Below are 72089 nucleotides of genomic sequence, written 5' to 3' on the forward strand. Positions count from 1 at the left end.
TGTGAAGAACTGCAAGCAGCTCAAAGGGTCCTTTGAGCAGACAGATTATTTCTCAGCCCTTGAGACCAGTTGTCCTCAGCACACAACTCTCAGGTACTGGAAAATATTTCTAGGTTTTAAAGTATTTATATTTTTCTTTAGAAGATTTTGTCCAGGGAACAATTTAAAAAGCAAGCCATGTTTATTTCTTGCTATTAAGTTCTCAATATCAGCTATGCTAAAAGAAAAACTATTTGGGTCAAGCTCTTGTGAAATAACATCTACAGACTCAGACTGGTGGTTTGTCCCATGTGCCACCTTCAGCTGCACAGTCCCAGCTGCAGTCAGACAGTCAGTGCAGACACAAAACCTCCACTACTGAAACTGTTTCAGGAAAAAGAAAATAATATAGAAGGACTTATTTCATAGTCCTACGAAACTTGGCTCCTCAGTGTTCTTCCTAGGTCCTCTCTGCCTCCTGCTAAACAATTTGTAGGTTAGTTTTCAGGTTATTTTTTAAAATCTCTATGTCAGAAATTTCTTCGTGTTTCCAGCTCAGCCTTCCAGACCACAAGGGAGAAAGGGGCCTAAAAAAAAGACTCATTGTACTGTAATTGAGGGTGCAAAATACCCCCCAAACCTTAAAGGTGACTTAATTGTAGAATTTATTAATGATAAGGCCAGTAAAGATCATTACACCTTTGTAGTTAAAAATGCTTAGATACATTTGTAATAATAAAACTTATATGTTATTCCTTAATGAGAATGATGATGATCTTCATTATATGGAATAACCACTGGAAGCCTCTATCTAGAGTTCAATTAAGAACATGCCACAATTCTCTGCTGTGCTACTTCTACCAAAAATGTTCAAAAAGTAACACCAAGTTATGAGATGCACTAAGTTTTCATTTAAGATATAAATACAGCACACTGATTCTCACATTTCTTTTAGTGACACTGTTTTGCTTCTTTAGCTGCATGGCCTTCCCATCAGACAGTTCATTAGCATGACCTGTGCTTTAAAAGCCACTCACAAAAAACCTCCATAGATTGATAGAAACAAAGGACTGCAAAAAGTGTTCAAAAGGCCATCTGATCAAGTCCTCTGCACTGAGCCTCAACAGACACACATGGGTATGGCTGTGTAAAAACTCTGATTTTAAGGAAATGCTGTGATCTGAAAACAGCTGGAATCCTCTGTTACTTATCAGAAATTACAACAGCCTTGGCTAATACATTCGTATTTTTGAATGTTTACTGCCTTTAGTTTACTACAGTTTACTGCCTTGGCTAATACATTCATATTTTTGAGGTGATTTCTCACTTCTTCGCCTCTCCTTTAGTAACAACCCTGCATTAAATCCCTGCTCAATAAAGTCAACAGGAAAATTCCCATGAACTTCAACAGAAACAGGTATTCTCTGTTTTTCTTCTTGATTTAGATGAGTGGCCATGGAAATCTTTGGCTGACAGATTTATGTAGAGACAGCAAGACACCTAAATTTTAAATCACTTTAGCCTGACTTTTATTTGAGTGTGCACTTTGGGAATACATTTAGATAATTTTTATATTTCAGTGTAAATCCCAAGGTAAAATGTCACTTCTAAACCCACATTTAGCAATTTTTCATTTAATGGATTTGTGATGAAGTGTTGAGCTTAATGGGAGAAATTAAAAGTTTTTTTGCTGAGCCCTGATGACATAGACACAGTTGTCTCTGCCTTGAGCAAGGGAAAGCACTAGATCATCTCTCTGAGTCTCTGTCAGCCCTATGATACTTCAACATAACTAGTTTGCTTTTAACTTCAATCAGACATACTTGTGGCTAAGGCACACCAGAAAATAAAAAGATGTCAGAGGAAAAATAATGTGATGTACCTGTTTAAATCTGTTTGCTTCAGGAAGCAAATAACCAGACTTATTTAGCCTCACTACGAACAGGTTTTCTGTTTCTAAATAAGATACTGAGAGAAGCCCTAAGATGTTCTCTTTGATGTAAATCTCATGCTGAGATGCTTTCTCCATATAATGATGAGGAGAAACACTAGAGCTGCTAACAAAAGGGCCAATGAGAATGGGGTTTCATCCTGCCAGAATTGCCCAGGATTAGTAAAACATCATCCTCTGGATGCAGTCTGGTCTTCCTTCTTTCAACTGCTCTCTGATGAATTCGCATATCAAAACAACTTAAAAGGAGACAAGGCTTTGCACAATTATAGAAAACAAATCTTTTTTGTTTGTTTTGTTTTTACACAAGACTTTAAGGTTCTTGAGCATAGAGAGAATCTGAAAAAGCTACTTAAAACTTCTGATTGAGATGTGCTATGCTTCTAATTGGTTCTTTTCGTTTTAATGCTTGTCCCAACTCCTACAGAAGCGGATGAAAATCTCTACAGTAACTTCAAGGGCTGATAGATCTGCCTCTCAAGCTTCTCAGCAGGGATGCCCACTCTTGTTTTCTAGCCTTCTTGATTATTCTTTTGAAAATACCAAAAGATAACATAAAAAAGGATAAGCAATTAAGTAACCTACCTGTTTATTTTGTCTAACTTAAAACTAATTATAAAACAGTTCATTGCCCTCTGGGTGGGGATAATGTCCATCCCAGGAAAGAAGGATACAGATCTTCCAAAGGGGAGAAACAAGTTACAGCAGAGGTAAAGGACAGGGGTGAAACTGGGTGGCTCATAAAGGGCCTAGTTGGGTTCCAATACAAATGTTCAAATAATAAACATTTAAAGCTTAAAATAATCAACATTTAAATTAAAGACCAAAATTTAATGGCCTTAGTATTTGTAGCAGCATTTTTATCTTAGGAACCTGCTGCGTGGGGTGACATATTTGAGAATCTTTGCTGAAGGGGTTAGAAATTCCCCAAACTGGCAGCCACAGGATGTTGTCCATAAACATTAGATAGTCAGCCATGCTAGTCTGCAGACTCCCTTAGATATTCTCTGGAGATGTGGGTGAGAATAGAGGGCTAATTGCTTGCCTTTTACAATACCGTTTTTAATACTTATGAGTATCCTGCCATCTGCCTCAAACAGACATCCGATAAAGACTTTGGGATTTTTATGAGCAGCAAAAATATTCTTTCTTAGCAGTGCCACATGGATTTCCTTCCCATGTGACCTGCTTCCAGGGCTAGAAGATGTAAACCTAGTCCATGACTAGTAATGAAGTTGTGCAGAGGAGCGCCAGTCAAGGCAATACTCTGGTAGGTTCCATAGAGAAATTCAGTCCCATTCTGTGGTGTCAATATATGTCTCTGAGGGCAAAATAAAAGAATAATAAAATAATAGAAACAAATGAGCAAATGGAGAGAAAATTTTGGATTTATTTTGCAGCTGGTTTATTAATATGCTGCTTTATTTCTCAGCTGATTAGTGCTCCCCTTTCCCTCCTCACTGAACTTAACCATCAGCCTGACAAAAGTAAACTCCTTATATGCACCCAGTAAAGATGCAAAAGCAGGAAATCACCTAGGAGGAAATAGAATGACACCTTGCTTCAGTTATCCTGGGAATCCACAGGTCAGACCAGTGTATCTTGTGCAGTACACTGAGCTCTAAAAAATTTAGTGTGATAAAACCCTTTGTATGCTTTTATTATTTAAACATGGTTTGATCTCCAATCTTTGTGGGATCACACCCCCAAAGGTGAGTGAGGATGGCCCAAGCAGAGGATGATGTGGGGAAGAAGCTGGTTCCCATCACCAGCAATGACACAGTCCCTGTGAGATACAGCCCAGAGCGTGTGCTGCCTGAGACAACCAGGGAAGGGTATGAATGAAGGAGCTTGGGAAAAGAGACAAAGTTCGTAGAGAAATGTTGTGTGCCAGGCAGTTTCAGAGTAGTTTAAATCTCTTTCAAATCTAAATTCCCCATTTTCACATCTTACAGGACATCTCAAATCTTTTTTTCTTTTCGTCCCACTCTTATTAAGTAAATATCTAAGTGGTAACTTATGACAAAGAGTTATACTTGCAAAAAAAATACCAACATAAAATATTGTCTGGTAAAATTTGAAAAATGTGTATTGCTTTTCAATTTGTCAAGACCACCTGGATACAACTGCTCTCTAAAAGTTGAGATTTTATTGACTAATTTTTGCCTTATCTATTCAGGGCTTTAGGAGGCAAGTTTTTAAACCTGTGGGTTTAGTGGTTTTGTTAGGTCACTACCTTTTTTGTTAGCTTTTCATTAAGGGTCATTGTCAAAAATTAAAAGAGCTGTTTTGAAGAAGCAAACTTTTACAAGGTTCGTGGTTTGTGAATTCACCTGCCAAAGACAGACTACCACTTTCCTTGACATCAAAGCAGAACCAAATTTATACACACTTCAGACTTTGCTCATGGCTTCTTGGTTCAATAAAAAAAGGGGGGAATTAAATAGTTTCCTTGTTGTACTCCCAAGGGAATCCCGCTAAGTTAATGCACATTTTAATCTCTTGAGCAGGCAGCTTTATTAGTAAGCGTTCCCCAATCTTCGGGGAAATCTAATTTCACGAATAGATCAGAGTCACTTCAAACGCAGCTTTCAGTTGCCATCCACCGGGGGACAAACGGGGAGGAGGAAGTTTGTCAGAAAAGACCCTCTCTGAGCCCAAGAGTGATTACCAGAGGTGTCTCCATCGACTGCCACCCACCTAAAGTCGATAGTACTCAGATGAGTACGCCGGTGTGGACTATATAAGAGAAGCGCATGGCCCTGAAGGGCGCATCCCCCATCTCCGGGCGCAGCACCGAGCGCCCCACTCCGCGCCCGGCGGAGCCTCCGCGGGCACTCGGGCTCTGCGCCGGCGGCACCGCAGCTCGCTCCGCAGCCCGCTCGCACCCGGCCGCGCTCGCCTCTGCCTGAAGGTAAGCGGCAGCCAGCCCCGGCTCTCCGGAGGGGGTCTCGGCGCGGAACGAGGAGGTGCCGCTGCGCCGGCAGCGAGCCGCGGGTCGCTCCCCGGGTACTCCCGAGTTTGCCGTGCGCCCCGGCACGGCAGGGAGCGACAGAGGGAGGGAGAGCCCGGAGCCGTCGGGGAAAGCCGGCTCCCTTGAGGCTCCGATTAACTCCTTCGCCCAAGAGGATTTGCAAGGCAGGCCAGCTAGAAAACAGTTTGTAAATAACAGAATTTCCCTCCCTCCCTCTTAATCCTGCCCGTTCTCTATAATTAGAATAGCTTACTTAGGGCATTAAGTGCTGCTCTCGAAGCCGCAGCCTGTGGTAATTGTTTTTGCCCTTTCTACCCTGATGCGCGGCACTTCCAATGTAACCTGCCTCTCAGTGAACTCCATCCGATTGCCGTCCGTGCTCGCTCCTCCAACCCCCGGTGTGGCGGTGGACAAGGCTGGCCCATCGCGGGGGCTCCGCCGGCAGAGCCCGCGGGCGCGGGGACTCCGGAACCAAAGGGAGCAGAGCAAATCCCCCCCAAACCCCGCACCGCGAACATGTGCGGCGCGCTCAAAAACCTTCCCCTTATCCGTGTCTATTAAACGCAGCCTCAGCGGAGCTGGGCGAGCGCGGCGGCACCGCACGGGGCTGGCGGGGCCGGCGGGTGGCGGCCCCTCGGTATCCCCGCTCCGCGCCCCCCGGTGTCCCCGCTCCGCGCCCCCCGGTGTCCCCGCTCCGCGCCCCCTGTGCCCGGCCCCGGGCGCGGAGCGGCGGGCGGAGGTGCCCCGGGCGCGGCATGGGGGGCGGGCGGGTGGGGTGCGGGCCGGGCCCGGCGCTGACCGCCTTCGCTCTCTGCCTCCTCCCAGCGCCGCAGAGATGCGAGGGGCGAAGAAGCGGCAGGCGCTGCCCGCCATCGTGCTCCTGCTGCTGGCCTCGGCCCCGCCGCCGCCGGGCGCCGAGGGCAGGGACGTGCCCGCCGCCGGAGCCGAGCGGGGGGCGCTCCTCGACATCCTCCTGCAAGCCCTGGGCGACGAGGGCCGCCCGCTGCCGCCCCGCCCGCCGCGCAGGGAGCGGGTGATCTCCCGGCGCTACAGCGGCGGCGGTGCCCCTCCGACAGAGCCCCGCGCCGCCGCCGCCCCGCCGCCCCCGCGGCTCCTCGCCGCCGCCCGGCACGGAGGTAAGAGACAGGAGCCCCGGGATGCAGCCCCCTCGGATCCCGTCCCTGCCGCTGCCTCCGGAGGCCGAGCCCGACGGCTCCTTGGCCGGCGCGTCCCGCTGCGGGAGGGAGGGAGCGGGCGAGCGGAACGCGGGTCGGGGATGCGCTCCCACTGCCGGGGCAGCGCGGCGGGGGCTCTGCCTCTGCTGACTTCGAGCCCCGCTGAGGGCAGCACAGCCCAGCCCCGCTCCCCGGCCCGAGCTGTGGGGTATCCGAGACAGAAGGGAGGACAGGGTCACTGGGGCTTCGGCACCTTCGGCCGGGGGGGTCAGCTGCGACCACCATTGAGCTAGAGCCCCTCAGAGCAAGCTTTCCAACTTCCCTGTACTGCAGCCCAGCACTGGAGGAGCCCTGTTTCTCCCCAGTCTTAGAAGTGCGGCTCTGATGGGCACAAAGAGAATAAATGACCTGTCTGAGCAACAGCTCTCTGGACGTACTCCTTTAAACTTCCTCTCCAACTTTGCTGGTTCCCATGTGCTGCACTTCTCTAGCTTCACAGGGCAGGTGCAAAAGATGCAGACAGAGCTGGGCATGGGGCTTATTTCGCCTTTTGGGGGATGCTCAGACGGGGCAGGGAGCACTGCAGCACTGGCACGGAGCAGGCCCGGCAGGGACAGCAGGGACAGTTCAGGACCAAGCACAGCTGCCTGGTGAGACACAGCTCAGGGCCAAGCACAGCTGCCTGGTGACAGTCCCACTGTCCTTGCCCAGGAGACTGACACTGCCAGGCTTGATGCAGAGCCATGCAAAAGCATTTCCTCCTGGACTGGAGCTGCCTGAGGGCTTTGTGTGAGTTAGGATGGTGCAGTGCCGCAAAAAAGGAGAAGCTAGTGACTGTCCCTGGCTGTGGCCCACTAATATTTTTCTCCTGTTGCCTGCCACAGACTTGGCTGGAGAGAAACCAAACTGAGGAAACCCAAGGAAGTTCAGTTTCTTAGGGATTTGTGTCCCTGGAGAGCGCCCTTGTGGCTGATGGCTGGTAATGGGTGAAGCTGAGATGCAGCCCTCCTCAAGTCTCACTGGCAGACTTACTCTTTTCTGTTCAGTAGCCGGTTTTAAATGAAATTAAGCTCCATTTTCAAAAAACTTGAAGTTAGGTGACAGATTGAGAAGTTAATAAGCAAACAACTGATTGGTAGGGTGGCACTTGTGCAGGGAGATTGCTGCACATTCTAAGGAAACTGGGCTAAAATTTATCCATCAAAAAGTAAACAGTGCTCTGGGCATGGAAGCTTCTTAGCCTGATCTGCTCCAGGTATTGCACTGTACGTCTGTAAGGGGTTGTAATGTCCCAGTGAGCTTCCAGATATTCTTGCTTTTTCAGACCGTAAAGTCTCTGGTAGTTATGGAAAGGCAGCCCAAACCAGATTGCCATGGATTTGTGTGCTGACTGGAGAAGATGCTGCAGGTTATCAGCATGACTGGTCACAACTGTTTATTTACTGTGGCTTGAATTCTTTATGTGCTGTGGACAAGACCACAGCCCAAGAAAAAAAAAAGTAAAATGGTTTTTCGCAGCAGAGTACATGAAGTCTTACATTCTTCTTTTCAAGAGTATGAAAGATAGAGTAGTATAAACGTGAGAATTAGTCTCAGGTTTATATTTTGCCATAATTATTGCAAGAATTACTCTTATCAGGTGGTTTAAGGAAAAAATTCTGTTTTGAACGGCAGCCTCTCCCATTTGAGATATTTGCTCTTAACTAAATAATTCTATTTAACTATAGAAAGTAGAAATATTTCATAATATTTATGTAACTTTGAAGGGGAATTTTCTTAAACCCATCAGTATTATACACGGTGAGATAGTATTTTCTGTTAGTTATTACTTTTAATAACTATGTTGTACACAAAAGGAACAGATGGACATCCTTAGAGAAATTGTCCAGTTGTCCCTGACATAGGTACAGTGTCCTAGGGCCAGCCACAAAGGTAGTTGTCTCTCCAGCCTAGTTTAAATAATAGTCCCATTTTTATATTCATCTCATTTTTTGTTACCAATACCAAGGATACAAATTAGTACCTTTCATGATGGTGTGTACTTGTTTTTTGGGATAGAGGACTGTGACAAGTCTTTTCTTACAAGTAATTAACTTATTTCTATAACTCCTGTCACCAACACATGAATGGCAGCTTTTTACTCCAACTGGTAGTACCTATCATCAGCTGAACAGAGGGCTTATCTTCCCCTCAGACAGGAAAGTTGTATTCAGTTGAGTATTCAACCAAGCATTTGAAACTGGACTTATGTATTTTGATCGTCTGTAGCTGCTGAAAATCAAACCCAAGTGTCTGATTTAAAAGACAATTGAGCAGCTAATTACTTCTTTTGTTTGAAACAAAAAGCATCTGGAGTAGTGCTGTATACAGAACAGAGAATGCAAGACAAATGATTTCTGTGTGTTTTCTCTTTTCTTTGAGTCTTTTCTGAGGATGCTACTCTGTATTGTCAATGAGTTAAATAGCAGGAGGACTGAAATGTGCTTCCCCTCCTGTTCTCTCATTCCCTCACTTTCAGGACTCTCTCCAGCTTTAGTCTAGCCACTCACTGAGCTGCACCTCCACACTCACCTTTCTTTTATTTCATTTAGGGGCTTGGTTATCTATTTCTATTGTGAGAAAGCTGACCTGGAGTACCACTGGGTAAATTCTAGGGGCATCACAGGGCAAGTGGCTACAGCACATGTCCAGGGGTGAGCTCTGAGAGAGGATAGGACCTGCTCCTTAGATTGATGGGGTCCTGCTCATTTAGCTCAGGCTGTAATGGAAAAGCACAGCACCCACAGGGCATCTTTGATGAGGCAGGAAAAGGAGGAGTGAAACACTTACCTGTCAGACATTGTTCATGCACCACTCAGTTCAGATGCATAAAGGGGATATGAAAGCAAGAGTGGCTTTGTTCTGTGATTTCCCATTTGGATGTTGCCTGCAGGTGGTTCATGGACAGCTCCCGGGCCAGAGCTATGCCATGGGAATGAGTTGTGCTCTACTTCCTGTGATTTTGTCACAGAGCAAAGGGGCAAGCCTGAATAGAGTGGACACTCAAACCTGCTCAGCTGTGTGGGACAGCTCTGTGTGATGCTGTGACCTGCCTGCAATGGACTCTTTAGGTCTTTCTTGCCCCTTAATAACCAGGGTTGTATTCCATGTCATGTGTTCTTAACCATTAGAAAATTTGTGTCATGGTTCTTGTATGACCCAGAACACTTACCATGCAATAGAAATACCAGTTTCACCAACACTTTAGCTGTCTTAGCTTCTTATCTCTTTTATCCCTACATGTTCAAAAGTATTATCTCACACAGATCTGTCCCTGTTTTTCTTGGTGACCTGGCTAATGAGAATGAGCACTCACTCTTAACAGTACCTTTAGAAGAAATTCCAACTACCCAAAAAGCAAGCTTTGTATTTTCTAGGATTCCTGGTAGGATGTCACTAAAAATACAAGTTGTTCCTTAGAGTTATTATATCCAGGAGGATTAAAATTTCTGTCATAACATCCTTTACTTGCCTGATTTCCATGAAGTTTTCATGCTTGAGTGTGATTTTATATTTTTCTCTAAGAAGTGTCTTAAAGTTTTTTATTGATGAAAGCTCTTCAATGGGTAATCTCTTTTATAACCATCCCCTGCTTCTGATGCATAACTGTGGTCAGCTTTTTTTATGAAGAAAGCATGTATTTTCACAAAGGCAAGATTCAGCTTCAGGTTATTTTTGGATGCCACGTCAGGGGAACTAGAATAGTTTGTCATTCTTCTTCGATTTTCTTTGTTACATTTATCCAAACACTTTCCTCAAAACCAGAATAGCTTCCATGTAATTAGATTTAAAGAATCTTGAGAAATAAAAAAGTCTGCTCGACTATTCTTTCCTTACATATTGTCCACCACAGTGGAGAAAGGACCTATCTGAACTTACAAGCATTAGGGTGCTGAAATTTCCCTTTTGTCCTGGGAGACCAACACGACATTTTAAAACATTTTGAGTAGTCATTTTTCAAGCATGAAGGAATGAAGACAAATATTGCTCTGAGTTTAAGAGTATGTTCAAATTAGCCTCCTGAGCATATCTACTTCAGATTTAGAATAACATATCAGAGAAGAGAATTTGGCCCTCAAAATATTTAAACTTTGAGGGTGCACTTAGGAGTTCAGTTTTATGCCAAAATTTCTTACACATCACCAGCAGAAAACTGTAAGTTGTCCTATGACATAGTGCTAGTTTAACCATTATTCATCCTGAATTAGATTTGAAAAATATGTTTGAGTTTTATTTTAGTTTATGGTTAAATCAAACCCACACATACGATGTGAGGCATAAGAAAAGTTTTGGTTTTTTCCTCACTTAAAGAAATCTCCTGTAATGATAATTTCTCCTGTAGTGATAATTACAGCTGGAAGTCCCTAATTCTGAAAGATCTGCTGTGCCTAATACTAAACTGCTACAGTGAATGTAATTACAGATTTGGAATAAAAAAAGGAGACCATTAAGGAATATAAACTGTGTCTCTAAGAAATTAAAATGTATGGTATGACATAACACAGTGTTCTTTGCAATACTTAAGTCTCATCTGATAATTATTCCTGTTAATAAGCTAGTGGTTTTTGGGTTTTTTTTGGTTTTTTTTTTTTTTGTTTTTTTTTTTTTTTTTTTTTTTTTTACTGTATTGTGTTAACAGGAATTGCTGGGCATTCAGGAGATTTAGAAGCTTAGAAGCAGATAAGAGTGAATAAAAATTATAGAGAGTTTGGTGGAAAGAACCATTATCTGTGCTTGTACCATGGTTAGGTGTCAGTTCCACCCAAAAAATACAAGTGAATGGGATAGATTTTCATTTCCTTTGATGAAAGGAAGTCCCAAACACTGCAGAGATTGTCTGTTCCTTCAGTTCTGCACAGTGCTTGGACCAATCATGGTTATGATGGCTTTGAGATCTGTCACACCACTGCTACATTCCTGTCCCCACTTGCTTGGGGTTTTAGGTGTATTGTGCAAAATGACTTTTAACAGCAATACTCTGTGCTTGGCAAACACAACTGCCAGACAGTAGAGCCAGGCCACTGAACAAAAGGCATCTGAAGTCTAGGATGAGACAGAAGTCTTCCATATCGTGGTGGAGAATGTCAAGCCCATGGACCAACCCTGTGAGCTGATGAGGGAGTGAGCGAAGATAAAATGTAGTTATTGCATACATGGAGACCTAAAATATAGTGAAGTATAGAGCAGTGCTTCAGATGAAGTGAGCTCCAAGGGGCTTTGCTCTCACTCCCATTAATCCCAGTGAAGGATATCTGAGGCATTGTGCTGTCCTGGCACAAAAAGGGAGAAGCCTCGTTGAACTGCAGTACCCTGAGCAGCAAACATTTCAGAGTGCACTGTGCTGTCCCAGGAGCGAGATAGGATGTCAACATACGGAAAAGCTTTTCTGTTGAGCTATTGCTTTGATAAATATGAGGAGTTCTTCTGGGTTTTGTTTTAGTCCTATTTAATATTTTTGCAAGGCTTGTATTTAGCCCGACAAGACACCCTATTACTAGTGTGTGCAGCTCTGGCCCCAAAAAAGTGAATGTCAGAATTTTCACTGCATTACACCAGGACTTCTCCAATATGCAGCAAAGTGAATAGCAAAGAAAACAGAAGTTTTGTTTCAAAGTAAATCTGCATGCATTACCATCTGTAGTTGAGGAGCAGCATGAATTTTGTATTAGTCTAGCTTGGCCCTGAGCCTGTGACCAAATACATACATATGTGTGTGTATTTATATATATATATATATATATATATACACACACACACACATATATATATAGACAGATATATCCATATATATATACACATATATATGGTGTGTTTTTTCCTTTACATTATGCACAATTTGATTTTTCTATCAAGAAAGAATGGCAGGTCTCTGTGCTTTTGGGTTTTGTTATTTCAGGTGCTAGTCTGCCAGGGAAAGCCTCTGAGAGGTGGGAGGAGGGTAGTGCACAGGTATAATGCTTTGTAGTACATTTATTGTTTGATAGGTAGCCTCTAGTCTTGAAAGTACACCGCTTCAAGTGTGGAGATGATGTTGCTTTTTAAATAAGCATGTATACAAGGAAAAAGATATTAAAAAAATCCATACATCTAGGCACATAGACTCCTCTTTTAATTAATAAGGTTTGAGGGCAATGTGCATGAGAATGATGTGATGTTTTGGACCCACATGTGATTTAAGAGTTATAATTGGTGAATTATATCTCTTAAGTCACATGTGGGTCTAAAATTATGCTATTAATGTGAATTATAAAGGCTTATCTTTTCTGAAGTACTTAACTCAGCATAAAAATAATAGTCATCACTGTGTAAAGTAGTCATCACTGTGGAAAGCTATAAACAAAACTTCATAATCAATGAGATGCCCGAGAAAGATGCACCATCTACAAAAAGAGCCATTGAGAGGCTGCAGAGAGAAAGGAGTGACTGGCTCCACGCCTAAAATATATGCAAGGCCACTGTCTGCATTGAGATAATTTTATTCTTAAAGAAGATCTCTCCAAGTCACTTAAAAGTAGTTTTTGGGAGGGGAAAATATCCCCCTTCTTAACACCTGTTTTCTAGAAAAATAAAATTTTTGGAGGTTTATCAAGTACATTTCACGGAAGTAAAAATACCCCAAAACTGAAATGGAACATTATCCTATATGAATGATTTGTAAGACTTGTTTTAAAACATACCGAATAAGTACACTTTAATTGTCATGGTAAATATCTTCTCTTTCATTGCATGCATTCAGATGACATTGTACTGAAAAAAAAAGAAAAAAACCAGCTCAGTTGTTTGCTTATGTTTGGCTTTGGTGGTTGTTGGTTAGGCTTTTCTATTCAATTTAAGGATGAGTGCTTCATGTTGTCACTTGTGAATTAGAGGTTACTACTTTTGTGTATGTCCTAGAGGCTATTTACTCAGGTTTTGTGGGTTTTTAATGATGGCCAATTGGAAAACAGTTGCTCTAGTGAGGGGTTTAATTGACTATTGATTACATACTGAGGGCACAATTCTTTAGGTTATAAACAAGATTTAACACATGAAGGATCCAAGCATTTGATTGATTAGTGTCCATTTTGATATTATCCTATGTTTTAGTATGTCTGCTTGTGCAGTGAAGTCATTGATGTGCAGTGCTCCACCGATTTTACCAAAACAGTGCTTAAAAATGTGTTTTCTTAATATGGGCTTTAACACCAGTGAAAATACTCTTTGGAGTTACAAATTGTGGCTAATATTTGATCCTAATTCTTTGTTTTTAAAGACAGGGTCAAAATGTATGTAGCCAAGCAAAAACCACTCATGGTAAAGGCACAATTTTGAATGCTATGAATAGTTAAACTTTTTTTGTGTCTTGCTGTTGTTGTTGTTTTTTAAAGTCTAGTAAGTTTTTCTTTCTCAATTCCAGTGAGTTGGTTCTATTGCATTTTAATATGTGTTGTCTTACTATATAGTTTGAAATCTGTGTCTTTGGCTTAAAGAAAAACATTTAAAGTTACATCAGCAAAGCAATTATTGTCATGTTCCTTGCAGATTTCAGACAGCATCCTGGGTGACATAGCAGAAATCTAATTAAGGCTTTTCTACTCAAACTATTTTCTCCTTTTTTACTCAAGCCTGTAAAATAAAGTGAAAAGCAAAATAAAACCCTACTGGAAAACAGCCAGACAATTTTTCTTCCTTAACCTGTGCTGTTTATGATGACTTTGAAATGAAGTGTTAGAAAATGCCTCTTTGTCAGTATATGTGGCAGTAGTGGATGTATGCCCTGGATTAGTAAAACCTTTAAATCCCATTGGATTAAAATAAGTAAGGAGATAGCTGTGATGTTATTACTCTAATCATGATAGAGTAATTACTTCTTAGTCTGTTAATCACATAGCATGCCTAATACATGAGAGACTTCTCTGCTGTCACAGAAATTTCAATTTAGGAAATTTAGGAAAAAGATTTTCAGAACTTGTCTTTCACACAGTAAATGAAAAGTGATGAGTGATAAGAGGTTTTCTTGTGGCCTTCAGGGAAACCTTCTGGGTCAGAAGGCAATCTAGAGCAGGATAACTGCCTGCATTTGATACTAGGCACCTAAAGTTTCAATAGACCTCTTGGTCACTAGTAAATTAGCAAAGTACCACAATTTGTGCTTCCCATTATTATATGATCAAATGCCAGTTTTTTATATAAAGATAACATGTACAGATTTCCCCCTTTATTCAGTACCAAGTCACTTTTCTAGATATCAGGCAACTTTCATTCTTTCAGAAAAGGGATCACTACAAAATAAATAATTTGTGTTGATAAGACTGGCAAAGGTACAGCAAATTTACACTCAGACCTACTTCTCATGAACAGGGTGGCTCCACATTGCCTACATGATGGAGCCACTCCATGCATGGATGTGTCATTCAGCTGCATGGGAATATGGAGGATCACTTATATAAGATGCAGTCAGGGCTTTAAAAATCCTTGAAATAAATCCAAACTACACATTTATACTGAAGTCCACTGTTCCAGAACTGAGCATCTAATGGCAGAAAAGCCACCTTTACTTTTGGCTGGGATAGCTGTTTCTTTCCTGTCAGAACAAGGAGTGAGAGAAGGAGAAAATCTGGAGATTAAATATTACAAATATGTTAAGTATTATCTCAGAATAAATAGAAAACTTCTCAAGTATTAGAGGACCACTTTCTCTGCAGTCACACTCTATCTCAGAATGCTAGGATAACAGTGACAATGGTATAAAAAAATCAGGGAAATGTTTAAGTTGCTCAGTCACTAACTATAGAAAGTGTTTTCTGCTTTTTAATTTAAGGTTAGGTCTTTCTGCTCAGCACCTTTTGGCCTGCTGAAATGTATGTTTGCATGTATATTACACCTGTGTGATGAAGATCAAACCTCCAATATTAGCATGTGTAACTAGCTCACTATTTTTGATTCATTTATATGTAATATTCACATAAAATATTTTGATCTTAGTTATGCTTTATAAGATGTCTCCTTATGTAACTATGATAGGGTAAAATGACCTTAGCCTGAGTATAAACCTGACATATGATCTCTGGAAACATCTTTAAAGTAGTAGTTTAGAATAAAGTATCTATGATGGAGAAATGCTATATTATTAATCCACCTGTGACAGTTCTGTATCTGTTCTAATTCAGAAAGAAATATAAACATTTCTAAAATAAGTGCAGGAAATGTAAAGTACAGTTAGACATTACTATTTGCACAGCAATCAACCTGGAGCCTATTCATATTTAGAAAAAAGAGCAGGGTCTAATTAAGCTCTGGCAAACTCGGTTCTATTTCCTTTCACACCAACAGAGTTTGCTGTGTTTGTCAGTGCTCAGTTTGGCTTGCATGCAGTTAAGCACATGTCATCAGTTTTCATTCAGTCAATTCAACTGGTTCATATATTGCCTTTGATGTATTGCAGCTGTTCTTGTGTTTAATTTATGCAAATATTCCAAAATCTACATTTATTAGCAGCCATGATAGTTAAACCAAAATGCTTTGCATAGAGTCCTGCAGAATTGCACAAAGTGAATTTCCTCTTAATACTTACAGATATGTATCTTACTCTACGAGTGGTTTTGCCTTCAGTCAGGAGCCCTCCAATAACTTTCCAGGCAGAATTTGGAGTCTCTGGATTCAACTGAAATATCATTTGAAATATCTTGATAGTTTAATGATTCTGAGTAGCTAATAGATAAATTAATGAAAAGTGTTTTCTGTTGCATAAAAAAATAGAATTTTTTTCAATAGATCAATTTCAATTCTATAGAATTGAATAGGGAACGATAACTTCAGTAAATAATGCCTTGAATAGTTCAATGTGTTTTTTCTATATGCCTCATTATTTTCAGTGAATTATCCTTTTGTAAGTTTAATGAACAGTTAGCACTGTAGTACATCTTTCCTCTTGGAAAGGGGGAACTACATATTCACAGCTTAATATTCAAAATAGCAAGGGTTTCAAAATACCCACATTTTCTCATTTCAATTATTTTTGGAATATGCCATCCTGTTTATTAGATTTTTTTTTAAGAGGGATCTTTTGCTTAAACTTTGTAGTACAGATTGCAATAGTTTTGAGATTTTTTTCTTTACTTTTCAAAATAAATATGTGTTTTATTGTTTTACATGCTCACATCTCTGGCAGAGGAGAAAGGAAAAAAGATGAAGTATGCACAGAGTACGTTAACCTAGATCTTTATCCTTTCTAGTTTTAACTGTTTTCTGAAGTGATTGCTAATAGTAATAGCAGAAAAGTAACCACATACTCTACAATTGGCTTATTTCTTGATCCCACAGCATTTTCTGATGGAAACAGGGATTTGCTGAGAGGGAAAAAAAAGAAATCCATCCTTCTTAATGTTCTTTTGCCAAGCTAATATAAGGGTCTCCACAGGCAAGGATTAACTAATACAAATATGCTTTCTGAGCAGCTATTGAAGAATTACTAATAAACATAATTACAGCTGAGTTCAAGATATCCAACCTTGTAAATATATCCTGGTATAATTTCATTACGCTTGGCTGAAGCCCTAGAAGAAGCCAATGCTTCAATCTCTTTGTTCAAGTCTTAATGAATTATTGGAAAGTGGCTGATTAAAAAGCATTGAATCAGAAGAGGCTGCTGCATTCTAAATGTTGCTCTCTTTGATGTTGTTTACCTCCCAAGTTGACTCATTTCCTTGGCCAAAAATCTCTGCACATGAGGGTCTGAGCCTACTTTTTTGGACCATTATATTGTGTTTGGAAGATAATTGGGGTAGGTAGCTCTTTGTTGAACATTGTAAATGCTCATTGAAACTCACACCTTAGAATAGAATTCTCCCCAGAAGTGGGGTACGACTGTATGGTAACTAAAGGGGATAAAACGAAATAAGTGAGATGCCCAGGCAGACTTTTAACTTCTTAGAAACCACACTTTCCATACTTCTTTTTTTTTTGTTCTTCTGTTTGGTAAACCTGTTTTTACCAGTTTCCAGTTCCCTCTAAAATCGATGACTCTTCAGCTGCCCAAGGCAGAGTCTATAATGTGAAAATATCTGTTTGTGACACTGAAGTCATCGTGAGGCACTGGGGAAGAGCTGTGGCCTACACTATGTACCAGCATATATGTGTGGAGAGCTCCAGATTTTAGTTAATCAAAAAAGAGCAGAGGCATAAGGGATTAGGATGTGATGCATCTTGAGATTGGACCCAGATCCTTGACAGTCTGAACATATTCAAAGGTGTGGATGAAGTTTGAATAATTGGTGATCCCTTCACAATGTCTTAGCATTGTCCATTACATTCTGCAGCACACACAGGAGGCAATCCCTCTGTGAGCCTTCACATTTCCCAGCAGATCACTTCCACACTGCATTGTTGCTTAAAGTAGACTCAAGTAAGTGCAGTGTTAAACCGTATCCTGATTCTTTTCACCTCCATTAAACTAGTATCACCTTAATTTCTTCTCATTGCATGCATCCCCTACAATAACATAGAAGGAGCCATAAGGTTTCCCACTCAGACAATGGTTGACAAACGCTCTGTTCAGATTGTGTGGAATTTTTCAGTCGAACCTGTCTTCACCCTCTGCTCTCTTAGAGTGGAGATGGGGGTTAAGAGGTTGGCATGCTTGGATTAAGGTTCTTTAGGGATGACCTTGCACTTTGATTAAAGTATTAAGCATGGCCTGCACAGATAGAAGTGACCCAGAGCACATGGGTTTAGAGCTTCTGAGGTATCTCACTGGTGACACACCCTGGAAGAATCCTCAGTTGTATGTCTTCTGAAATACCACAGAAGAAGCACCAGAGCAGACCATGCTTTTACCTCAGCCACAATAGCCTAAGGATTATTTCAAATTAACCATATAGGTTTAATTTGAAGTGGCAAGTATACAGGCTAAGGATATTTGAAGCATGGTAATGAGGAATGTAGCCCAGGCCTAGTAATTTACTCTTTCTCATAAGAGTATGGTAAATATTCAGAGGGTGAAATAGAGGAGGAAATACCATGAAAAATAGAGCAGGAAATACCATGAAAGCTGATTTTGCCAGATGGGTAAAGACTTATTCATGCTGATAGAATCTCCAGCTGGGAAAATCCATGGTGTTATGGACTCTGTGCCACCAGAACAGAAAAAAGGGCTGGCTCAGAAAAGAGAATCTGGCTCAAAGAACTTAAAATAAATATCAGATGTCAGAGCTGTGACTTAATTGTTTAGCTAAGTAGATCATGTGAATTACACACAGATTGAGGACCTGGTTTTGCTCCTGTTGAAATCAAGGAGAACAGAATCAGGACATACTCTGCTTCCAGCATTTTTCAGTCCTCAAAAATGTGTTCTTTGAGAGTACACCACCTCCTAGATTAATTGTACCAGCTTGGAATCCAGAGAGCTGCTTCTATACAACTGCTTTGTGGTTTATTGCTGTAAACATAAGCAACAAGACTAAACAGAACCTATTTTCTTAGTTGCTCTTGGTTTTTATTCCAACAAAACCAACGGATTCTGTCACAAAGCGCGGCAATTGGAACTCCCAGTTCACACAGTGGTTTTTGACAGTTGCCAGTCTCAAAGAGATACACTGAGATGTACACTTCTTTTCCTCCCTTTATTGTAGTCTTGCATTACAGCTCTTCCAGTCTTGGAATTAGACCTGTGCCCCAGCTCACAGACATTAGCTTATAAATATCCCCTTGGGAAACTGGAGTTTTGAAAGACTTATAACTTTATATAGATTTTTTTTTCTTGTAATGAACATCTAAGAGATTTGTTACTTTTATGAATAAAAGGAGAATTTTTTTTTATCACACCACTTTTAACCTTACACTAATGAATGCTTCCTTTAGTATTTTTAAATTCTCTGTTAAAATTAAAAATAAAACACTAAAAACCACATATTTAATTATGAAGGCCTTATAATAGTGAGGAAAATATCCAAAGAAGGATATTAGCACCTGAAAACTTGAAAAGAATTTTTAGCTGCAACCAAAATTAAATTACCTGGAGCTGACTGACAATCTTACATTCAGGAAGAATGGGATTGGTTTGGGACAAGGCTTCACATGTACAATTGAAACACATCTCCATTATCTGGCTAAGATCCTTTGCATAGTACTAGTGACAAGGTAAAATACTGGTAGATGTGTGACAGAAAAAAAATATTTGGAAACTTCTACAGCCAATTTATAGACTGACATATATTTGTACAAATTGTGTCTGAATGATGAATGACTTGGTACAGCATGTAACTGATACATTATAAAGGAACAGAGCAGAGAGAAATTATTTAGTATCATATTTCTAGACATACTTGGAAGATGCTGTGGGAAATATTCTGATTTAGATAGGGCAGTTCTTACATGCTGGTTTCTGCATTCATACTGCAGCTGGGGCTCAGCCTCTTTAGGTTTGTGATGATGATAATACCATTAGAGTAGTCTTTTAACCAGAACTGAGCTGTGATTTCATTTTCTGAGAAATGGAAGTACAGTGTCTAAGCACTTAGTGAGCAATTATGTTTCCTTCATAAATGGTGAATTAATTGAAGAAAAATCAAAGTTTGAGGGGAAGAGGAGGAACATAATATTCTCAGTGTTAAAAAATGTGTATAGTTCACAGCAGAAGAAGCTATCCTCCCCATTCCCAGTCCACCTATCCTGACGCTTCTGACACAATTAAATGTTTCTTCTGTAGCTTGAGTGGGTTAGCTCCCACCAGCTTCAGGTTATGCCCTTCCCACAGTCCAGAGCCCAGTCTTGGAGGAGCCAACTTTAGGGATAATCTGTTGCCCTTAAGAGGATGTTGAACTGGTGGCTGGCAAGCCCTTTCAGGCCGTAAATAGTCATTGCTGTGCTGAGGTGGGAAGGCCTCCCTGGAATTACTGTTCATGCCGTTAGTCGTCTTCATAGCAGCGATTGCTAACTATTCCTGTCACTCTCTGTGCTAACTATTCCTGTCACTCTCTGCCCCCACTCACGGCTCAGCAGAGTCCAGACAAATGCAGAGGCCAAGCAGAATGCAAGGGAGGGGGAAGGCAAAGGGCACTGGCTTGGCAAGTGTAGGGTAGGGTAGACACAGGGAAGAGGGGGGGAAGTATCTGTCTGGGTCCTTACCGTGGATTAGAACAGATCTGTATCATCTTCCTCTGATTGCAAGTCAACCTTTTCTGCTTCTAAGGCTACTGATGGGCCTTGGTTAAATATAGCTGTCATCCATAGCTTCTGAAGGATTGACCTTGGTATGAATAAAGGTGGGAAGCTGTTTTGTATCCATTGAAAGTGCTCCAGGGGATAATAAGATGAACACCAAATACTCCTATGCCTGTTTGTCCTACTTTTGTTCTCTTACATCTGGATGAATTTTCCAGCCTCTGCCCTTGCACTGTCACAGATGCTTTTACTTTTGAGCAGTATGGTGATGTGGATCCCAGAGAGTGGGAAACTGAGAGTACATGAACAGTTGTGGTATCTCAAAGATGGTCCTAGGAGTTAAGTCAGAAAGCTGGGAAAGGATAGGACTTCTGTATTCTTTCCAGTTAGCAGCATAATACAATGAAAAAACAAAGTGAAGTAAAATGAGTATGTGCTTACTTTGTTTACTCTTACTGATCTGATTTTGTGAAAGCTTTTATTGAAAAACTGATTTCACCTGAAACACAAGAAACCCTGGAGACAAAAGTTTGTCTCAGAGGACTTTGTGTCTCTTCTCCTTCCTGCACTTGCATGAAAGAGGGCAGGTTTCCCCAGTCCATCCCACATTGTGCTGGGGATGGACTGTGCTTGCAAGACTGCCATGACCCTAGGTGCAATAGCGCAGCATCCCTGGCCAGGGTAATCTGCTCCCAGTATGTCCTGTGATGTTTAATAGAGAGGTACAAGGATTACAGGACTGAAGGTCTTGCTTTCTCAAAAAAGACTTCATTCATTTTCTATCATAGATGAATGGAGAAAAAAGCTGCAGCAGTGAAGAAAATTTAGAATACAAATGAGCACAAATTTAGAACATAAATTTAGAATAGAAGTGAGCACATAACGCCTTCTGAGACAGCAGCACAATTATGGCTCTGGTGCTTCAGAAAGAGAAACTTGAAAAAAATGGATTGCTTTAAAAGTTATCTGTCTCATGATGTACACCAAAGTTCATTTTCTTTTCCTAAAAACAGTGATGTTTTACAGTTTGAAACATCCAAAAAGGGCCTGAATAACGGGGAGTTTTTTTCATAAGAACTAGCACTGAATCAGTAGGATGTTACTTACAGATTTGCCAGAAATGTGGCAAGGAGCTTGAGACATTTAATTTCTAATCCCAGGTACTCCTTTGCATGTAGTGGTAAATAAACTGAATTAATTCATTTAGTGACTTGCAGTAAACCAAGGATGGAGGATTTAGGGATAAAACACCGTGGCAGATAAATGCACTTCTGCTCAAGGTTTAAGAACATGTTTTGGTTCATGGTTTACAAGCTTGCATCGTTTTTAGTTAAGATGTAGGGTGTAATCAGAAGGGCTCCAGGAGAGAGTTAGGAGTAGGAATTTAAGGGGAAATTATCCTTCTTAGGCCATGATCCAATGGGGATGACTGAACATAAATTGGTAAATAAATTAAAATTGGTATTTCACATTTAGAATAATTTGGCTGAAGCCTATTGGATTTATTGAATCCAGCTATCAGCACATCCAAGAATCTTGTTCATAACCTTTTTCAAATAAATGGAATGTGCCTAGCTAATGTAAGACTTCTCTTGCCTGTTTATCAGTTATTAGAGATAAAAAAGTACCCCTTTATTCTTGAAGAAAGATCTGAGTCGCGTCTTTTGTGTTACTATTTATATTACAGTATGTACAGAATTTTCCATACTATTTTTAAGAGTGTTCCTAAAATTTACTGCCCCGTTGCTCAAATAAATTCTATAAATCCAACTGAAATGAAGTGTCTCACATTTGTAATTTTTTTAATTGGTATCCACCTGAAGGTCTCTGTAATAACAATAAAGCTGAAAACTACTTGAGTAAAAAATGCCTTCTAAAATTCTCTTGAAATTACATGAATGTGGTGCTGATGATTGAGAGGGAGTATATGACCATCAGTAAAAGTAGAATTTTACTCTGGTCACTGTAAAAAGGCAGCATTTAAAATTAAATTTCAAGATTATTTTTAGAAATCTTAAAAAAAAAAAAAAAGATTACTCCATTTCAAGCAAAAGGTGGATAATGAGAAATTTGCTACACTTCAAATCTATTCGTATCTGTAGTGTGCAGGGGTCAATCCATGAAACAAATTTTATGGGGCCATATAAACATAGATCTATAGACAAAAATCTAAGCATGCAGAACTAGGAAAGCTGTGTGCCTTTGCTCTTTGTATGTTTTTAATGGGCTTATTTTCACATTTTACTACCATTTGTAGATGTCCTTATCTGTTTTGGGGTTTTCTCTCAGTTTTAGGAATCCCACTGTACAATAATTTACACATTTTTTTAAATGTCCAGAATTTGCAGTATTACAGTTTTGATAGAACCAAGTTGATGGTAGTTATGCCCCTGAATGCCCTGTGGATATCAATCCCCCTGGTTTTAAGAGAGCAGCTGATGTAGATAAGACTGACAAAGGTGAGCAGGGGAGATGGGACATACATGAGCAGACGTTCTGGGATGAGAGTGAATGGTTGACTCTGGAGCGAAGAGAAGACAAAAATAGAAATGGTGACTAAATGCCAGACTGTGATTTTGGAAGCTAGTGCTTCCTTTTACACCCGTCCTTAGCACAGTTAATAACAACACTGATTTTTTTAATGTAATACTCTTGACTATGTGGCTGACATGGTAAATTTCATTGACCATTACAAAAGCAGACCCTGGTAGGCTTTTTCTTTGGGGTCATTCCATTGTACCTCTAAACTGCCTGATGTCACAGCCCACTTCATTACTCAAGTTTATGGTGAATGTTCCAGAATAAAACCATAACATTTTATACATGCAAGACCAGATATTCTGTTCATAACTAAAGTTGGGAGAATTTGAAGATATATCAATTAATCGGCGTTTAAGAAGAGTATTATTTGCCATGTTCACATCAGAAAAATATTACTGGAATGAATACCAAGGCAAGTAAGTGTTAAGTCATTGGTTTAAGTATCCCTAGAAGAACTGATTCAAGCCTGGACAAATAATTAAACATGGAAGCATGTATTAGACATGGGAGCAGAATTAGCATTTTAGGACTTGACTAATGAGGTATTGTAATATATCACAATGTGCCTTCCAATTTCTGCATAAATAAAGTTGTAACGCCAAACAAAGATTTTATGGACAGCAAATAAGTCCAAAGAGATTGGAATAGTGTTTATAACTACTCTTTGGGAGGATAAATTGACCAAGTCATTAATTATGAATTCTTAATTGCACTCCATGTGTAACCCTTAAGCTCTGGAGTATACTTTGTGTTGTGGGAACTGAAAGGGCTCCCATTAGGCAGGGTAATGGGAAGCCTGATAAACTCTGCTCACAGAGCAGGAAGGTATGCATGAGTACTTTCAGCATATTCTACATTCAGTAGATGGCAGTGGTATGCAGTAATATATTAATTCTGGATTTTCTCTTGAGCAGACACTCTTGCCTCTGTGAATCAGGCTGTGTTGATTTGGGGATTTATTTGAGGCTTCTTCTTCCCCAGAAAATACTGAGATACTAGATAATTCTTCACTTGCTAGAGTAGAAAGTGACAGAAAATGAAAAAAACACTGCTAAGTTATTGTAATCTTCATTACACAGCAGTTGGAGGAATCTGGTAAGTTTTGAATTTCAACAGTAATATTACATCCAAAAAGGAATGTGTCTGTCTGGAGCATTGACTCATTTTCCATCTATGCTCAGTATGTACACATCAAAGTCTCAAAACAAAAGTATTCAGCAAGTGGGAACTGTGTGTGTTACTTAACAGGAGTAGTAGCACGGACTTCTCGGAATACTGCACACAGAAATAGATATTTTCCCTTGTCTAAAGGAATGAATTGCAGATCTAGTGGGGGAAGATGGATATGTGAGTCAGGGTGGGGGTGTATAAACAAAAAATTACGAAGATAATTAAAAGTTATTCTAAAACTTCTAATTTCAGAAAACTGGAAGTAGAAGAACAAAACAAAAGCAGAAATGCAGTTTATGTAGTAGAAATTACAGATGAGTAGCCTAAGAGAATTAAAATACATCTTTTAAGTAGATCTTTTCTCATATGGCAGTTATTTCTAACAGAAATAATATAAAATGTTCAATGATTTATGATTGATAATGATGGAAGGAGTTGTTCCTTTTTGCACAAAGGGGTTTTCCCCTCTCTATGGGAGATTTCAGTAGGAAAAGTGTTAAATCTATTAGTCTGTGGACTGAGATGTAATACAACCACAAATTCATCCTAAGGATTTTGAGTGCTTTTAAGGACCTTAGAATCAATTGGTGGTCCCTTAGTAGGGAATAAAAATGTCTCATTTTTTCAACAAAGTGCATGCTCTGTTTCTCTGCTGTTTCAGACACCCTATGTGTCTGAAAAACATCAGGAAAACATTTCAATCTATACTGATGTGTTTATTGTGTACAGAACAGAATGTTATATCACTCTGGTAGCAATGGCATAGCAGCAAATACAATATAGCATTTCAGCCAAGCCAAAGCTGCTGGAAGCCCTCAGTTTTTCAGGTAAGGACTTTGTCCAGCCATGAGCCCAGAAGTAAGAGTTTTGTGTTATCTGGTCATAACCAAAGTGTAAAAATGAAAGGAGGAAATTAAGACCTTTTAACTGGTTGGGGAACTGAAGAAAGAAGTATATGCTAATTGATTCAACCATGCTTGTGTCATCTGCTGCTGAGTAAAACACCTATGTTTTACTCCACACCACACTGAATTCTTATCAAATGAATGGTAACAATTTTTTTCTCCATTAGGATGCCTTATCTTTGCTCTTTGAACTGTTTTCTATTTTGAGCAAAACTCTTTTTAATCTTTTGTTAAACTGAGGCAGTACATCTATATCTAAAAGTTGTAGGAATAGTTATGTATGTAGATTAAATGCAGAGAAAGAATGTTTTGGGACATTAAGTTTTTTAATATATAAATTTTTTAAGCACTGTTTTTCTAGGGTTTCACTTATATTTTGGACAATCATGCTGAGGATACTTTCATCCTGGCATCGCAATGTCATTCTATTCCCTCATCTTCCCAGCATATCACTTTACTTGGGTGTTATTATCATGTTCTGGTTGCATTCCATCTCTGTTGCTTCAATTCTTCTGGGAACTTATAAAATTCTTTATGAATTTATATTTGAAATTTTTTTTTATTATTTTTATTTGCAAACATTTTATGTTCTATGCTAAGTAAACCATCTTGACATTGTTGAAAGTATGCAAACCTCCTCCTAGTAGTTTTTCACCTCGATTGTTGCAGTAGGCAAGAGTTGCCATCTTTAGGCAAGGTGAAGAATTTGTAGAAAAGAAAAGCTCCATTCAAATAAATGTGACTTGTCTGTGTAAGTACTCGAGGCAGTTTTGCTGACAGAGTTCTAATATTTTTGGGAGCATGAAACTTCAACCATTGCAAGATTTATTTGTATACTCTGAACTAATTGAGCCTTTGTATAAGTTGAAACTTTGGAGAGTCTTGTCCTTTAAAATGTCACGTTTATTTAAAAGTCTGCTAAAACATACTGTGTTGTAAGCAGTTTCATGGCTTGAAATGTTCTTTCTAAAACAAAACAAAACAAAAAACCCAAACCCCACATGCTATTTTCATGCCAAAACGTTTTGGAAGCCTGCATCTGGGTTTATAATAGAAGAGTCAGCTGCATCTTACTGCTGACAGTTTTCTTCTGCCGTTTCACAGACAGAAACAAGAAAATGCACAACTGTAATGGATTGACTCTAGCTGCATGCCAGACACACACAAATGCCACTCTTATCACTCCCCTATGCAACTGGACAGGGGAGAGAAAACATAATGAAGGTTCATGAGTTGAGATAAGGACCTGGAGAGATCGATCACCAAATACTGTTATGGGCAAAACAGGCTGGAATTAGAGATACTAATTGAATTTACTGCTTAAAAAATCAGAGCAGGATAATGAAAAGTAATGCAAGACCTTATAAACACATTCCCCCACCCCTCATTTCTTCTCAGCTCTACCTCCTCCCCCTCTGTGGCAGAGGGAGACAGGGAATGGATGTTAGGTCTGTTTCTGCTGCTCTTCCAACATGGTATCCCTCCCATGGGAGACAATTCTTCATGAACCTCTCCAACTGGAGCCCATCCCAAGGGGAACAGTCCTCCACAAACTGCTGCTATGTTGGCCACACTTTGATGGGGCGCAGTCCTTCAAGGACAGGTTGGTCCAATGTGGTTTCCCATTGGACCAGCCTGTCAGGTGGTCACAAGTCCTGCCAGGAAACCTGCTCTAGAGTGGGCTCCTCTCTCCATGGGTCTGCAGATCTTTGCCAGGACTCTGCTCCATCGTGGGCCTACCACAGGTTCACAGCTTCCTCTCAGGCATCCACCTACTCTGGTGTGGGGTTCCTCCAGGGGCTGCAGGTGGATCTCTGCATCCCCCTGGACTTCCATGGGCTGCAGGGGCCCAGCTGCATCACCAGGGTCTGCACCACCAGCTGCAGAGGAATCTCAGCTCAAGCATGATGGAGCACCTTCTCCCCTTCCTCCTCCTTCTCCACTGACCTTGGTGTCTGCAGAGTTGTTCCTCTCCATGTTCTCAATCTGCTCTTCTCTGGCTGTACAATAACTTCTTCTTATTTTCTTCTTAAATATGTTATCGCAAAGGTGTCACCAGCATTTCTGATTGGCCCAGCCTTGACCAGTGGAGCACTTTTGCTGTCCAATTTACACTAATTCTCTGAATAAACTAAAAATATACAAAAGTTGTCTGTTGGGAGCATAAACAAATGGAGATCTTGAATTTTGTGCCTGAGGATGTGGAGGTTTTGTGTTCCAAGTCAACAAACTGTTGTGTGGAGTTGGCTTATTTCAGGGCTGTGATCACAGTTCTTTTTATTTATACTCCATTAGAACATGAATGTTCCTGGCACAATTGTGGTGACATGATTCAGGAGACAGTGCAAACACAGGGTAAAAATCAGTATGTGCTGTCACAACTTTGCAGTCTGAACAGCCAAAACACAGAGAAACTGAAGGCACAGAAAGGTGAAAAGACCCATTGAAGGTGGAGCAACTATGTCTTCAGTTGCAAGCTGAGAACTTAAAGCACTGAGATCAGGCTGTAGTTTATTTAATCTCAGAGCTTTTTGTAATTTAACTCAAATTAGTGAAAAATTAAACATTCCTGTCAGCTGCTGAGTGCAGAATAACAACTGAAAGAATAATCTTCTTGGGAATTAGCTTTAAAACAGTGGTTAATCAACTTTGGAAAGTTTATAACAAAATTTGAGAGAGAGGAGCTGGATCAGGTGTTGCGTACTGATTTGTAGCTTGGAGCTGGCTAGCTCTCCTCATCATCACATTTATCCCAGCTGGGATAAAACTCAGGCAGATCTAGTCACCTCTTACCAAAAGCTGTGAGATCTCTGAAATGTCATAGCTTGATAGAACTAACAGTATGAATTGGTTTAGAACCAACTTTACATTATAAACTTAACCATTCTGTCTGTGAAGCAGAGCTGGAAAACCCTCAAAATTTGTCTTGTCCCTAGAGTTTACCATAAATATTTCTGCTATTTTGGACAGAAGAGCCAATAGGAAATCCATCTTAGCACCATTTAATAGTTGCCCATGGCCAGTGCTGTCTTTGGAAGGACAGACAATATTTTGCCCTGGATGAGTAAATATCGAAGGATATGCATCGAAGTCCTAATGTAGATATGAAATAAATCCTAGAACTAATGTTATTTATGATTATAAACTGAGATTATGCTCAGAACGAACACAGAGTCAATAGCTCAAGTGCCTTTTAACCCAGATGTACTCTGTGGTGAGCAGTGCAGACTTTGTAAGCCTGGGCACAAGAATGCCACAGCCTAAATATTCTCCCAGATTAATAAAACCAATGTTACTATATCCCATAGGATATATACTGGCTATATTTTAATAGTTTGTTTAATATAATCTTGAGGCAAGATTATATTGAATAAGATCTTTCCACTCAATATTTCCCATTTATGTGGGTTTTGCACTTAAAACATTTTATTTTTTCATTTTCCTGTTTCTTTTTTAGTTTTTCACAGTGTGCCTTTGAAGTGTTTTGATTTTAGTAATACTTTGCCGATCTATTTTATTATATTAATGCTTCTGCTTTTCTTTTGTGAAATTAGTATGTCAAAGGAATTTAGCTTGCGTTGTGAGGATATGAGCCTTTGTTGTGAAAATGGACACCTTAATAAGTGATAGATAAAACATAAAATATGACTGGAGCAACTAAGAACTGTTTAGAAAAAACTAGTTCAGGGGCTTTTTTTCATGATGAGTTTTTGCTGCTCTATAGAAGAGCTTGTCAGAAGTATGTATGGACTTGATGTCCTGCTTCTGGCTGCAGCGTCATCAGGAGTCAGTGACACATATTGTATTCAAAGGAGATGTTCATTAGTTTGATTGAAATGCTAAGTCCTTTGAGACCTCAGACTCACAGTTGTGTACAGACAGAAGGGCTTGGCTGCAATGCTGGAAGAGGGGAGAAAATGACTGTGCTTGTGCTTGTGCTGGGCAATTCATGGTTCAGGGGGAGTTGCCTCTGCCATTAGAGCCAGAGGCGTTCCAGGAACCTGTGCTGCCTGTGATTCCCATACAAATGAGCTTAGGTTGTTTTTGTGCCGGGCTGGGGGCTCACTGATTGTGTTTCACCCAGCACATGCACTGCACTGTTAAGCAAAGGAGCCCTTGGAGGAAGCTGAGCCATGGGCACATGGAGAAAAGCTGATTGCTGCCTGGAGGGACGGCAGCCGCAGCAGGGGAGCAGCAGGCACGCAGGCAGGCGCACTCGGCTGCTTTTCTACACACAACTGACCTAGATTTCCCTGTTGGGGTAGGCTGGTGTGAACCCTGGGCCAGTGTGGGTTGCTCATGGAAAGCAGACTCTGCAGTGTTCCTTCTCAGGCTTCCCAACACAGCTACAGCTGCAATTGTATACTTGCAGTGCATAGCTCCTTGACGGAGCATCAGTCTGTCCTCCTGTTTCACCTTCTGGCCATTAAGAGGTGGGGTTTTGGCTGTATACAGGCTTTTCCTAAAGAATTTTATGGGGCAAATAGAGAATTTTATGGGGCAAGAAGCAGCTACTGTTCCCACAGGAAATTCTATGCACTTTGCAAGTGTCTGTATCTAAATGTACGTTGTCTGAGCAAGGATGGTCAGTTCCTAGCCTATGCTTCACCAGGCAGTGATTATTCATCAGCATTTGTTCATTTGAGGCATCTCATTCAAAACTCACACCAATTGTTTCCCTATTTTGCCTTTTTATATTCTTCATTTTGTACAATTTTAAACTACCTGATATTTCTTATCAGTAAAATGCTAAGTTTATTGGAGAAGGGGTGGCATTTCTTCTGCAATGAGAAAATAAATCAGTTAAAACTGATATATTTAAGGAATCTTAAGTGAAATAGATTTCCTACTTGGAAGCAGGTTTCCTACTTAGATGAGTTCCAGTAAGACTTGGGCATTTTATCCTAAAATCCCAGCCTAAAAATACACCCATGTGACCTCTGAGAAACTGCCTAAAGCCAGTGGTAAGAATTTATCTTGGCAGATAACCAACATCTTCCTATAGTATGAAAGGAAACTAGCTCTCTTCTGAGCTAAATGTTAACTCAAATTGGGAATTGAAAAAAAAGTATGAGAGTAGAAAGATTTAAAATTACTTTAGATATAAGGAAATATTTTTAGTGAATAAATGTATTTAACTGCAGGTCCTAAGGCTGCAAGTTACCAATGTTCCTTGTCGTACTGCCAGGGAGGTTCTTTGAATTTGACATAACAGGCAGCTTGTTAGTGTCTCCAGTAATAACTGCAGGTACCCAAAAATATTGATATAATTTTTTCAGTGGAAAATTCATGAGACTAGGGGGAGTTGTACTGGTTCTGAGGGTGTTTACTTACATCAAATGTTTCTGCTGTCAGCCAGAGGCAGCATCCCATTGAAAAAAAGAGGAAAAGAAAGAAAAAGGAATTTTATCTCTTTTGTGTTATTTCCATTTCCTGTTCTTTGTGATTCTTTTGTGTGTTCTACTAGAGGCTTCTACTCTCTTGTACTTTCTGGGAAAAAATGCCATAAATGGAAAGGGAATATTTTAAAATTCACAGTCCTTTTCACAGGAGAGGAGGACCATTTTTTTACTAATATTGCAATGAAAATGTGCATGGCCTATGTCTATTTTGGGTGATTTGTAGGAGAATTTTCTCTTCAGGCACTTGTCATTTCAAAATCAAAAAAGTAGTATTTATTTTGTATTTATCTATGTATTTTACATAATTTCTTCAGGTACTTACATACTGTAAGTATGATACTTCAGGTACTTACATACTGTAAGTGTGATAATTTATATTTATATTATTTTCAGTCTTTCTATGCTAACAGCCCCACTCAGACCAAAGATGTGCAGAAATTAGTGTCAGAAAATCATTGTGTGTCTTAGGATGACTGCTTAGTATTCATCTAGGAATTACCTGAAATACTTCACAATGTTGTTTACGTGCCCACACTCCTACAACTACAGAAATTAATAGTATAGTTAATTTCAGAATCTATTTGGTCTCTGTGCATCAGACATTTTGGCATATTATGCTTTCAGAGCTTTTATTGTAATTACTAGGCTACATAAATGTAATTTTTTTTCTTCTCTCCTCAGAAATTTTTCCAAGAGATTCCAGTCTAAAAGACAAGTTCATAAAACATTTTACAGGTAAGGAAGCTGCTTGTGTTTTCCCACATATGCATATTCTATATAGCTAGAAATATCACACCACTAATTTTTTTGAAGCTCAACATTTCTGAGGCTAACATTTCTGAAGTTAAATATGCATATATTAGAAATAGAAATTTTTGAAGAATTCTAGTTTCATTGAATTATCAACTGAACTATCTGGTCTAAAATAACTTTCAAAATGCGCTAAGTTAAAACATTATTTAAAAGTTATTGTTTAACTTTTATCCTCCTATTGTGCATTCCGTATTTATTTTCACATTCACTAATTTTAGAACTTCTCATTGGACTGCACATAGTTTTAAGAAACAGACCTTTGTGGCCAAGTCAGTTTTTACCAAATCAGGGAAGATTTTTTGCATCTGTCTCATGATGTCTGTGTGTGGAAACTTATTTTAATAGTGGAAACAGATAGAACAAGGAAGAATTAAATTAGTGTAAATGAAATATAAAAAATAACTTGCTGTTTTGAGTATGAAAGTTTATGATGATTACAACCAAGTACATGAAAACTGAGGTGGAGTTGTATAATGCATTTAACTTTGGAACTGTATTGTAACTACTGAGAAAAATATAGTACCCTCTGAATATATGCAATATGAGTTGCCAATGACAAGGCATTTGCACTGATTCTTTGCTCTCTAGTTGCAGCATTCTTTAACTCAGAAAAGTGAAGGTCTCAAAGTATGATACTGCAAATCTTATGGTGATTTTGAGGGTTATTTGAAGTATTGAAACTAAAAGCTAGAGAAATAGTTGGACATTGGAGCATGAAAAAGAGAACTGGAAATAATTATGCATTTCCTCATTGCTGGAAATTTCAGGCAGTGCTTGACAAGAAAGGAAGGTATTTGTTGTCTCTTTTGCATGGGGGAAGTGTGTTCCAACCCTTGGGATAAGCACAACTTTAAGGTTCTTTCTGCCAATGGCTCACTGCAACCCAACAGAATCTACAGAAAGTGTGCCAGAGCCAGCTGGCCCTTCACCCTTGCAGTAAACAAGAGTAATTGTGACCTGATCATTTTCAGTCAATATGAGACAGAAATTAACACAGAGCTTCAAACTATGTTATGCCATGTGACAGAGGAACACTGAATACTCCTCTCCTGGGAGGGACAGACAAGAGAGATTTGTTTATGTTAGTACTTAATCCATTTCCTTTTCATTTTTAGCTTTGGAAACTCCTCAGCTACCATAAAAAGCTGGACATAAGAATCTGGGGAAGCTAAGTAATGAATACAGATTGAGTTTAATTACTCAAAACCAGGGAAAAACAGCCATGAGCTTTACAGGAGTTATTGTGAGAGTGGTAAATCATAGAAGAGAAAAAGAGAAAATAACTAGTTGAAGGCATGTCTCTGGACCCATTCATTAAATTAATAGTCCTTTTCTGCATGAATTTAGTTTAATTGCTATCAAAATTGCTGGAATTCCTTGAGTAAGAGTAGTTGGAATGAATGAGGAAAGCAGGATCATTCCAAAATACTGAAAGTTTATTTGTTGGTTAAGAATTTCTGCCTACAGTTAGTTTCTTTCCTTCTTTTCCTTTCCTTTTGTTTTCTTTCCTTTTCTTTTTTTTTCTATCTATCTATCTATCTATCTATCTATCTATCTATCTATCTCTTTATCTTTCTCATTCTCTCTCTCTTCCTCTCTTTCACTCTTTTTTAAAAATGTATCTTAAGATATTCAGTGGTGGTGTTTCCTGCCTGTTTTTTTATATTTTATTTTATTTTTCATAGTTTTACTAGATCCTGTAATCCATAGGCATTTTCTTAAAATACAGTGGAACTTTGTTTTTTTTTATTCTGTTCCAATCATAATCTTCTAGCAGCCTTCTTTAATTAAACTCCTTGATTACAGTCTTTACTAGTTCAGAATTAGGACATCCTAAACTAAAAAAAAAAAAAGAGAGAAGCTGAAATCAATATTATCTTTATAGTACATTATCTTTACAGTTTCAGGGTTAAGAAAATTATTGCACACTTCTCATATGCCAGGAATAATAGACACATTTTAAAGCCAAATAAGAACCGTATGTAACAGTCCTTGACTATAGGAAAAATCATAAATAATCTTGTGAGTCATAAAGTAATCTATCAATTTAGCTTGGAAAGCCAGCTGACACAGAGTGTTTTGTAAGGCACAATAAAATTAACAGCCTATTTTTGATGACAGGGAAGAGAGCTAGAAAACCATATATTATCTGAAGGGACATGGAAATATTTAGTGACAAAAGTCAGTGTTGTCTCCATATATGCTGGATAATTTCAAATTGCATACTTTTTCTTGAGCCTAATTACTCACTAAGATAAAAAGAATGGCAAAAATATTCCAGTTCAGACTTGCAAAGGCTGCTCTTCCAGTTTGTTGAAAGGCTTATTTGTGGCTGAAAAAATCTACTGAAATCCATGTACTACTGTAAAATAAATCTAATCTTAAAGTATGTTAAATGTCATAGGCAGGAATCTTCTCTGGAGCTCGTGGTGGTTTGGCTTCACCACCCAGAAAGAATTAGCCTGATATATTTTACCAGGCCCATAAACCATCTTTCAAGTTATGAAACAAGTATTTTTTTCCCAGAAATGCTTCCTACCTTACTCTGAAAGGAAAGTTGGCCAACAAGGTCTGCTTCATGTGAATCATTTTGTAGCATTGCTTGAAGCAAGCTATTCGTATTCAGGGTTCCTACTTGTACTAAATTTGCATTTAAATTTAGCCTTATTCACTTAACATCAGTTTATGTCAATGTTTTCTGTCCAAACCACATCAGACTTATCCCCAGCTGTCAGTGACAGTCTTGCTAAGCAGGTTACAGGATGCAAGTATTACATTTTTGCTCTCCTTTTCAACTTGAATGTCACCAGTAATACTTTCTGGGGTCATCAGCAATTTTGGAAGGAGTTGTTGGCAACTTGTTACAGTTAAGACATGTTTTATAGAAAAATAGACCTATAGAATGATTTGGGTTGTAAGGAACCTTAAAGATCATACAGTTCCAACTCCCTGGCCATAAGCAGGGACACTTTTTAAATCAAATATTAATGTAAACAGATGGCACTGTATATCCAAAGAAGAGAGCAGCACACTATACCCTGGACATGCAGGGATTTGCCTTGCCAAAGATGAAACATATCCTGCATTCTGCACATTGTATGCCTTTTTACTTGGATTATTTTAACAGGAGATCAGGTTCCTAGATGTTATTCAGCTGTCATTTTTTTCCCCTCAACACCCACACTGTATATTAAGAATTTTATAAACCATCTATGTGAAAATTAAAAGCATTAGTGCATGAAATCTTTCCAGGGGTTAGAAACTCATATTTGCTTAGAATGTTGCTTTTATTTATCTTTATAAATAGTATCCTCAGTCTAGGTGCATTATTCCTTCTACATTAGACTAGACAACTATTTAACAAACTAAATTCTACTGTAATTGTCATTCTATTTTTCACCATATAAGAAATTTTACTGCTGATTTTGAATTACTGGAATTTCAAGGCTAAACCAGCCCATCATTTTGATGTGTCATTTTTCTATTTTCTATATCATGAGCATAAAGGCATAGAAACAGAATTTCTTTCTGTAATTTCACTAGCATTACAATACTTGTGTTGCATCATAGTTAAGGGTAAAAGACTACATTCAGTTTTAGCCAAGAAAAAACTTAATGCTGTGTGCTGTTGCCATCCATTGAAGCTGCAGAGCAGTGACACTGAGAGCTTGTTGTTAACTGCTCCTTACTTTCAAACAGGGCCAGTCACATTTTCCTCAGAGTGCAGCAAGCACTTTCATCGACTGTATCACAACACAAGGGACTGCTCAACACCAACCTGTAAGTAGCAAAGTACTTTTTATTGCTAGCTGTGATACTTGCTTGAAAGCAACACACTTTATCTACTAAGTGATTGATGTCCTGGTCCTTTTTTAACAGTTACTCTTTAGGACTACATTAAAAAACATGCCCAAGGTCTTCTAATATATAAAGATTTTCTGTTAGTGCACTTGCTGTCAGCTGAACATCATGGAGTTCCTTTAAAGTATTGCTGAAATAAATGAAAACAAAACTACACTGAAAAAATCAGTAGGGCATGCTTATGCAGAGGGTAGATATTCTCCTTCTTGCTCCCTTTAGCTTTCCTTGTGCAAGATAAAATCTGAACCATTCTTTACCTTCTATTAATGCTAAATAGTAGAGTTATATCTTTGGGGTTTTGTATATTTCAGCTTGTGAGTATAATTTTCTATTATATGCCCATTGTTAAGCAACAGAAAATCATTTGATTCATCATTTTGTTTTTAATACTTTCAGTTCTCATCAAGCAAACTTTTTATCTGAGGCTGCAGAAGCTTTGCTTTAACACAGCCTGAATATAGTTTTGTCAGAGACGCTGAAAATAGAAGTGTTCTTGGATAAAATGCATAAAAAGCAAACAAAAACCCCAAACCAAAATAGAAATTCCTTAAATAGAAGTTACTTCAGCATTCTCTAGTGCAATGGACAATTCAATTAAAGTCAGTAGAAAATAAACAGTGTGTTTTACTTAGAGAAGGTGAATCTCATTAAGGATGTGTAAGCACAAACTGTGGACAAAGTTTGGTGCTTTGGAAGCTTTTCAGGATTTAACATGAAAAAGCAATGGGACCTTCTGGCTGCATCACTTAGAAGCACTGTCTGTGAGTAGTTGAGGTGCTCTCTCACCATTGCTCAGCACATCAGGGGATTTAGTGTTTGAAAGGGGATGGAGCAGCTCTCATCTCCATTTACTTTTATGCTTATTAGAAGCTGGATTGTAGGAATCCATGGCTGATCCACAAAATATATGCATGCAGCTTTCTAAGCAGACACTGGAGTAGGCAAGGCATATTTCTATTACATGCTGTGCAACAAAAATACCATGTTGTATGCCTTGACACATGGATCCAGAGCATGTGAATATTATTTGGACTCTTATGTATTGCCCGAGTGTGTCACTTTATTTCTCCAGAAAAAGAGTAATATTATTTTTCTTCTAATTAAATAGCTTTTCTTAAATTCAAAAACAAGACTGTCATTTTGAATGATATAAAGAACTTATGTTTTAGTTCAACTATCAAAGCAAATTGTAAAATTAAAAGGGTGATTTAAACCACAGCACAGTTTTTGTTCCCCCTTGCACCAAGCAAACCCAAAGCAGACAATGAGTTCCATTCACCTGAAATATTCTGTTCTAAAAAGGAGAGATAAATCTTCAAATTTGTCTCAGACTGATCCTAGCCAAGATCTTTCCCTGTGCCTTTAGAAGAGTTTGATATTTTCTGTCAGGGACACCTTAGTCATCATGGGATGTCTGAGGATGAGTTATTTCCTCTCCTTCTGACATGGTTATAATTGTACAAATATTTTCTGAGGAACTGAAAGCCAGATAGCAATCACTTTCTTGCTGTTTGGCACAATTTATATTAAGTTTTATTAAAATACATATCAAGCAAGAGAAGCATCTATGTATTTCTTGTTAGCAAATACCAGAGAGCAAGGCAGTAGTGACTCAGGGTCCACTTGAACCAGGTGGTCATTTAAATCAAGGGCACATACAGGGGGATTGGAAGTGGGAGGTTAGTATCTTTAATCTGATGATTAGGAGATGTACTTAAATGTGGAAAATATGGAATTAAATCAATAGTAATAAGAAATGGAACAATAAAATATTTGAAGAAGCCTGACTTCTGACTGTGTTATAGTGATAGTTACAATAGCCTCCAAGTTACTGAGTTAAATTCCTGGTCTTCTACATCCCAGTAGAAAACTTCCTGGTTGAAATTTAAAACTTCCTGGTTGAAATTTAATTCCTTGCATCACTTGTACTTTTCCTCTAGAGCACTATGCTAAGGTACAATCTAACATTGCATCTTGCACACATAATTTCATTAATTTCCATCAGATAACAGTTTCACTGTGTAGGGTGTTTGAAATTCAAGTACAAACTTTACCTTAATTTTATGCAGTTTTTTGAGGGTGTCTGGAAACTGAGATTCATTATTGATGTGGATAATTCTGTTTTATAGATTACAAAAGGTGTGCAAGATTGCTAACAAGATTAGCAATGAGCCCTTTGTGTACACAGTCCTAGGATGTTTGCTGTGTAAGTATCATTTTCCCCACACATTTTCTTATTTGTTCAATGGTCTACTGGTTTACTTCACACTTATACCTTGTTATCAGGTGTGCATAAAAAAATGTGGTATTATCAAAGTGTATCAACATGCAGCTCTGGCTTTGCAGAACTGACTGGCTCCTCCTGGAAATACATAGAAGCACAAATACCTCTGGCAAGCCCCGGTGTAATTTCCTACAAGTCACTTGTGGCATTGCAGTCCGTAGTTATACACTGGGTGGCCTCTTACTGTTCAAAATTTCAAGAATTCTGCTTGGTGAAAGAAAATGCCCAAGGACATCATCAGCACATTTATTTCAGGCCATTCTTCAGAGAACTTTGTTGTTAATCCATGGAAGAAACCGAATGTTTTGGTCTCAGGTCTACCAATGCAATCTTCATAGATCACCTATCACTTAATTCGTTTCTGGGACCCCTTTTCATTCCCATATAGTCTTCTGAGAATTTATGAAAAGTTTATAACCACTTCATGGTGATGAAAACTGAACATAAAGATGTAGAAAGCTAAAGGTTTCACTAAGTAGCCTGAAGAAGAAACCAGTCCATTCTTGTTTATGACTAGCATGTCAAATATTAATTACACAGCATTGTCACTGAGTGTAAAAGTAACATCTCCAAGTGACTTGTTTTCTTCTGTTGTTTGAATAATAATAAGATGGTTATAATTTCAAAGATTAATTGTAAATACACACTCTGGTTGTTATTATTAACCACTAATATGTATAAGTTCAGTGAATTTTAGTTATTTAAATTTCTTTAAAGATGGTTTCCTTTCAGCACCTCCTCCTGACAAATACTGCAAGCTTGGAGCTTGGGGGAGTTGTGTATGTCACTTCTTCCTGCATCAAGACTTCAATTCATACTAATCAAGAATAAGAAAAGAAGAGTAGGATATGAGTCAGTGTTAGCTGATTTGATTTCTCAGTGGAGGTGGGATGCATTTTGGTGGCTGTGCTTTAAAGAATATGGCAATATTTCAGTTCTGAGAAGAAATGACATAATTTCTTTCTCTGCCTTTCTTCTTAACATTTTTCAGCCTCTTTGGCCTCTTGATTTCCAGGTGTTGCAGATGGTTTTGAATATAGCAAGGACAGCAAACTAGAGACTGATTAGGCATCTCATTACTTTGCCTGTATCTCCTTTTCATGACTCAAGGAAGGAATCCTTTCCTGAATGTCCTTTTTAAAAAAAAAAAAATTGGAGCCGGGGGGGGGGGGGGGGGGGGGGGGGGGGGGGGGTACTTAAATTCCTGTTTGTTTTTTAGTATCCTCTTTTTAATCTCAGCTTGTTCAAACATCTCACCACTCTCTTACTTTCTGCAGTTTTACCTTTTTAGTCTCTGTTTTTCCTTTACCTGTATCCATTTTCATCTCTGGATTCATGTATCAGGGCTTTCAGAAAGATTTCTGGTGTTCCGAATTTTTTTTCTTTTAAGAGAATGAGTCAAAGATCTGCCTACATATCTACAGTACAGAAGCATCTATCTCATCCTATTTCCATCTTTAAAACACAAAAGGATCAAAAGTTGCTATGATTTGCAAAGCCAGGTGTTTTAATTTGCCTGCCAAAAATACATTCAAAGACATGAAAAATAGGGAAGAAAGGTTTTAAATGGTAAGCATTGCTAGCAGCTTGTGTGCACTGCATTCACTTAAAGTTGTATCTAGGCTGGCTTTCTCTCTGCTTTGTTAAAAACAGAGAAAATATTATAGGAAAATGTATAGCCATGGTCTGAGTGTTTCCCAGCTGTCTCTGTGCTCCCTCAGCCCATTCCTCCACTAAGTACAGCGGATAGTTTCCATCATAAATAAGACATCCTCAGATCTTCATGTTTATTCATATCCACTGATTCTTGGGATGGAAACATTTTCTTGAGAAGGGTCCAGAGTGGCAGGAGTTGCTCTCTCTTCCCTGTTAGCAGGGAGTGCAACAAAGGAGTTACATATGTTCATCCCTCAAAAACATTGCATTTCTAACATGATTCTCTGATTGCTCTGCTTCATCGTTTGGCACAAGGGATCTGTTTTCCTCACCACTCTCACACTAGCGTAGAGAGGACATGGCCATAGATCCCATTGCCTGTAAGAAAATTTACCTTCACTTTAACATCTGACAGATCTTGGAGACTCTTGGTTGCCTTGAAGAAGGAGGCTCTCTCACTTGAAGAACTGACAACTATTTTTAAGCCTTTTCCTGCCAGTACTAAAATAGGCTGCCTTTCCCTCATTAAAAAAAAGAGCTGCAGTGCTATTATGCAAATATTTTCCTTCCTCATCTGTAAATATCCGGCTCTACAGAGAAGACATGGTCTTTTCCTCCTCGAAATGAACTTTTGCTTGGGGAAAGCCAATAGTCCGCTCGCGGATCTGGTCCTTGGGATGTTTCAGCACCATGGAGAGGCGCCGCACCCCGGGCAGCCGCCGGGGTGGCTCCGGGGCGGGATACCGGGCATACACCGCCCTTACAGCCCTCAGAGGTTTGGGCGGGTTTATTATCAGTTCCTGAGTCAGATCCCTGCAAATGGAAGTAAAGCATTTAATGAAACCCAGAATGCAGAACTGCACGTGGCTGTGTGCATGGGGAGCTTCCCTGCAAGGTGCAGAAGCCACACCTCTGTGTGTTAAACCTCTTGGCACTGACGCTGAGGATTTGCCCCGGCAAAACTCATTAGTGCCCACAGGAGGGCAAGACCCACTGGCATTTGAAGTTAATCTTATGATTTATGCAATCCACGGGAAACTGTGGTTTATGAACAGAATTTTGTTGAGCAGTCTGCTTCTCTGTTTTTAAACCAGCTATAAAATGGCATGTCCTTTTCTTTTGCAGACTTTCTACCAAGGAGAGAATTCTGATTTGCCAAGAAAGTGCCTTGAAATCTTCAAAAATGGAGAAGACATCTTTTATCTTTTTGATTTACAATGTTTTGTTACTAGATGCATTTTATTTTCATATATTTGTCCGACATTCCATATTTGTGTGAAACATTATTTTATTTTGTAAATTTGTTGCCTATAGTTCAGACAAGCCAATTATTTAAATGCATTGTATATGAAGAATACTAATGATGTACTGATTAAATGTTATAACCATATGCAGGGAGTTGGTAAAATTTTGCTGTTTCTCTTGTTCCGTTGTATTGACATCGTTCTGCTCAGGCTCTTATTCCCATTATTTGCACTAACTTGAAATGCAGAAGTCTGTGTAACTGAAATCTGAATAAGCTGTAAGTGGAGAAGTTCTACTTGCCATGGAATATATTTTATATTATGAAGCTTTGTTAATATATACATATATATTATTGTGCATCAGAAAAAAATTTGCTCAGAAATGCACCTTGCTTTCAGGAACATTTGTATGACTATTCTGGATTTTCATCAGTTACATTTGTACCGGCACTTATGGAAAGAGTTGCAAATAATGTAAATATAAAGACTGGAAAACTGCAATGCAGTTTTGGTGGAATAAAGAACATAAAAATAAACTATTTTACAGGAGGGATTATTTAAGTATATTTAGAGGTCACTTATTTAATATATATATTTATTCTACTGGTGAACTTGAAATAATCCTCCACTGAGAACTTAAAACATGTGGGTTTAATATTTTACAGCATTTCACTTTCATAAGGTAAATTTTTTCAGCCATTTATTCTTTAGTTGAATAAGGTGTGAACAAAAATGCATCATGTACCTAGTGTGAACAACAGAAAACATTTGCAAGTATGCAAAGAGGGTAATAAAAAAGTCTAACAGGACAAAAATTGATTTCAAATATAATACCACAAATCCAAGGGGTATAATGAATGAATTTTATTGGTGACACATCAGTCTTAAATATTTGGGAAAACTCCCAGGCACAACTGCTACATATTTTTAATTTAAAATCTAATTGTATTGGTCACATTTGCTATCCATTTGCTATCTCATCTCTTCTATTGAAAACTGATGTGATTGCTTTTCAAAGAACCTAGTATCCAGTGGGAGTTTTACAGTCAGATCCAGAGTAATTGACAATACACATTGATTACTATGCTCAAATCACAATTCTTGAAATTAACTGACCATTCAAGATAATCCCTTCAGATTTAATATTATCTCTACCCTTTCCCTCACTGTGGGCTTCATGAGCCCCTTAGCTTCTATGCCCAGCACTTTTCCCACTACAAAGTAGCAGGAAAACTTTGCCCTGGGATTCCTCACCAAATAGCAAAGAGTTGCCTTGTTATCCAAAGGGGTTTTCTTCCTTCTTTCGATATATTCAGTGTATTACTGCACCGAAGCTGTGCAGTGTCCTGTGATGCTCTAAGCAGTCCAACCCCCAACTTTTAGAAGTACTCCATCCATAGTCCGAGCTAGGAGGTTGTCCTGTCCTCTTTGTGATTAACTGGATTGGTTTTCTAACTTTCTGTAATCATATTCTTCTGGTAAGAGCAAAGTTTTCAAGTCTCCTTCTAATCCATCTTGAAAGCAATACTCATACTGAAAATGCCAGTGATTTGAATGGTGAGAAGGATATCTTTGGATCTCTGTGGGTAACATACTTCATAGAAGGATTATTGGCCAAAACACTTCAGTGGGAGGACAAAGGATGAGGCTCAGAACAATCAGTCTCCAAGAAACGCATTTTTCTTTAGTCTCACTTTGATTTTTCCACTCTGGTTTGCTAATTTCTCAGTCTAAAAAAGGTTTCTCCTTTCTTTACTCAAGGAACTGAAAAGAATTCAAGCACTTGTGGGGTTTTCTTCTGAAAATTACTTTTTGTGATATCTCAATTCCACTGAGAAGACCTAATTGGGGTTATTTAATAAAATTTTTGAGCTCAAATCTAATGTGCTAAATCAAGAGCTTCACCTTTGAAAAAATAAAGAAATCTTCTTCTATTGAGTTGAAAAGTGATCAAGTCCCTATCTTAGAGAAGATCCACAGATGTTACAAAGATGCAAATCAGAGATTAGTATGACAAGTTAAAATATTTATGAGGGGAAAAAAGAAATCATGAAATGATTAAAGGGATAAAACCTCATAGTTCTTCTTTCCCAGAAGTCAAATTGCTTAGATTTATTATTTTTTTCTGGAAAAAAATTATTCTTTGAGACATTTGTGGCATGGATCCCTTCTTTCAGTTTGGCCCCTTTTTGATGCTCAGCATGCTCTAAGTAGCTGGAAATACATCCAACTTTTTCGAACCACCCATCTACACATTTGTTTGTCACTATACTCCATCATGACTTTTAGATGCAGGGATGCTAAAGTTAGTAGCAGAAAAACCATGAAGTAGCATAAGACAATCACTTTCCTGTTTAACCTGAAATGTAAGTTGTTAAGATCTGCTTATGGTCCTACATTTTAGGAACCAAGTATAGAGGATGGTTTTTGGAAACACAGTAAAGAAGCAAATGCCTTAGAAACTGAGAGATGATACACTCGGGTAAATTGCAGTTTTGTCATGTTTTCACATGACCATTTTCTCTTCCAGATTTTCTTTCATTTTTTTTCATGGAATTAAATAAAAAAATATTTTGGCTTCAGAAATACTTCTGATTATGGCTTTTCCCATTACTGTGTTGTCCTTGCATGCTCAAAATAATTGTCTAATTTTTATCCTGGTGGAAAATATTGGATAGGGACAGAGCCAGCATCTGCAATAGTGCCTCAACCCAATTTTTCACTCTGCTAAACTGTTTACCTTTTTCAAACAACTTTATTGCTCCAGACTTCTGAATTACTAAAGAAAACCACTGTCAGCAAATACTGTTGTTGGTGTGACATATTGTAGTTAGAAGGCCAACAGCAATTTAACCTGGATCTGTGTCAATGGAGACTACAACCCAAAGTTCAATTTTTTGTCTTCATTGCTGAGAACATCTTAATTTTTTATCACAACACTGTAAAAGTTTTCGTAGTCTGTGCTTTGAGTGCTATTCAAATGCAGGACAGGGACCCTATTCTCATCTCAGAGAGGTTAAAACCACAGAGGGAAACAGTGTGAGGAAAGTGTACATGAAAACAATGAACTTTTCTTGATTGGTGAGGTGGAAAATTACTCCATTGTCAGCTGCCTAAATGCATCACTTGGAGATTTGACAGCAGAGGGCAAGACAGTCAAGCAGAGTTTTATAAAAAACTTTTCCTGTGATGAGGGCTGTCATTGTGGAGGGGCTTTTTAAAAAAAATGCATCATATACCTAGTGTGAACAATGCAAAACATTTGCAAGTATGCAAAGAGGGTAATAAAAAAGTCTAACAGGAGAAAAAATGCTTTAAAATATATTATCACAAATCCAAGGGGTATAATGAATGAATTTTGCTGGTGATACATCAATCTTAAATATTTGGGAAGACTCCAGGGCATAACTGCTACATATTTTTTATTTAAAATCTAATTGTATTGGTCACATTTGCTATCCATTTGTTATCTCATCTCTTTTATTGCAAGTTCATGGGATTGTTTTACAAAGAACCCAATGCTGCACATAGGAACCCAGCATTTCCCACATAGGAAACAAGTGATGTTAGTAACATCTTGTAAAGCATCAGAAACTGAAATTTTTACATGGAATGAAACATTAGTTTTAAAAAGAAAATTATACCATGGAAGACACCAAAAATGAGAATAAGCAAAAATGTGGAAAAGTTTAACTGCAAGATTCACCCTGGACACATGCACTGGTCACCTGTTTTGAAGACCAGCAAAAGTGTTGGGAGAGTAACTGAAATGTAAAGTAGCAAAATGAATATATGTTCACACTTAAAATACTTTATTAATGGCTATGTTGGTTTTCAGCAGCAGGAGGAAATGGGTAAAGTTGAGACATTAGATAGATAAGTATTCTAGGCATAGGAGATGTAGAAATCCTAATTATTTCAACACGACCAAAGAAACCAGCGCCTCACAGGTATTCTTTTCATCCCACCTGATCCTTCTTATCCACCATGGGATCTCTAATTCACCTGGGTCAGTAGTTTGTACTGGTCAGCAGAAGTAGAGATGCTGCTTATGGACCTGTCAGAGTCACCCAGCACAAGAAGGTTTGGCATGAGAGACTGACCTGTGACAACTGATTGGTGCAGAAGACCAGGATGAATAGCTGCCATGCTGGGAAAGGAAGAATCTGCCAGAAATATGTCCCACTGCTCTCACCATCCCATTATCAGGGGTTACCTGTACAGGACCTGAGCTGGGAAAGATAGCTATGAAGAAGGAAAGGAGAGATTCTAATAAAAGGAGTGAGGGTAGGCAGCACTTAGTACTCTGTAGTGTGGGTTTGAACTCCCTAGGCTAATATTTCCTGCTTGTCTACATCTAATTTCTTTCCTCCTCCATCAACTATACAATAGCTGAACTCTCCTCCCTGTCTCTCTGAATACGAAAACCTTGTCCTCTGCTCACAGACAGGTATTAAAAAAATTGAAACAAATATAAGCCATTATCATTAAAAGTCCACCAAAGAAAGAACAGGGTGCAAATAATCTGTGAAGCTTTCATGTAGCTTCACTGTAAGATGATAATTCTTAAATATTTTGACAGACAAATTTATATCATTTTATAGGATGGTTTTTGCTTTTAAACCCAAGGATGAGTATTTGTTTGAACCATACTAGAATCACTTTACTATCCATGTAGAGTGTTATTAATGTAATTACACCGCACAGTGTAATGAGTGTAATTAAGTTAGCTTTGGTTCTCATTTGTCCTTATCACTCCTGCAATTCTGTGGAAGTGCAGTAATTCTGACCCTTGCTTTAGTAGTTGATTTGCTGCTTGCATTTGCTTACTTGCAGTATGAAAAATGTTTGTTCCTTCCTATATTTCTTAAAAAAAAGTAGTCCTGTAATTAGAATTGCTGTCCATTTTAACATTCAATAGGGTAATTTTGACATTTTATGCACGAAGCAATCAGTTCAAGGAATAATTAATTATTAATTTACTACAGACAAAACTGTGATCTTTATTTGAAACCTTCACTGATGGTCATGCACTTCTACTTATGAAGCCCATTTTGCAGTAGTCTGTTCTCTGCAATATGAACTCCATTTATGCCTTTTGCCTCCCTTAGAACTCATTCTATAAACAGTAAATAAATTAAATATTTCAAATTTTTATAACTGAAATTTCTTTTGTAGTAACATTCACTTTAGTTAGAGCTGAACAATGAATTTATATTTTCATGGAAATATTTCATTTCCACATCTCAGAAAATATTAGCTTGAAGCCCATCATTATATCTGTACATAAAATGCAATATGACTTTTCTCACATACATTGCTTCCTGATTATCCAGGTCAAATTTATTGTTTTCATTGTTTACCTGTCACTCAGTATCTTAAGGTCTGGTAGGAATATATTACAGGTAAGCTTTCATCTTGAATACCCAAAGTGACTTGTTATCATCAACAAAAGTACTTAAAATTGATCACTTTTTGATTGTGCTTCATTAGAGGGAATTCTACAAAATAGAGGGAATATTTTGCATTTGGTTGTAAGAGAGGTCTAAGAAAGCAAACAAACTTCATCCTTTCCTTTCCTTTCTTTTCCATTTTGATCCCTGCTTCTCCAAATAAATATGTCCCTGCCTTACCATGTTCTCCCTGCTTCAACTGGAAGACATGAGGATCTGTATAACTCACGCATTCCTGAGTGCAACTTTGAGTGCTTGGGTAGTGCTATATTGAAATGCCCCTTTAAGTTTTTGTGTCTCTAAACTTCTGTGAACTTGAGCTATTTAGGACTTTCAATGGGAATAATTTCTCCTCACATGATCTCCACATCCTTACTGCCTTACCCATACAGTATCAGTCATTAACTTTTTGGAGCAATTCTCTGTCTGAAAAGTCTATATGAAGATGCACTCCATAGAAGCTGACTGTGGACAAAAGTCAGGATGATGCTTTGAAAGCATAAAACCCTGAATAATTTCACTGTCACATTCTGAGAGAGTATTTTAATGGCAGTTTTAAACATTTTTTTTAGGGGACTGAATTATGTTTATTAAATTATGGTAATTAAAAGATGTATTTATCTAATATGTTATTTCAGCAACTTAAGAGGTCTCTCCCATTCATATATCCTATAGTGATGCCTTCAGAAACTGAGGACTGCAAGATGGGAGAAAAGGGTCCTAAATCCTTCATACCTGCTCCTGAAGGATTCCTTCACATTTCCCATACCCTGAAAAAAATCTGTACCTCTGTTACAGGAACTGTACAGCTTTCAGGGCACATTCACCAGGCTCATGGTTTATTTACAGGTGATAACCAGAGACTAAGTATAAAAAGGCTGCTTCTGAACCCTAGAGGTTTGAATATGCACAGTCACACCCAGACCCAGGGTACACAGCAGACTGACACAGTACATAAACCACCAGCTTATATTTTGTTCTCACCTGAACAACAGGGATGTGTTTTTAAGTTGTTCTGGGTCTGAATTCCTCTTGGTGAGATTGGATTGTGTCAGTTTATTGAGTTATATTGCATTTTTCCAAATTAAATAAGTGTATCCATGATACTGCTTGAATTCTTGCAGCCAGTTCATACAGTCTCATGGCTGAAAGCTGACACCAAACTGAGTGTCAGAGTTCTGAGGAAACTGCCTTGTTCTCCCCTGTCTGATATCCTCAGGCCAGGATGGATAGCAGCTCCTCAAACCCAATGCAAATTCAATAGAGAGTGTCAGAGTCATTGTCACTGCTTTGCTTAGAGAAGGCTTTGGATTGAGACATTTTTCGGTCATTTTCATTTAGACTCAATGGCATCACTAATAGAGACAATTTGAGATAATTCTCTTTCCAGTTTTAGTTTTCATCCACATCCTATAATAACAAGAAACACTGATCAGGTCACATTTTATCTTTTCATCACAATACTAATTTTTGGAGAAGCAGCAAAAAACTTGGGGACTTTGTAGCACAATGCAAAGCAGCATATTTCAGGTATTGCTTTTAGTTTATTAGACTAGAATGGAACTAGAATCTTTTTAGACTCAAAGAGATCCTGGAGACCCCACAGCATGGTGAAGACTAATGTGCTTTGCAAGAGAAGTAATCTTTGTTTTCATGTGTATAAATTATTATTGGAAAGAATAGAGATGAATTCCAGACTGGCTTATGTTTGAAAGGAAGGAATGATTGCTAGAACTCCCAAAATTATATTATATGCCTTTAAATTTGTAAACAGAAATGAAACAGATACTAATGGAAAAACTCCTCTGATTAAGTCAGGAAGGAGGAAAGAAACCTATGTAAAATGGTCATGCAAATGAAAATAGCTCCTGGAAATTACTAAAGTACAAAATCTAAATAGAAGCCATTCTGGAGGGAGAAATATTGGGCAAATTATACTTCAGAAAAGAGGGAGTCCAAGATAACATGAAAGAGGTCCACAATGTATCATGTAGCATGCAAATAGAAAATTTAGAGTGCACTTTTATTTTTCCTTATTAAAAAAAAAAAAAAAAGAAAAAGAAAAATAAGCAATATAAGAGCTTTCTGAGATATCCAAGGCAATGGCAAATTCCCATATGGGAACTGTCAAAAACCTGCTGTCTCAGGTGTAAGCTTAGTAACATGCATCCTCTTTTGGAGAATAAAAAATTACCCTTTTGGTTTGCTTTTATTTTACTTTTTCATCATAGAATAGTGAACTATCTTATTAATATTAGTATTACATGTGATGGGAGGACAGGCAAGAGCAGAGAAAAGGTATATGATGTTTTCAGAGGACTCTCTAGTGGACTAGGGAGTGCATATTCCAAGGCTTCTTTCCAGTTGGTGCTCTGCCCAGAATAGAAAACCCTAAACCAGAACCACATTATGTGAAGCTGCTTCAATAAATCTGGCTTAAACAAGTGTTTAAGTTTATTAAGACTTCACTGCCTAAAAGCTGCTTGGAATTATTGCTACAGCTGGGTTATAACATTCTCTCACTGGACCAGTACTCTTTCCTCCATGGAAATCTCATAACTTATGTCTACTTCACCATGATGATTGATAGCTTCGAGCCAAAGGAGGCACATGTACGATAATATTTTTGTCAAGTGGAATTTTTATTTTTAAATTAACATAAGGTCTAATAATAACTGGCAACATGATATTTACAAAATATCTCAAAGAAGATGAAATCTAGTGAAAACTTCCACTAGAAGAAGCTGTCTGTACAGTAAATCTGTCATTCCTAAATAGAATTCCTGTCACTTGCTAACTAAAGTAGTGCAATGGTAAGAAAAACTCTTGGAGGTGACCTTGAGACTTGACTCACACTATATATGATTTAGCACTCCAGTGATAAAAGTTAGATTAATTTGTTTTATGTTTTGACATCTAATCATATGGAAGAGGGGAACTGAAGAATGGGAAGAAAATGTTGAGACTTGCATGGGCACAGCAAAACGAGTAACAGCACAGGTTTTAACTAAGATATTCTGATCGCACACGTCTTGGAAAGTGTATTCCGGTTTTAAGCATCACAGTGCTTCTGTGGCTGTAGCCTTTGCTAAGAATTATACAGTCTCTACCTTTTTACCACCTGCCAGAGCAAACTTGAGTATGTAAATAAGCAGAGAAGTGCAGTTTGTTTTAACAGGCTGAGAGTCTGGAGAAACAGATTAGAAGTGGGAGGAGAGCATGTCTATTCACTTCACTGCCTTACAGTCTATGAGATCCTAACTGACAATGACTATATTAGGAGCCCAATATGAAATAAAGACTGTTCAGATTTTTTTCCCCAAGCTGTAGACTCCTTTATCCATCTCACTTTTACTTGCTTTATTGGGTGAATTCAATCAGCTTCTTTTTAAGGCAGTATGAGCTCTTTTCTCACCTTAATAAACTTTATAATTTCCTCTATCTCACTTTTATTTTGCTCTCTATGCTCTATATAATCTGCATTTTGCCTTTGTAGACAGATTGCAAACAGCTGACAGGCTGATCTGAAATGAACTGCCAATGACAACTCATTATTAATTGGGAGAGCTGTTGAAAAGGGGCGACACATCAACTAATGCTTTTAAAGCTAATTAAATATTTCTGATTTATGATTTGGAACTATGAAGTTATTGCTGGTAAAAGTCATGCTAAGTAATCAAAAAAATATAATTATATGAATTGTTTGATGTCCAGACTGATTTATAAGACAAGCCTGCTTTAATATTGCATTAATATTAGAAAAACTAAGGCTACATATGTAGAAATATGGAGTACAGACCACAAATACAGAATGAAGAATTACTTCCTGAAAACCCTGGGAAGAATTCTAGGTTCATATTAGGTGTACTAAGAAGTTGTTTCCTGTGAGAAAAAAGTGGTGCTACCTTTGTGATATGTTTCATCACAGTGTTTAACTTATCTTTTCCCCTCCATATCTGTAGTTTATCTGTAGTTTATCTAGCTTCAAGATCTGCTGCATAAGTGGAGAGCAGGGACAGAATAAAAATGTCTGGGAGCTGGAAAGTATATGTTAGAATGACAGAATTAAAGGGCTCAGCCTGCCTAGTAGATTTTTAAAGGCTACTAAGTAATGAATAGATTTCCATGTTTAATTACTTTCTCAAGAGTGAGGCACAAAGGGACTTCATAAATTTGTATGGAGGGGTACAATAAAGACAAAAAGCTGGAAGCTGCTGTTATGCAGATTTAAATTCAGAATGGCCCTAAATCACTAATGATCTGTGAAAAAAAGTTAATCTATTGAGGTATGTTCAATTCTCTGGGAGCATTAGGAAAGAATTCAAAATGGAGGGTTTTCAAAAAAATGTACCAGGACAATTCATAAATTATTAGGCTTAGTAAGCAGCTAAACATATTAAGATGTGTTGGCCTGAAACACATAAAAAATTGGATAATCTAATGATCCTTTCTGGCCTTAAAGCCTATGCTTTTTACTCTGCCTGTTTCTTTCTGAATAAGACTTAAGAAGACTAGCAATGGCTGTACTCTATAATTAGAAAGTCCTGTAAAACATTTTAAGCCTACCTTTTCCTGCAAGAAAATTAAGATTTTTTTAATGCTGTACTGACAGAATAGAGATAACTTTAATGCACCTGAAATTTCAGATGCAAAGGTATGTCTGTCAGAAACTTTTTTGTACTTCCAAGATAAATTATAAAAACTATTTTGAATGACAGTTCTCCTCCCTCATTCCCTAAACTACTAAAATTAAGACTGATCCTTGACAGCTTTTTTCTATACACAGGACAGACAGGAACAAGCCAACTATCCCTGCTATATGACTGAGTCAATAGCTAATGAGGCATCTCAAAGTTTTGGCTTTCCCTCTAAGTGGCTGTGTACGGGACAGGAGATCAGACAGAGAGAACTGGTTTTTGTAACTTAACTATTTCTGAAATTGACAGAACGCAGTGAATGTTTCTTTTTCATTTAAAAATATTTAAGACACTTGCATACTTTCCCAGCATCACTCTTATGCTGTACTCACTAACTGTGAGTAGTTATGTGAGTCCTGGATAACTGCTGGACAGAGAAATGGAAAAGACAATGTCTCTCCAGGGTGATACACACTGCAAACCATCCAGAAATTCTTGCTGTACGTGTGGCATTAAATTATCTGAGGATGAAAACCAGGCTATGACTAAAAATTCCTATTCAATAATTTTGTAAAAAATAAAGATGCCTAGTATTTAAAAAGAGTTTTCTGGTATTTGTTTTTTATTGGCCTGACTTCCCCTCATGTGATTTACCTAAAAAAAGAAATGTACAACAGTCTTCAGCCTGACTGGTCACTACTGTAGAGGGTGAGCAGCAGCATTAAAATATTGCCAATGAATAGCAATGAAGATGGTTTTTTGTGCACCGAGTTTATATCAGTCACCATCATGTTGGCAAGTGTTTCTGATGTCTAGTACAAAAATAGAGAAATAAGGGAGTCCTGCTAGCACTATTTACTTTGGCTGTCATGAAATAGGCTATGCATCTTCTTCCATGCTGAAAAACCTCAACATAAAGGTCTGCTAATGTCTAGAACAGTTCCCACAGTCTTGGCTTGTGATGAAAGCAACATTCTCTCTGTGTCCTTCATGGCTTGCTTCCCATTTGGCCAAATCTGAGTCCCTGCATGCCAGAGATCCGCACCATATGTCCTTTGTATATCTGAACGATGACAAGGATCAGCTGATATAAAACATGAGGAAAAGCATGAAGGCCGTGTTTGCAGGAGGCTGGTGGCTGCAGGGGGCAGATGTGCACTAACTCACATCAGCCGCGTGTGTCTTCAAAGAGCGTGGAGCTCGGTTGTGTGGGGGAGAAGAACATCACATCAGGTCATGTGTGTGCCATCTGGCACTCAGCAGCACTTGTCCACAGTGCTCAGACAGACCTGCTCTGAGGCAGTAACACATGTGTTGTGACCCTTTGACCCTGTGGATGATTGTATAGATCCTCACTTAGGAAAATGTTTTACTCTGCAGCACAGATGTGATTTGGAAACCAATTACTTTGGTGACACAGATAAATCCAGTGGTTTGGAGCATCAGGGTTGACTGCGCTGTCTTATGAAGACAATGTCAGAACACTGCAAGAACAGGTAAACAGTCAAAAATAATAGCTTAGAGTGGTTCTTAGCACATCGTTTAGCAACCTCATGGGCAATGTATGAATTGTTCCACACACCTCTTTTGGTAATGTATGTGGAACTTCTGTTTCTCTGCTGTACTCTGTCCTGTTGTGTGTAACTATTAAGCAGAACCCTCTGAGAACGCCACACGGTGACAATCTTACGTAAAAATCACAACTGGCTTTTTGCTATCTGCAGTTCATGCGATGAAAATTCTTAACTTCCTCAGAATAGATCAATGAAATCCTACTGAGCTGCTAGAAAGAATATGTAATACCTCAATTGAAGTTTTGGGTTTGCTCAGTTATTCCCCCTTATTTTCTTCCTTTTGGTGTGACTAGTCAATGCTAAATATTCTAACTGCTCTTTCCAAATGAAATTCTGTTGTCAGGCACTACTTGTGTTTCAAAGTAGTTTGGATGTATCTGGAGAGTTCAGATTGCTTTTCTGCTGTATCTTTGCACAGGTGGAAAGATTAGTGTCAGCTTTTAAAATGGTAAGGAATTTTAGGAAATTATTTTGTACAGTAAACAGAACTTCTCACCCTGAGGGCATAAAATGTCTTTCAAAATGAATGCAGCAAAACTGAAAAAAACCATCACACATAGAAGATAATGGTTTATCTTTAATTTTCCATCACTTCTATGAATGTATATCCATCAGTCATTTTCTTCGTTTGTTGTCTTTGAAATACCAACTATCAAGAACAGTAAAATAATACAGTTCAGCAGTTTTAGTAGTGGTCTTTGAAGAATAAGCTCTGTTTGCTACTGAAAGCAAAGTTAGGGACTGTAAAAGACAGTTGAAATTGCAACTGTACCAGGTAAAAGGAGTATTGCCTGAAAAGTTGGGAGATAATTGCCCTGAGTTTGCTTCTCTTTTTCTGTATTTATGTCTTTTTGCTTACACTATCACAGAGATGATATGTGGGCACATATGCTAAAAAGACACACTTGCTTCACTTTCAATAAAGAGGATGCAATGAGCTTTTTAAAGGGAGTGAATATAAATATCTGAGTACATTCTGCTAAGAAAAATCTTTCTTCTGGCCTTCTCTTTCAGTTTTTTTCAGCTTTCCTGTTTTTCTGCTTGTTCTGTATCCTTTCTTTAGGATACTTACTTTGTTTCTCCTCTCTTATGCAGATATATATATATATCCCTACAAAGGTATTACCCAGGAAGTGTTACCATGTCAGAAGCTGAACTGTGCTAAAACAGGCCTCAGAACTATTGACAGGGAGGTATAAAAGACCAAGGACCTCTGTTTGACATTTTTCAACCTCATATTTTTCTTTCTTTACTACTTTCTTCAGAAGATGTCTTGGAGCTACAGTAGATGGTGAAGTTCTGTAAAAAGAAAATATTATTAAAACCATTGAGTTATTCAGCTGTCTCCAAAATATTTAACATTTAAATGAGCATTTTTTTTTCAAAATGGCAAATGAGGTAAAACATAAAAACTAAAGGAACATCATTATCCAACGTTGTTTTCATTTTGTAGTGATTTCTGTAGAATTATTTCTCAATTAATACAGTGGTAGCTTTACTGCTTGAATTTTTAAATGCTAATGGAACAAATATTTAAGAAAAGCATATTGTGGGCAACACTCCTGCTATCAGAAAATGTGTACCATGTCTAAAAACCCAGTCCACCTGAATTTGATTTTGCTCTCAGAAAAATTTATTCTCATCAAGAAAATCTTGCAGAGGTTATATCTGTTTGCTGCACCTGGTCTGGCTAGTGGACTTGATCTGAATGTGAGCCTGTGGTCTCAGGGTTATTCAAGCCTAGGTGATTAGAGGCTTAAAGGGTAAATGTTATTAGTATATTTATGATTTAAAGACAGATGGTGAGCAGCTGAGCCAAGGGACATTGGAAAAACACAGCTGGCAGGCAATGTCTCACTTTACTTTGGTTAATAAGATATTTAAGACTGCACATGCTATGGCAGAGCTCTCTTTGATTATATAAGAAACATAGAAGACAGAGAAGGTTAAGCTTTTCCACCTAGTGGACTGATTTCTCAGCTGTCTCTGTAGAAGCCTGGAGATAGATGCCCTGCTCTCTTCCCTGGCCCAAGTTCTCTTCCTAACTCAGTTCCCCCAGTTCCTTTCTCACATTTACATCAGAAATTGGAGCTAAAGAGTGATTGCACTTGTATTCCCTTGCCTAAGGGCGGGATGATGGGATCACAGAGCTTTCTTAAGATTGCCTGGCCATCTTTTCTTCCCTGCCTGAAATGTAAACCCATGAAGGCATCCAGGGAAAAATGACCCGAAGAAGAAACTGCTGTTGGTGCTCTGCATTTTTGCTTCACTCATTGGAATAATCTGTTTAGTTTTTATCCTGTAATACAGCCCACACTTTGCCCAGAGTTGTAGTCACTCCTTTTGTTTTAGGCTCACAACCCTCATCTCTATGGTGGTCAGTAGTAGAACAAACACTTAAAATATCTCTATTTTTGTATCTTACAATATGTATCCTTTTAAGCTCATGATAGCATGAAAATATATGGAACAGTAAGAGAGCCATGCTTTCTGTGGTTCAGTAGGAAAGTGTTCTGTGAGAAATTAATTTCTCAGTAATCTGTTTTATTCTCTAAGCCACCTCATGTAGCGTTATGTTACTGAATCTGAGCAGCAGTGGTTTTTTACTTGCAGGTCACTGCTACTGATCTCCTGAGAACTCACTATCATATTGTGGCATTCACATTCTCGGAAAAAATTCCTTTGCACAGGGTTTCTCTCCTGGGAAGTGGAAAGGCAGTGAGAAAGGCCTCAGAGAAAAGGAAAACAACTCTTGTCTCATTTGCTTCTCCTGTGTTGTGCTCATGTGGAATGTGTTTGGAGATTGTTTACCCACAGGTGATTGTTTCATTGGTCTCCAGTGTGTGTTGTTTTGACTCATTGGCCAATTGGGGCCAATCTGTGTTGAGACTCTGGAAAGAGTCACAAGTTTTCATTATTATTTTTTTAGCACTCAGTAAGTATCTTTTCTGTATAAAGTAATAAATTAGCCTTCTGATAATATGGAGTCAGATGTGCCATTCTCTCCCCTCATCGGTAGACCTGCATTTACAATATCATATTTACCTTACAATGCTGATCAATTCAATCATTTTCCTGTTGCCAAGTTCAGTAGCCAAATCCCTGGAACCAGATATGTGAATAGATTTTGGCCAGCTTGATAAGATGTTAGAATTGTATTTGCATCCATAAATATTTATATTTTATTAAGCTTACTGGCTAAAATAAAACAACCTGTGCTCCAAACATTTAACCACTGGGATGAGAGAAATATGACAGTAGTGTAGCCATGGCAAAATGCCAGTGGAAATTAAGGTATTATTCTGTGTTTCAGTATACACTGCTGGAAGGCCACCGGTTGGTTAGAGGGCTGGTGTTAAAGTCACAGAATAATGTGTTTGTGTCACTTCAGCACACCTATGGCTAAGGATTATTAAAATCAAATAAGAATTAATACCTCAGCTGAGACTGTGACAGAGATTCAAAAAAAGCATTGATAAAGCTTTAGTTAAAGTGATTACACACTCCTCCAAAGTTTCCTGACTTTGGTGTGCTTTCAAGCCTATGACTGGAGTAGCAAAATGTTCTTATACTTCCATGTATGAGGAAAAAAGAAAGCAGCAATGTTTAAAAAGATCTTTCATATGGATTATGTGACTTTTTTGTTCCCGCTGATGCATAGAAGAATTCGTATGGATCCTGTTTTTAAAAACTGGCATTTTCCAACTAGGTTTTCAGTATTTATATCGGCAATGTATTGACGTATTTGGAGCAATCTCTTAAATATTGAGATATAGTGGTTTCTATAGTTGTATGTAAGAATGATTCTTCTTACAAACCTGACTGGAAGGTCAGAAATTGGAATCCATTGGTATGAATTATCAAATGTCTGCATTCTTTGCAGTTCTTTGCATCCTTAAAGATTATTCAAAATAACAAATTGATAATGACAGCAACAGCTAATACATTAATCATGATGTACTAGCAATTCATCTTTTTTTTTCCTCAGGCACACCACTTACAAGGGCATGTGCACAGCTTAGAAAACTAATTCTGTCTACACACATGAGATTTTGTGATACCCCTCCAAATTTTAATCAAACCACTGTGTTGCCCTCAATGAATTAGTAAATTTCTGTAATTTATTTAATTCCTATCTGTTTAATATTATTTAACAAGCAAGGGTCTTTGATCACATTCATAGAATATATGTCAGGGATGGAACACCCCCATATAGGCAAACAACATTCTGGCAGTAATCTAAAACCAGTGTGAAATGCCTGTGGTGTGATTCTTGAGATGTCCTGTGCAGGGCCAGAAGTTGGACTTAATGGTCCTGATGGATCCCTTCTGACTCAGTATATTCTATGTTTCTATGGTACTAAGCAATTACACCATCATACAAACTTCTATAGTCCTTGTTGCTCATTTTTGTTCACCCATCTAAATTGTCACCTGAATTACTGCTTGATCTGGTCACTGACAAATTTGAACCTGAAATTTGTAATTAAAATCCCAAATAGTCAGTAGAATTGTCCCAGAAAAAAAAAAAAAGTAAAATTCTTGTAGGTCATGTGAGTGTTCGGCTTAATGATTTTTTCTTTTTTAATTAAAGGCAAATAAAACTCATCCCCCATACTCCTACAACTGACTTAGCACTTAGAATCATTTAGACAGTGCAGGAAATCTCAGTTTGTCTTTTATGGGAAGATTCTGAAAACCAAAATCATTACTACCACACACAGTCTTGGAAGTAAGACATGTACAGCATACTTACTTGGAAGTAAGTATGTACAGCAGCAACTGTACATACTGGGTGGAAATAAAATAGATGATGTGTTGTCTAAAAATTTGACATATTCTCTACATTTGCATCATTAATATCCTAATTAGGCTGAGCAGAACAAGCTAGCTTATACACTATAGAAGTAGAATATTTAATCTAAATCCTATTCAAGGTTATATTGAATTAATATGCATTAATAATTACGATGAATAACTTAATCTAAGGTTAATCAGCTTCTTCAAAACACTATGGATGAGATGGACAAATATCCTCTTGTCCCTAAGCACTTACCTGGGCACCCAAATCCTTTCCTTTGCCTGGGGAAGACTAAATTTCTCAAGATATTATGAGTTTGCAGCAGAAAATTCCTAGGGGTGCTTTTTCTTGGCATTTACAGGGCTCTTGACAGAACTGGTGAGCTCCATTAGCCTGCATAGCCAAGGGGCTTGCAAGCAGAGATGTGTCTCACACAGGCAAGTGCTCTTGTCCTGCCCACCCTGCACTGGGCCATGTTTGTCCCTTGCAGTCCAGAAGTCATCTAGGCATTAACACAGCTCTGCTGAGGCAGGATGTTTTAGTTTGGGCACAAAGCCATGCTAAATTGGATCTATAGCTTCCAGGCCACAGCTGGCCTGTGTCTGTGAGCTCACAATGCTGGCAGAGGGACTCTCAGATGTCTTTGGGAAATGTGTTGGGTAGATTTCTGTTTCTCTGGACCCCATGGAGAAGAGAGGCATTCTGTTAGATAAGCATAAAGTGCTATCCCCCAGTAAAGCACAACAGGGGGAAAAAAGACAGCCTCTTAGGTCAGTCCTGGTTCCTCTAATGTCCAGTCTGAAATCCTTCAACTTCTTGGGGTGTTTCATTGCCATTGCCAAATTCATACTCCTTGTTGCCAAATTAGAGGGCAAAGTTGCAATGTGGACAGGGTTTCCCAGCTCTTTTTCTTGAACCTGGCCCACTTGGACGTGGGCTGATTGCACAGAGAAAAACCAAGCTCATTCAGTGATGTAACACCCAGAGTTGCTGGTGGGGGATGTTAGGTGTTTCACATCAAGTGGGAGAGCTTCACTAAGAGGTTATGAATAAGTCCCAACCTGGAACACCTTGTGGTTTTAATAGAGTGCACGTTTCCTCTTATGATATGGCAGAGTTGCCAACAGGAATTTAAAAAATCAACATGCTAGAAACACTTATAAGTTTCTGTGTTCATATACAGGATACCCAGAATTCTTTTCATTTTAGTGAAACAAAAGAATAGTCTATGATATTAGGAAAAGAATTACGAAGCAGAGAAGTTTAGCAGTTATTTCCCTGCAACAGGTTTCTATAGCTGAGTGGTAAATCTGCTCCTTTCCATTATGCCAAGTCTAGTTAATTACCCAGGGATAAATCCTGCAACAGATGTTTTAACTTATATCAACTTAGCACATTGCCCCAAGGCTTTCATGCAAATTTTCAGTGTTTTGAGAGCATTACAGGGCTTGACTAAAAGCTCAATGTGGCCTTTCTTAAACAATTTAATAGCAAATACTGACAAGAATGTTTGCCTTAAACTAGTTCAATGCAAATAGCTCTGTAGCAGCCCACGTGACAGGCCCAGTTCTTTGAAGTCATTAAACTTGGTAACCACGTCATTCATTTTGCCTTTAACAACGTAAAGACAGCACCATCAACTCCTTTGTGAAATTGTCCATGAGTATAAAGTACCTGACACTTCTGACATGTTCAAAATCTCCTATGGAGCTTAACACCCTGCAGCACCACTTAAATCTTGAGAGCTGCCATTCTTTTAAACTCTTTCCCACCATCAGGAAACTGTCCTTCACGTGGTAGCATGGTTAATTCACAAGTTTCAAATGCAGCTTTGAAACACGCAGCAGATTGGACCTAAATAGAACAGTGAACGTTGAAGGCAGTTGGAGGAAAAAAAATATATCCATTAGTTTTAGAGTTGAAAAAAACAAAAATGGAACCATAGTTATAGATGCAGAAGTGCTCTCAAGCACTATTTGATCACAGACCTAAGGTACTATTGCAAAGTGGTGCAGCATCTCAGGCAAAATGATTTATCTCTCTCTAGCTAGACACTTAACATCTGAAGGAAGGGGAAATGTTATTAAAACAAAAAATTATATGGTTTCCTGTTATGCTGCTTGACTTAAAATTCTTTTGTCACTGTCATAAATCCAAGCAGTCCTTTTCTCCTGTGACCTGCATTTACAGCTTTTTAGGCATGACACAGTCATCTATTTATGCTAAGCAGATATGACTGTGCAAAACCACCTTACAAAGTTTATACAGTGTACTGGGAGTTAAGCATCTGTTAAAGCAAGATGTCTGCTCAAATAAGAACTTGAATAATCCTGGTTAGAAGACAGTGAGCTTTTCTTTTCTTTTATAGTGCATGGTGGCTGTCTGCTCTTGAAGGATCATAGATCCAGCCAATGCATTCCAATAGCATGTTTTTTTAAAAAAACTTTTTTGTTCCTGGAAGGCCTGAAAACATTTTAAACTTATTGAAAGGAAAGAGCTATAATAAACTCTGTCTGGCAAGTTAATGGCAGAGGAAAAATGAAAACTGTCTGGTTCAAGCCTGATATCTGCAGTCCTCTCTATCACAACTGGCATTAAGTCACCTGCAGAAACAAAGACTTCATGTTTATTTATACAGGCTTGAGCTGTGTATCCTTGACCTGGGATATGAGCATCCCATGTTTCAGTGCTGCAGCTCATAACTGCCTCTTATAAAAAGTTCAGGATATGACTCAGGGTAAAGGATGTGCACACAGGTGAAATTGGCTCAGTAGTCCCAGATAGTAAAATCATACTAGGAAATAAAAATTTATATGACTGTTCAGATTAATAAAGACTAGACAGTTAAAATATGTATTTTTAACAACAGGAAAAAGTCCAGAATATTTACTATCGAGTAGAAAAATATTTCTGTTATTTCCTCAAAGCATGAAGCTGCATGTAATTTTGGACAACCTTTTATTATGAGCCTAGAGTTTGGCTGCACAATTGCTACACAGAAAAGGTAGGACTACTGTGCTCTAGGAGGAAAAGAGCACCAAGTTCTTTGCAATTATGCCAAAGGATCAAATGTAAGGGACAAAACTTTTGTCAAAGGGTCAAATGTAGCTTGATTGCAAATTCCATCTAAAAAGGAAATATTTTGTTACATCTTCGTTGGGATGGAAGAGGAAGCTGGTTTTATTCAGCTATGATCCACCTCTGAATTTCTGTTTCCTTGGGCAAATAAACTGGAGAGGGTATATAAGTGAAATTCTGGACAATCTGTGTATGCATGAATGAAATAAGCCAATCCTTGGTGGGTATTCTACCATTCAAATAAAATATTACCAGACTTGTCCTATTCAGAATTTCAGTTTCAACTACTTCTGTATTACAGAAGTAATGGAATGACTTTTGAACTATGTCATTTTTCAATATTTTAGAATTTAAGAAAATTGCTACTAGCACATTTTTTCCAAGGTGTGAAATTTATTGATTTTTTTAGGGTACCTGAAATTGGAAGGCACCTTTGGGGTCACATAGTCCAACTCGTGGTTCTTCATTAACTGGTTATGGAGGTTATGGAGGCAGAAGGCAAGCAGGAAGAAATTACCTAAGTTAAGCAAGCACAGTAGGAATATTAGGCACACTGGGGAGTGGAAGCAGAGTTTGAAAAGCACAGCTGTCTGTTCCTCATATGGGTTGCACACTAAAGATAGAAAAATCAATCTCTTAATACCAGGCAGAGGAAACAGGCAACTCTCAAGCTTTTTGTGTAATGAGAGAAGAGAGGAAAGGTTAGATGGCCAGACTAACTTTTAGCCTAATGATGATGATCTTAAAATAGCTGTGAACTGATAAGCATAGTCTGCCATTTTATTTTCTTGTCTTATTCTGTTTCTTTTGTAATTGTTTCCATTACAAGGAACTCATTGCAGTCCAATCTTCAGCAGACCTCAGCTCTCTTATCCAACATGTCACTGAATACTAAAGTCATTTTAGTAGTCTGACAACACAGAGTGCCATTCCCACAGCAGCAGTCCAAACATTGGTAGGGTGCATTGATTACTCCTAAATGACAGGCAGCTCAGGTCTGGGAAACCAAACAACTCACAGTCCCATTCTCCACCAGGTTATTAAAATCTGCCTTTCAACTCTTGAATTGATGCTGCCAGTGTTGTATAGGGAAGAATCTCCCTTAGCCAAATGGACTGTTAATTTAGAGGAAGGCAAAGTGATTTTTTGAAGGTTAGGATGGAAGGAGAAATCTTTTTCCTGTTCCTGTGAGAAGCACCTCCAAAAGAATCACTTTATCACATTTTCTTGAAACTGGGCAAAGATTGCTGGTATTAGAAGAGTTTTCTGATGTACTATGAAATATTGTGTTTAGAGATTTGCTATAATTTAATTGTATAACAAATAGGCTTTCTATAATTTTGACTGTTAGTGTATGAACTTTCCTGTATTTATTTCTATATCCTTGATTCAGATAATTAGGTTCATCAGATCTACTAGCCAAGCAGTTTCTCAGTCATGTCTAACTCTGTACCCAATACTGTTAATTCCACTGAAATGGCATCTTCAATTGGATCTTATGCTCTTTTTAAGGTTTTGATAGCTCTTGAATTTTGTGTCTTGATGTATTTTCTAAAAACATACAACTTTTTACTATTAAAATATGTGTAATTCCCAAAAGGGAGAAATTTATTCTCTCTAACCTAATTTTTCACTGAATTCACAATTCTTATATAGGCCGTATAGTTCTCTGATTTTAGGGTCACTGACAGTTTAAAACTAGACCTACATTTTGAACTCCTTTGAATTGAATGCAGTGTTTCCCAGAGTTCAAATCTTGCTCAGTTATTTAACCCTTCCCCCTGGTAGTACAATACCAAGTTATATCTCAAAACAAGGTCTTTAACCTGCATACCTGAAATGCATTGCAGTCAGCTGCCTCCATGTGACTTCTGAGATGTGAAAACTACTCTACTGAACAGGTCATTTTCTTCATCCACACACAAAGCTAAAGAGATTTAAGCTTGGGGCCTTTTTCTTCATTGTATAACTGGTCTGTGTCAGCAGAGAGGAAGGAGGATCGTACAAATGGATACACAAATGGACACACGAAAAATCACTGCAGAATAATCTCCTTCTATTTTTCTCACATTTATGAAGCTCTTACCAAAAAAAGTATTGATTTTTCAAGGGAGAGGATGCAGAAATTGTGTGCTTGTGGTGTGAGAAATGGTGCTTGTGTGTAAGAAGATGACATATTGAGACTACAAATGACACCTAAAAAAACTTCATCATAAGGTTTTGTAATTGTGTGAGCTTGGGAATGCCCCTCCTAGCCTCTATTTGCCAAATCCTTAGAACAATTTACAGAAAAAAATGTAGCTGGTCAAAGAATAATAGGTTTTAATTTTACATTAACTGCTGTAATACAGTTTTCATTTGAAAGAAAAAATTGAAAAATAAAAAATGCTAGACTTACCTAAATTAAAAATTGGTGAATTATATTTTGTTATTGTCAGAAAACAAATGGTCTCATAATTGATCTTACAATGATATAAAGACAAAATTCTGAAGATTCAGTAGAAGAAATACTAATACTGGAAGTTAATAGACTCTTTCCAATGTTGAAGAATTTTTTAGGTTTCTAAGATAAAAATGTTTTTCAGTCTGAAATTTAACATTTAACCATATAATAAATTGTAGCTAATTTTCCATTATTAATTAATTTAAAATTAATAATTTGAACATAAATTTTCATCTTAAAGATGTTCATTTTTCTAATCTGTTTGCTAAGTGGAATACATTTGTTCCCACTTTTTATAAGTGCTCCCACTTTTTGAAGACCTTCTAAGGAGTAATACTGAGAAAATCACTAAGGTCATCTCTATTTGATGAGGAAAGTAACATTAATCTGGATGATTTTACCTGAAGAGATAACAAAGAGCTCACAAAATTCCTTCCAGCATGCAGCAGAGGAGGGTTGGGAGATGGGTGAAGAGGAGAGGAGCAACAAATATCTGGGGAATATGAATTATCCCAGCAGCACAACTGGACCTCAGAGAGGGCACAAGGCTCCAGTGTGCTGGCTGGATCCGTGTGTGGCACATCCAGCAGCAGCTGCTAAAGGTGCAGCCACTGCCAGATGACACCACGGTCTAAGGAAATTGAATGTATGGGCTTGGGGAATTACTGCAGGAGGGAAGCAAAACTGAGCAGCAGGAGAGTAGCTGTCTCTATATCCGGTTCCAGGAATAAATATTGTTGTTAATGAGCTCATTCCTATATCCCTATTCCAGGGAATTAAGTGCTAATCCACCAACTATTGACCCTTCAACTGCACAATATTTTTGTAGAATTTTGCTTGGAGAATTTTGATGCGTTCTTGGAGGGAGTCAGAACTAAGCCACGGTTGAGTGCCACCTGCTGCCTCTCCGTGCTGACTGCTTGCTGACCAGATATGTTTTTGTTAGCTTGATTGTACAATGGAGAGATTAGGCAGATAAAGGCAGCCTAAATGGACCACCCCAAACCCTGATGGCCAGCAGCTGATTTAGTGGAACACATAAAAGAGTAGTGGATTTGTTTCCATGTTTTTGCAGATGTTATAGGGGCTGCAGTTAAGTTCTGAGGACTCTGCCTTGACTCTTTCCCTTTTAAAAATAAAATCAGGTTGTTCCTAATTTAGTTTGTGAATCAAGGAAAGTACTTTTGAAGCTGCAAAATCCAGTGACTGGTTAAACTCTATGTATGTGCCAATGAGAGATTTTTACATGTTCATTTTATGTTCTGTTTGAAAAATAAGCCATGTGTCACAAGGGGTACCACAATGCTCACTTGGTGGGCCTGTTTTCAGCACATCCCCTTCATGCTTCATGAAATGGAACCACAGCTGGTCTCCTTAAAAGAGAATTAAATCTTAATCACTAATGGAAAGTGGGGCAAAGCAAAAGTCAGACTCTTTGCAGCCATCAGTAAAGACCAAGAAGGACTCATTCTCCAGACAAAGTAATCACTGAAATGAGAAATAATTAATTACATGAAAGTTAATTTGTTTATGCAAATTCTCAGTTTTTTGAGATATTTATATGAATAAACCAGAAAAACAGTATCAAACTTGTGCATGCATTCTAACACCTGTAGGCCTTAGAAGAGATTCTGTAATACTGTGAAATTTTTGAAAAATTCTGGTGGTGTTTGGTAATTCCCAGTAAAACCTGATGTGAAAGTCTTATTTGGTACTTGCTGGCCTACAGCATATCTGTTAGTAATTGAAAGGTAGAATCAGTACGGCTGATATAGGTGAAAATAGTAGGCATAAATGGATTTAGGTTTGTGTTAAAGTTGATAGTAATAAAAACTTTGGATCTGTGAACAGCAGTGGTGAGGGTAATGAGAATGAGAAAAGATTAGAATTAAGAATAAAGAGATTTTTATTTTCAGACTGTAAATATTCTTGCCAAGAACACTGCAAGTTCAGCAGAACATACCTCTGAAGTAACAGTTCCCTCAGCAGAGATTGCTGTCACCTTTGGCCTCAATTGCTCTCCATATTGTAAATGCCATGTTTTAATTTATTCCAGTGGCATTGTGATTATTGTACAGAGTTTATTTATATGCTTGACATTTAAGCCTTATAAACCAGAAATTGTAATACCTTTAATCAGTTTTCTGGAAATTATTAATAGTACAGATATGGATGTTGGTTTGTCATGGACTGCGAGCAGGAGAGCAAGATCCTGCTCTTACATTTAACCAGCAGCTTAAGGAGTCCTGTGGTTGGAAGATGACTGAAAAAAGACCAGCATGGAGAGAGCATCTCTGAGTAGTGGGGTCACACAACCCTTGGTAGTGTCAATTGCCTTTGAAAAGGATTTATTACCCACATGATGATGTATTCAAACGACAGTCCTTTGATTTGCACTTCAAAGTAGCAGACTGCTTTCCAGTGTCACAAATTCTTAACTGCAGTGCTTTATCCTCCTGTCCTGTTCCAGTTTCTACCAGGTATTCACAAAATCACTTTATCACACTCTTCCATCACTCTTTGAAACACATCTATGTGATGATAATCTCCAGATTATAACATAAAACAGAAAATTGAAGCTGAAATTCATAAATCAACCTATTTTAAGGCAGTTGCCTCTATTCCTACAGACCAAAGCAACATGGTAAATTCCAGAGAAAACTGAAGGCACACCTCAGTGTGCAAAGAAATTGCAAGAGTCTGCTCCTTCCTCCTCACCAGGCTCATTATGAAAGTGGGGCACACCAACACAGCTTTAGTCCCACTTCTGAGCCCAGCTGTGGTAGAGATGCCAGCAGCCATTCTTGCTGTAGCTCCACACATCCAGCCCGTCCTCCAAGGTAGATGATTGGTATTATTAGCAAATGGTTACTGAAATTGATGGGATTGTAAGGCTAGCTTCCAAAGAAGGATGCTACATGATATGGACACTCTCTGACAGCCCAGTTTAGCACCTCCAGTAAATCTGAGGATTGTTACATTTCTGCCTGTCAGTTGAAACACACTAGCTAACCCAGTGTACATGCTTCACCAAAATGAGTAGGTAACATTTGTCAGCTTGAGTGCAGGAAGAGTCAAAAAGTATCCAAGCTAATGACTTTCTCCCTTTTCCATGCGCCATATGTGTATGCATCCTATACCATGGCCTTGGACAATGCTCAAGATGATACATCTTGGTGTTGAAGCTGCTGTTGCCAATTTAAGTATCTAGTGAGACTGAAAAAGCTGAAACTTTGGGCTATTTTCCTGTTTTATGTGCAAAACAAGTTTTCTAGTGCTGCTTAATAACAAAATTCAAATCCCCAAAGTATTCATCACTAGACTGTGTTTACCTAATCTCATGATTTTTAGCTAGCTAGTGGGGTATGTTCATATAGACTAATATTCAGGAGTATACCTCAGAATACACTTATTCCCTCAGGTATACCTATTTTGAACAACAAGACAAGCCTTTTTGGGCATATTGTTAAAATATGACCATTCCCTGAGAGGAATGCTTTGAAGAGAAGTGTTTATGCTTAGTTAGATTTACAAATGTCTAACACAAATACATCACTTCCCAAGATGTATGTTATGCCTCACCAAAACGATTAGTTATGAAATTGTGCATTAATAAAAACAGTTGGTTCTCTTTGTAGCTCAACTCCCTTTGCCCTCACTCTATATACAACAATGTCAAATAGCTCTCTGCAGTACTTCTGAATGACTATAGCTGCACTATAATCATAATATATGAATTTATATTATGCGTGAAAGGTCATGACCCATGAGGAAGTCAGTTTCTTTTCATGCATGCACTCCTTAAGAGTTGGAACTTATGGAAGTGAGGCAAAAAGGAAAAAAAAGGCATCGCATGGAGTGAGGTCTAAAATTTGATCCTGTAAAAAAAGGTGGATATATATAACAGGACATTTGGTGAATAATGGAAAACATGCATAAAGGACTCCCATAGATCAGGGAATATGTGCATTTCAGTACCAAGTAGAGGTCTGGTTCTTGTAACCCAAATAAAAAAGAGACCTGTATCATACATCTGTGAGATTGCCTATGTCAGACAGCAGAATTTACTAGTAACTAATTAATTACTGGTGTAAGAGATGAGAAGGTTTACCCTGGCATCTCTTATTCAAAACACTCCAACATCAGAACACCATGCAACTTGTAAAGTGGTTGATACAGACAGAACACTAATTTAAATATTCTGACATGTTCTAAACACCATGATTTTAAGAGAAGTGTTACTCCTTTGATTTGAGATGTCAAATACAATATTTGTACCATGGATATTTTCAGTTTAGAAAATGAGGTGATCATTGAATAAATGCTAGGCGTTACTGTCGTTTGTTTACTACCAATAAATTAAAATCTGTTTTTGACTTCATCAAGCACTGAATGAATTAAAAAAGAAGACAAAATTCCATTTACAGCCAGAAGAATCTAATTGAGAGAATTTATCATTTTTCTTGCCCAAAGCTCTCTCATCTTCTCTAAGTGTGGGCTTCATTTTTAACTACAGCCCTGACATTTGCTCTTACTCGGTTGGCCCCACAAACTCTTCCAGGTGGCAGCTACAGAGGTAGAGGGGCAAAGGACTTGTGCTGGGCTTACCCTTGCTGAGAAAGGGACTGAATGGAGGTCATGTTATCTGACCAGATGTTATGTCAGATAATAACAGACCAGATCCTGCTCTTCCTTCACCTCCACATTCATAGGCAGGAGCTAGACTGCAGAACCTTTCTGAGTGTCGTCTTCTTGGTACCACCTGAAGAAATAATGCTCCTCTACCCTGGCAGCACCTGCTTCATCCAGGTCTGCACCTGGTCCTGTGAGTAGCGCTCTCCAGCCATCCAATTTTCTGCCACATTGTGACTATGAATTCACAGTGAAATAAGCCAAACTTTGTTCTTCTGTTTTCTGTGAGACAACGGTTTTATTTTAGTTGGTATGGATATCTTTTATACAACAATCTCACCAGCACATTGCCTTTTATTTTCCAAAAATAAAAATTAATTTCTAAACTATCAGGATAGAAATAAATATATTTAAAAGCTAAGGAAGGATTTATTCTCAATTACATAAAATATATGCCCTCTTGATTTTTTGAATTACAGAGTTTTCATTTCAAGCAATAACTTCTCTGGCACTTGCACAAATTTTTTAACCAAAACCCTTAAAGTCAGGAAATAAATAAATGAAGGAAGGAAGCAATCACATTTTTACAGGCAAACATGCATAGGTGCCAACTCCACAAAAATTAACTAGCAGATTTTGGGTCTCCTTGTGACTAGAAATTTGCCAAATTGTTTGGCAAATAATGTGTAGGAGCAGCACATCTTGTTAAAGATGTAAGTGGCTAAGGAAAAGAAACTTCAGATTGTAGGTAGTGTAAAACTTTAAAAAATAAAAATATTTTTGCAGTCATTTCTTGTTCAAAGCAAATGTGTTTCAAAACCTCACATTTGAATGCATACATGGATAATACATAAGTGAAACATAGTTGAAAATTCCTTTTGATTTTATCCTTTGATAAGCAAATATGGCATCTTTAAAATGTTTAAATTTTTTTTCAGATAAATTTTGAATGTTCTTCTTTGAAACTTTATAAAAGATAGAACACAGCAGTGACTAAATTGCAATATTAACTAGATATTAGAATTTATAAATTCAACTATATTTTTTTATTTTTGGGGGTTTTTTGGAAAGTGTGTATTTGTGTGGTATAACACTATGCATGTTCTCAGTTGTCAAAGGTTCCAAACCAAATTACCACTACAATAATTACTAGAAGGAAGTATAGTGATAAATTTTAGAAATAAGCAAGCATCAGCAATATATTCTATCAGAAAATTCCCATAGATACTTGATTTATTTACTCTACTTTTACTGTACACCATCTCATTTTACTTTTCTCCTTAAATTTTATTAATCATTATTCCAGAACATTATTTTCTTCCCTGCAATGAACCTAATTCTTCAACTTGCCCTTTGCTGTTTTGGTGCATCAGTTTCTCTTCCAAAACACAGAACTGATGCTCACTTCTTAAACTCACTGTTCACTTTCCCTGCAGAGCCTGTCCCTGTCTGCCAGCCCAAATAGAACTTCCAGCTGGTGACACAGAGTGAAATTCCCACCTCTGTTTGAAGGACTCCCTTCAGCCCCAGGGCTGGGCAGCATCATCCTAGCAGGACCCAGCTGAGCTGACTGATGTGAGAGGAGCTGCACCCTACTCTGTTCTTCCCCATAAGCCATATAAACTCCCATCAAAGGTTCAGCACCTTGTTTGAAGCTGATAGAAACTTCCACATGGAGCCAGAGCAAGCCTTTGTAGCTATTTTATTATTACTAGACAAAAGCCATTACTGATCACCCTAACTCATGAAAAAGTTAAAAAAAAAATTAGGTTAAGTACAGAAGTCTTCTGTCTGACTTGTAAAGGCAACAGTTTAATTAATATCTAGGGTAAATATAACCTTTGATCTATTAATTAGTTTTGGTTTCTTGAACTTAGCCTAAAATTTCTTTAAAACCTCTTGTTAATGTCATTTTTAATTAGAACCAGGGCAAATAACCCCAAGCTTATATGATTACTTTACAAGGTAACATTATAATTAGTAAGCTTCAGCAAGATGTTGAACAAGATTGTTGAGCAAGATGTTGAACTTTAATAAGAGTATTGCACGCCTTCATAAAATATAAGTGGTTAGTGCTGTTCAGTACAGTGCATGTACTGGCATTTCCTTTTTTATTAATAAAGAAGGTAAAATTTTCCAGCAAGTATTTTTTTTTCTCCCTTCTGGCAAAGTTAAAATATCCAAGTAAGTCAATGCTATGATGTTTGCTGCTGAGTCTGATGAGAAAAGAATGGGCTGTCATGAGGCAGTAACATCACTAATAAATGAATGAACTGTAAAAAAGATAGTGAGACCTGGTCTTGGTTTCTTTCAGCTATGTGTTCTTTTCAGAATTGTGATAGACAATAACTGTAAGATACAAACTACACTATTGGAAAAAAATTGCAAAATTATTTGCTCAAGCAAATATTTATTCAGGATTGAGAGTTTCTTTGTGATATGAATGCTCCTATTTGAACAATATCAGATAAGAATTAAGGTCTTCATAGCTTCTGTTTGGTTGTTTTGTATTCCTTCCTAGAAGCGAGTACCCAGTGAAGTGATGTACTGCACTAGGAGAGGACTGCTGTGCAATTAGTAGTGCCCTGCTTTTCCAATCAAATAGCCCAGGGTACAACCACAATAGCCTAGAGCTGTGCTCCTCACAGAGCACTTGATGCTTAATTTCCTTATAAATTATCCTGACATTTCTTTCATTTTTTGGGAAGCCTCATGCATGGGATGTTAGGTCAGATTTCCTGCCTCTCTCACTCATACTTTTTATTGATAAACTGCCTTGCAAAGCTGGCATGAACAGGATTTTGTTAAAATTTAAAAAATGGCTCTTCATATTAATGCATGAGCAAAGAGAATTGCTGATAAACAGGTTTACTTGCTGTTAATTCTTTCCTTTTCTAAAGAGATTGACCTCAGTTTGGAAAGTGACACAATCAGCTAGAGAGTATGAAATTGAGAGGCTTGAGCTAAAAAACACCTATATATCAGTAAGAGTAATTAAAAAATTGGCAAGTCCAAAACCCCTTAATTTGTTTTCAAGAAATTAGGCTACATTCTTGAAACATTGCATTTGAAACAAGCAAATGAAAAATCTCACACATCTCTGCATATAACTGCTTCTGTGGAACAGAAAATTGAATAAAACATACAGTAGGTTTCACACTTGTTCTTCAGTTCCTCTTTAGCTTCAGTAAGCTAGGTAGAATAGTGTGTCATTAGTGTTTTCCTTGGATGCTTAGGAACAGAAGGTCAAATTAACCTTGTCAGCTATTCCAAGAGTTTATAGCCCTGAACCAGAGGAATACAGCAGTGAGACCAAACCTTACATCCTCTTTTCAGAACACATTTGGCTGGCACCTCAGCTAGTCAAACAACTCTGAACTCGTACAGTTTAGTACATCTTATGAACAAGGTTCTGAATGACTTTCACTTTCTCTGCTCACCAGAGTGAAGATTAACACAAAAAAGTCTGTTAAATCACAGCTTGTCCTTGTGAATACTTCCCTAAATGGGTTCCAACAAGGATTAGGCTTCCAAGGCATAAAAGCTGGATCTGTAGAGGAAATTTGTGCTTTCAGCATAAAGGAGCCCAGGAAATAAATATCCATAGCTTTATGGATATGATAACATGATACCTTGTTATCTTATGTCAGTTTTTCACTCCATCTTTTTATATTCAGTTCATAATCTAAGGCAGTCAAATAAAATCTAAGGTACTCTTGCACTTCAATAAATTCTGCAAACTGAAGATAAAGGTTTCTCTGTAAGGCAGCAGTTATAAATATTGCAAAAGATACCAGAAATTTAGAGGTAGCACCATGAAAGAAAATAACCTTTATAGAACTAGACTACTAAATTTTCCACTGATCAATGAAAATTATAAATTGTAATATAGCAACACTTTGGATTGTCTGCAATGATAAAGGCACCATCTGCTGCAAAGTTTTCATTCAATCAAGACTTGCTGTTCATTTAGTGACATTAAGGCATTATATCATCTGTGTTGACATCTCCATCTGTCACTGTGATCTTACCTAATCTCTTTTTTCTCTCTAGGTTTTTGAAACTATATAGCACCAACTTGAAACTATTTTAAAAATTAGCAGAATACCAGACTGTAAAAATCTTTAATTTTTGTTACTGGCTGTCTTTTTTTATTTCATCATCTTCTATGTTCACTGCATACTTATTTTTAGTTTCCAAGCAGATGACCAATGAGAGCTGACCTGTCCTGTTTCCTCAATTTACCATCTTTATTTTTAGTTGAGAATTATTTCTCCTGCATACTGAAATATGCAGGAGAACCTTTTATTGATGAAAGAACCTTTTATTAAACTTTTTTTCACCTAGCAATTTTATCTCCATTTGTTAATGAAATCTTTTCCAATCCTTTTATTGAATTCCTACCACCACTAGCTCATCTCTACCAGAGTTCTTTTTTCACTCTTTTTTCACTTTTTTCACTCCTTTGACAGCCCAGTCTCCATTGTCTCCATCAGTATTTAAAATCGTAATTTTTATTGTAGTTAATCAGTGCAAATACTTAACTCCCTATTTATTATAAGTCACCTGGCCAAAGTAACTATAAATTCACCTCTTATAACTATCTTCTGTCCTTGTTTTTCTTAGATTTGTGGAAAACTCAATTTGGGTGGTCTTGCTTTGTCTATTCTTAAATATATAGCTAAATTCCAAGACCAAATCCTTATTTACCTTCATGGCACTGTTCTTTCATGAGGCAGGACAAGAGAAAGATTTGAAAAATTAATGTAATTTCCTCTTTGAAGAAGACCTGAACATCATCTAAGAGGAAATTGATAAAATGTTAAGCAACTTTCCTCTTCCCTTTGTCTTGCTTTCCATCTCCTCATCGCAGATGCCAATCTGGTATCCTTTAATCCAATCTCAGGCCTCACTGATTATATCCCTCCACCTGATCTCTCTCATGATCATTATCTCTCCTCTTCCTTTCCTCTCTTTGTCCCCAAATAAAAGCATTTCTAAGACCTTTGATATTCTTATATGAACAAGTTGCCCCTGTTCAAGCTGTGCAACCAGTTCATCTTTCCTTTATAAACTTAAAAAAAAGAAAATTGTGTAGGCTATAACTGGCATGCAAAATGGTCCAGACTCTGCAGTCTCCTGTCTCCGCTGAAACCAGTCTCAACTACTGACTTGATTCTAACAAACCACAGACATTCTCCTTCATTAGAACCCCTTGACTTTTGATCCTGTTGAATTTACTTTGGAAATTTTGTCCTACCTTTGCTTGTGTTTTTTCATTTGGGGTTTTTAAATTGTTATTTATCCACTATCTCAATCATCACAAAAAATTATAGTA

At 38.1% G+C, this 72089-nt stretch overlaps 1 protein-coding gene across 1 annotated transcript; it reads left to right on the forward strand.

Annotated features, from left to right (window-relative positions):
• The first annotated feature begins 5739 nt into the window (after positions 1-5739).
• On the forward strand, positions 5740-40649 carry ALKAL1 (ALK and LTK ligand 1). The gene is made up of 5 exons (XM_054285269.1): positions 5740-6040; positions 30957-31010; positions 34788-34868; positions 37079-37155; positions 40015-40649. Exons 1-4 carry the CDS (start codon positions 5740-5742, stop codon positions 37141-37143), a joined length of 501 nt encoding a protein of 166 aa, XP_054141244.1. The 3' UTR covers positions 37144-37155; positions 40015-40649.
• The last annotated feature ends 31440 nt before the right edge of the window (positions 40650-72089 follow it).

The sequence above is a fragment of the Melozone crissalis genome, unplaced genomic scaffold (assembly GCF_028551555.1).
Source record: "Melozone crissalis strain CALT ecotype California unplaced genomic scaffold, PUWL_Pcris_2 ptg000042l_1, whole genome shotgun sequence".
NCBI classification, from domain to species: Eukaryota; Metazoa; Chordata; class Aves; order Passeriformes; family Passerellidae; genus Melozone; species Melozone crissalis.

Coding starts and splice junctions, on each gene's coding strand:
- ALKAL1 (XM_054285269.1), top strand. CDS start 5,740: ATGCGAGGGGCGAAGAAGCGGCAGGCGCTGCCCGCCATCGTGCTCCTG. Junction 6,041..30,956: donor CGCCGCCGCCCGGCACGGAG/GTAAGAGACAGG, acceptor TTCTCTCCTCAG/AAATTTTTCCAAGAGATTCC. Junction 34,869..37,078: donor GGACTGCTCAACACCAACCT/GTAAGTAGCAAA, acceptor TCTGTTTTATAG/ATTACAAAAGGTGTGCAAGA.